Genomic DNA, 60,948 nt, shown 5'->3' on the forward strand with positions numbered 1-60,948 from the left:
TTTTACTTCTGCAATAGATGCAGGTACAATGTACATTAGGATGTCTTGTTCACAAGTCTTGAAAACACTTTGATCCTTACACATGTCTCTTTAATTTTATTAGTAGAATGGTGATCTATTATTCGTGAGTAATATAATAATTTTATTAAATATTATTTGACGTAAGTAATATAACAATTCTTTTTGTTAGTATTACTAGCTTATGTCAATTAGTACTTCCAATAATTTTGCTTATACTGAATGAGATCTATTATACTTGGTTAAGAGAGATTAATTAGTGCGTAGATATACAGTAAACAGAAAGTATTTTTAGATATTTCTAATAAATAGTCGTTATAGAATTTTTTAATAGTTTAAGTCTGTTCTTTATTAAAATATTATTTTAAGATATAAATACTAAATTAAATTGATCTTTGTTGAAAAACAAGTATCTTTTTTTCTATTTTGGATGATGTTTTGATTAGGACTGAATTTTACAATTTTTTTAAATAATTTAGGGGCTTTTAAGGTTGGAGTTTTTTTTTTTTAAGAATTTAGGGATTGAAATTTTGGATTTTTTTAAAAAGATATAGGGACTGATTTTTTGAGGGTTTTTTTAAGAATTTTAGAATTGTAATTTAAATGATTCTTCAAGGATTTTGGAACTACATTTTGAAGCATTCTTAAATGATATTATTATTATTATTTTTTTTTGTATTTATGAAAATTTTGCTAATAACCTTGTAGGCAAATGATAGTAGCTTGCTACCTTTTATTTTTGTTCAATCATTCCTCCACTTTATTGGATGCTAAGAAAACTATTTTAAGATTGTTTATTGGGATTTTATATTGAATATTGGGAATGCAATATTTGATTGGCATTGTATATTATAATTAATTATTTTGATTTTTTATTAGTATTTATTTTTTATGTTGCTACTGCTACAGTAGAAAAAATATTATTTGCCATAAAACTTATCAAGATCTACTTGTACAATCGAATTAAATGTCAATAGTTAAATGACAATTTAGTTATGTATATTAAAAATTATATATTTAATAAAATTAATAATGATATCATTATGCGACGTTATCAAAATATAAAAATGCATCGAGAATAATTATATTAATTTATTGATATATTTTTTTTAATATTATATTATTTTAATATTTTTTATTATTTACCTTTTATCCATCCAGATAAAAACTTCTCCCTCTCCCATTGATTCTATAAATTGAACTAATTCCATCTTAATCATTTCATATATTCTTCTATAATGAATATGTCCTAAACGACTGTCATAGAGAAAAAAGAAATCGACAATATGAATAGAAATATTCATATTTTTATTAATAATATTGGATTTAAACATACCATGTTTTTCACTTTTAAACAAACCTCAAAGACAAGTTTGAAATTAAATATGTTGAGCATACCATCACCACAAGTAGGGATAGCAATTGCAACCGAAATTGTGGGAAATCGAATCGAAATCGAACCGATCAATACGGTTAAAAATCGTTTGACTGGATAATGATTTGATTTGGGAAAAAATCGAACACTGTTTCAATGGGTATTGTTTGGTTATGGTTTTCACTAAAACCAAATCAAAACCCGAAACGAAACCGAACCCAATGGTGGGTAACCGAATAGAACCAAATCGAACCAAACCGAATATATATATATAATACATATTATATACAACCCAGCCCACCCCAACCCAATTGCCTTGCTTGCAAACCCTTCTCCCATTCTCTTCTCCTTCCTCTCTCAACCTCGCTCTCGCTTTCTCTCACCTTCGCTACCTCTCGCTCGTCCGCGTGCTCTCCCCCTTGCTCTCTGCATCTTTCTTGCTCTCGCTCGCCTTCGCTGGATCTCTCTTGCTCTTGCTCGCCCTCGATCTCTCACCCTCATTGCCTCCTTTCTCTTGCTCGTCCGCGCGAGCTCACTAGTCGCCATCATTCTCTGCATCTCTCTTGCTCTTGCTCGCCCTCGCTGGATCTCTCTTGCTCGCCCTTGATTTCTCTCACCCTCTTTGCCTCCTTTCTCTTGCTCCTCCGCGCGAGCTCACCAGTCGCCCTTGCTCTCTGCATCTCTCTTACTCTCACTCGCCCTCGCTGGATCTCTCTTACTCTCGCTAAGGCTTGGCCCCTCTTGCTCTCGCTCGCCCTCGATCTCTCTCACCCTCGCTGCCTCTCGCTCTCTGCCTTATCTCTTTTCATATTAATTTATTTTTTATATTTATAATTTTGTTAGATGAAGTTGGCTCATTCATTTCATATGGATATGCATCAATTTACAAAGAATATATTAATTTTGTTGATGAAGGTATTAATTTTCATAGCTAATTTTTTTACTTAAATTACAATTTAATTATGCAAATATTAATTTATTGATCTTAACAATTGTAGGTTTGGAGATGTGATTTTATATCTAAGAAGTTTTGTAACTTTATGTAAGAATAAAGTAACTTTATTAGAATTTATCTTTGTTTGTTGTGAAATTATCAAAAAAAATTATGAATGCTATTTGTCTTTATTTGTTAATATGGATTAAACAAAAAAAATCATGATTAAACCGAAACCGAATCGAAATCGAATGGTTTGGTTATGGTTTTAAATTTTTAAAACCAAATGGGTAATGATTTGGTTATGGTTTTGACAAAAATCAAAACCAAACCGAACTATTGTCAACTCTAACCACAAGACATAAGATTCTTCCTAACTAAATATATATATATATATATATTGTTAAAAGTTAAGACATTTTGGAAGGTAAAATCTAATTTATTTTGCCCTTTTCTTTTACTTGTGCAATAAATGCATTAATTTTCCATGTACAATGTACAGTAGGATGTCTTGTTCACAAGTCTTGAAAACACTTTGATCCTTGCACACATGTCTCTTTAATTTTGGAATAAAATCACATCGGTGACCTTAATCCCAAACAAAACTATATGAGGGCTCACGGCAGCCTTAAGAAAGCGAAAAGCAGAGCTGCAGATTATGAGAGACAGACAAGTTGATTTTGTAGGAGCATTCTTATACATACACACACGTTAGAGACATGCATTATGCATCTTGGACGGACCACATGATGATGATGATGATGATGATGCATCCTCCCAATCACATTTTCAGGTTTTCAATTAAAAATTGAACGTAAAATTAAAAATAAGGTAAAAATTTATTTTTTCACTTACAAATCTACCCTTCATTTATTTAATAAAAATAAATCTAAGTTTGACCAAATTCAAATCGACTCTAATTATTGACCCTTTCACCCCAAAAGCATTGAATTTGCTTGACTTTTATCCCCCAAAAAATAAAAAAATTCAAGTGCTCAATTAATGAAATTAAAAATAAAGAAAATTAATTGATTTTAAATTCTTGAGTAAAATATACTAGTCACACCCGTTAGTCCTGAAATTTAAAAAGTTAAGATACTTTCCCACTATTATTAATAATTTGCCACAAATTATGAAAAAAACCAAAATGCTCTCACAGTCTCTCTTTCTTTTTCTATTTTTTTTTTTAATCTTTCCCTTTCTCTCCTACTCTTAACAACTATTATCTCTTAGGCCTCACTCACTTTCCTGGTTGATGTCTTCCTCCTCTGTATGCAAACCCAACAGTACAATTGACAGGTTTGAGCCTCCTTATCGTTGATTTAGTTCAACCCAACCATGTCTAGCATGTAGTCTAACCAACTATCAATAAATTAAATCTAATTATTTATTTTTTATATTATCTCTTCAATAATTATTATTTTTTATTTTAATGACAAAATTCAATAAACCCATCACAACTGGAGTTTGGAGGAGATCAATCGCAATACGAATGAGAATGTGTTTTTCTTTTTTTAAAATATTTTATTATTAAAAATTAAAAAGAAAAGGTCAAAGACAAAAAAAAAGATATATGACACCTAGTGGATGGCCCAGTGGTAAGAATATGAGATAGATATATTTGAGATTTTAGGTTCGAAATCTTATAGAGATATTATATAGAGATTATATTATAATTTACCTAAAATATAAGTTGGGTGAGGTTTACTTTTTCTGAAGACTAATTCGAGGAGGCAAAAATACTTGGCGCATGTTAAAAAAATAATAATAATAATAATAATAATAATAAATGATTATTTATTTAACATCGCGAGACGAGAGTGCATAATTTCCCCAACACCGACAAAGGGGTGTGGTACCTTGAATTTAGCGATAACCAAGGGGTGGTTTTTGTAATTTGCCCTAAATCTTTTGAACAACCCGTGCCACACCTTCAATCATTACTTTTTCCATCTTCCCCCACCAGTGCACCTCTAGCCCTAGCTTCAGTCTGAAGAAGAAGTAGAAGCAGAAGAAGAAGAAGAAGAAATCCGATCAATCGCCGCCGATCATGGCGACAATTCACTTTCTGATTCTTACTCTGCTACTCCTAGCTTCCAACCTCACTTTCTCGCTCCCACTCCAAGACAGCCCCAACTTCGATTCCGAAATCGCCCTCTTCGGCGACGCCGCGATCGTCAATGGCGGCTCCGCCGTGCAGCTGACTCGGCCGACCGGTTCGAGCTCTGGGCTTCTGGTCTACAATAAACCCTTCAAGTTCATCCATTCGAGTAGTCCTCTCAATCCAACATCGTTCTCCACGGACTTCTCTTTCTCGATCTCGCCTGATCCCGGCGACGGCCTCGTTCTCTTATTCGTGCCGGCCGGATTTCCTGATAAATATTCCGGGAAAACCTCTTTCGGGCTGTCCCAAGAAGTTGATAAATTTCTCGGGATTGAATTCGACACTTCGATGGACCTCGCTGTCGGTGATGAGAATGCGAATCATGTGGGAATCGATGTGTGTAGCCTTGTTTCCTCTAGGGTTGGCAACGTTTCGTCTCTCAATTTGGTCCTCAACAGTGGGCAAAATCTCCGTTCTTGGGTCGATTACGATGCGAGTTCGAAGAGGCTGGAGGTTAGGTTGAGTGAAATGAGAAAACCAAGGCCTTACAATCCGTTTCTTGCTTTTCAGATTGATTTGTTAGAAATGTGGAAAGGGGAAGAGGTTTTTGTGGGGATAAGTTCATCAAGTGGTAATTCAGCTCAAACTATTAGTGTTTATTCATGGAAATTTAGGGTTAGGAATGTCCCGAATTCGATGCATTCTCAGCCAGTGGATCCTCTGTCCTACCACGGAAAAGGCGGCGAGCAGAGGCCGGAGCATAAGAAGGTTCCTTGTCCCCTGAATATGCTTTCTGGATTGGTACTTTTAATTGGGTGTGGAGCATTGGTTGCGCTTATCGTACAGTCTTTGTGGGCAATCTTTGCCAAGAGGCATTCTGAGGAGTACTCTTTTCGCCCGGCAGATTTCGGCTACAAGAAGGTCAGTGTAGTTGTGGAGAATGGTTCTGAAAATGTTAAGAAATAGATGTTACTTGTATGTTTCTTTTGTTTGTTCTGTTTTCAGTTTCAACGTTATGCTTTATTTATCTTCCTTGCAGATTCCCTAATCAATAGGAGCCTCTTGTTGTATGTATTTTTAATTTCTGTTGTCGAAAATATATTATGTTAAGTGAATGGAATTCTCGCTGCTCTGCGTATATTATCAACTTTAGTCTCAATACACCCATAGAGGTTATCATCTTTCGTTTGCTTTTTTCAAAAATAGGAACTAGGCAGGCCTATTTAAGAGAAGTTCCCCGAACTTAAGGAGTCACAGTTGACTGAGTTAACCTTTCTGGAGGCAGCTGCCTGTTTTAAGTTATCAACTATTCTCTTCAGCCTAATGAAGTTGTAAATAGCTTAGCATACCTATTGAACTTCAACTCCGCCTTGGTTCTGCTTTAAGTCTACAGTAACTATTCCTTGAAACAATGCCGTGGAACTTTTAATGCTGCTTGAATTTATAGCATTTGCTAGGTTAGTCAACATGTTAGGCCTAATGCCATGTTTGATATGAATGAATGGGCTTTAGTGAGATTTCTATTCCCTTGGAATGGTTGGAAAGGGACCATTATGCATTTTGTTGGAATGGTCATTTCCACTTCATTCCCATGCAATATGAGGAAGGAAGGTTCTAATGCATTTCATTTTATCATGTAATAAGAGAGATCAAAGGAGTAGTGTTGGGTGTGATGTTTGGGTACAATTGCCACCCCAACTTGCCACCCCCCCCCCCCTCCCCCCCAAACACACACACACACACACACACACACACACGTTGCTAGTGTTTCCTATCTGCTTCCAGTCCTGATAACAGCAACATGACAACTTTTCTAGCCTCCTTTTATTCCATTATGTTGGACCAAGTAGATGAATTCTTACTTGCTAGTCATTTATAATATTTAAGTTTCTCCCACAATGTTTTTTTTTTTTTTTAACTTTTTTTTTGGTCCTCCCTATTGCATTTGCTAAGTACTTGTTCAATTCCATCCACTCTCCTCATAAGAACCTCTATTGGTCTTCTTCTCACATTATCAAGCCATTTTAGTCATGTATCGCATCTAATGTTTAGTAAGAGTCGTTTTCACTTTATTACAAATAACCTCATTTTTAATTTTATCTTTTCTTATATGATTACACATCCGTCTAAACATCTCATCTTAATTGCACTCATTTTGTTCATGTTGATGCTTTACTGTTCAATATTCTCTGCTATATACAACAAAGCTAGTTTTATAGCTGTTTTATAAAATTTTCTTTTTAATTTAACAAAATCTTATTATCACATGAGACGCCTGATGCACTTTTTCATTTTAACCATCTTGTCTTAATTCTATGAGTAACATCCATCTCCCATCTTTTTGGATTGATTAATGTAAGATATATGAACTGATCTTTTCTTGGTATAACTTTGTTTTTCAATTTTGCCATAACATCATCCATGCTTATTGTTGTAATACTTCTCGCCAACACACACTCAATTCTCCCTCAAGACAAATACAATCTCACTCACGGTTAGAACAGAAATAAGAATACAAGAAATTGACACATAATCAAAGCATTCACACACAAGACAAAGGATTTATCCTGGTTTGGAACTCCTAGAAGGAGAACCTACATCCAGATTGATATGACTTTGCTCTTCACTATCTTGAAACCGAAAACAAAGATTACATGCACTATTCTCTCTCCCAGCCCTATCACCAAGTTATACTACCTGGAGATTACAAAGTGATACCCTTTACTCTCACGCACATACCTAGTACATTCTCTTTCCACAAGATAGATCACAAAACATAATGAGAGGGATAAGACTTCTGAACCCTTCTATTTATAGACTATAGAGGGCTGGATTTACAAAGACTCTATCTAACCGCCTGCAGTTACAAATATATCCCTAACTAACAAACTTCTAGAAAACTTAATCTAATACTTTCTATACCCTTGCTCTCCTGTGTCTAATCCTTAGGCAAATATTTCAACAAATTCTCCACCATTTGCATAGGATTTGACTGCTCCAGGATAGCCACCTACATACAAACCATACCTGACTTGAGCTTCTTCTCCAACCTTTTCAAACATCTATAGCAACTTCAAACAATGCTTTAGCTTTGCCATAGGGATTGCTTTTGTGAAGATATCTGCAACATTATCATCACCTGCAACCTTTATTGGAAAATTTTCCTTTTTATCCAATATTTCCCTAATAAAATGGTGACACACATCTATATACTTTGTCCTTTCATGGCTGAGCTTGGTTTTTAGATAAATGTATGGCACTTTGACTATCACACATCAAAGTGGCATGCACTATAGATCCTAGGAGTTCACTAGTTAGGCTTTTCAGCCACATGGCTTCTTTAATTGCCTCTGATACTGCTATATATTATGCTTCAGTAGTTGATAGAGACACCACATGTTGGAGTGTTGATTTTCAACTGATAGTAGAATTCCACAACTTGAATACATATCCAGTTGTGGATCTTCTTTTATCTAAATCAGCATCCGAATACTATAGGATGTTGGCTGATGCTCCTATATTTGCTCCACCATAGGACAAGACCATGCTGCCAGACCCTTTCACATACCTAAACACCCACTTAACTACATTCTAGTGTGCTTTCCCAAGATTTGCCATAAATTTGCTCACAACATTCATGCACGAGCCAAATCAAGCCTTGTGCACACCATGCTATACATTAGACTACCCACATGTCATGAACCTAGGGTTTAGCTTAGGGTTGGATTGGAAATTAGAAGAATGAAGGGAGAATTTAGAAGAAGAATAGGGAAGAATAGAAAGTGAGGGAGGGAAAGATTGAGAGAGAGAGAGTGAAAATTTAGAGGAAGGAAATCAAACTTCAATTCTCAATTCAAAACATAATCCTCTACTCTTACAATTGGCCTTTTTATAGGCATAGCTAGCTGCTTAACTAATTTCTAACAGCACCCATGACCTAACAAATAGCCAAATATCCCTAACAAACTATTATACCCTATTACAATAATGCTCCTTTATTGCTCCTAGGGTCATGACAATTCCCCCACCTTGAAAGATTTCTTGTCCCCAAGAAATTTATTACAACTGAGCTATTGTTTTCTCATCCAATGCCCGCTTTCTATATCTATTTAATTCTTTTTTTGTCTTTCTCTTTCTAGGCTTTTTCTTCTTTATTCTTAGGTTTCCAAGATAAATTCCAAGCATAAATTAGCCCAAAATTTCAATAGGGAAAACTTCATCGAGTTCAAGCCCAATACAACGACCCCCGGTAATAGCTATCCAATCAAGCTTGGTCTCCATTCTATGGACATGATCAGCCACTTCTGGATTGACATAGCTAGTAGCTAAACCTTGGAGTCCAATGGAAGGACTATCCATGCTTGTGACTTCCGTTAGTACTTCAGTACCGTCCAATACAAGTAAAGAGAGCATATCTACAGCGATAGTTGCTGTTATTGTATCCCCATTCAACCCATAGCCATGCTGTGTTGCAAACATATCAACAACAGCCTCGAAATGCAGTAACAGAGGATTGTAGACTTGCCTTGAATACTCATACCAAGGCTATTTGTGAGCATTAACATTAGGAGCTGCTGCAACTTCAATTCCAGTCAACGATTTCTCAACGACTGACACCTAGCCTCTATCTCGACCTTCTTCCCCAACATGATTTACAGCTAGATTAGGTTGTGCATCACCGGGATCATCGGCTTCTTGTTCTTGTAAAGTGTGGTCAACCCCAATCTCCTCATCCAATCTTCTTTCATCTTCGGAATCCTGAGTTTCCATTGACTTCTTCGCTTCATTTATAGGGTCAACTTCCTTAATATTAGCTGAAGTTTTAGTTGGAATCTCCTTATTACATGCAAATAATTCAGTAACTCCTCATTCTTTGTGTTTGCTGGGATTTCCCTCTATATGAACTTCTCTTTCAACAATATCAAATTGTCCCTTTGCCTTTGCGGCCTTATCAATCTGTTCATTATAGATTCTCTTAGGATAATGCCATTCACCTTTAATATCATCTTTGATGTTGCACCTCTCCTCCAATTACTCCATTTTTAGGAATTCCTCTTTGTTAAAACTCCTGCGATAATCCTCGAAGAACAAAAACTCCACCATAACATCATCCATGCTTATTTTTGTAATACTTCTCGCCAACACACACTCAATTCTCCCTCAAGACAAATACAATCTCTCACTCACGATTAGAACAGAAATAAGAATATAAGAAATTGACACAGAATCAAAGCACTCATACACAAGACAAATGATTTATCTTGGTTTCGAACTCCTAGAAGGAGAACCTACATCCAGATATGACTTTGCTCTTTACTATCTTGAAACCAAAAACAAAGATTTCATGCACTGTTCTCTCTCCTAGCCCTATTACCAAGTTGTACTGCTTGGAGATTACAAAGTGATACCCTTTACTCTCACACACATACCCAGTACGTTCTCTTTCCACAAGATAGATCGCAAAACATAATGAGAGAGATAAGACTCCCGAACCCTTCTATTTATAGACTGTAGGCGGGATTTACAAGGACTATTTAATCGCTTGCAATTACAAATATATCCCTAACTAACAGACTTCTAGAAGACTTAATCTAATACCTTCTATACTCTTGCTGTCCCTGTCTAATCCTTAGGCAAATATTTCAATTCTTATATTTTTACATTTTTATTAAACTTACATTCCATATATTTTGACATTTTTTGTTGGATTAAACCAAACCATATTAACTTTTTTTGTCATTTTTCTTTAGATTAATCATAGCAATTAGTAATGCTGGTTCATCACATAAATTGGCTCAAGAAAACAGTAGAATTGAAATTCTATTTCCTCCTTATCAATTTTGCAACCAAATAAGAAACTGGGGGTTAACTGTTACATTCCATTACGACCTTAATTCCTTTCCCTTCCTTTCCCTCGTACCAATGGATTCAAAAGCCAGGACTTACGCTTTTGTCTGAAAATTTCAACAGTAACCATTAACGTCTTTACTTGAATGTTATTTGTTTCTTCTCTTCCTTTTCCTTTTCTTGTCCTCCTCTTTTCTCATGACTATAAGAGAATAGATGTTACTTAACCAAGAAAAGGAACCGATGGAGAATAACTAGTTTGATATTGCTGATAACCTATTGCTTCCCTTTTAGCCAACCTTGTCTGTGGGGTATTGTCAGATAACAGATATGCTGGAATCAGCTGACTCCACATGTTTGTGAATTCCATGCATTCATAATTCTTAAGATAGCCAGCTGCATTGTAGTTCTGTAGAGGCTGGTTGTGTTTGTAGTTTTTAAACTTCCTCTGGTCAGGAGGTCATCACTGGCAAATTCTTTCTTTCTAGTTTCTTTTAAGCACTGGTGAATTCTTTCTAAACGTTGATTCATGATGCCTTTCACAACTCGCTTTGCTCCAGTTTGATTGTGGTGACTCCACTACCCACAAGTCTACATGCCTTGAGGCCCTTTGTGTATCTAATTTAACAGCAGACTATAATTGAGATTTTCGTTCACATTGTCCTTTTGCGGCCCCTATCCATTTTAATATACTTTGAAATTTTACTTCTTTATTTGCTCATCTTAAATGCATCTCCTGTCAGTAATGGAACTTCTAGTTGTTCTGAATTTTGAGTTAAACACACACTCTCTCTCATATAGTGGGTGAACACTCCCATCTCTTTTGTTACCCCGTCTCCTTTCCTGATTGGTAACTTGTGTACCTTTTTTGCATGACAAGGGCGATTCATTTGATTACTTTCACAGATCATCTTGATCTAGTCTTTGAACAATGAGGCTGGCACGGTTCATTTTGTTGGGCCAGCCCAGCGTGACCTGCAGGCTCTTCCGGGGGGCTGAAACCCTGGCCTAGCACAGTCAGAGCCCAGTTTGGCCTGTTCTACATCTTTAGATGAGACAGTGACTGAGGCATGAAGCATGTCTTCCTGGTTTGTTCCATTCCCCAAATTCTGTGAGGGAGGTTAAAATGTTTTGATTTTATCTTCAATATAATTTTTAAACATTCCAAAGACTGCAAATATGATTAATTAGGAAGAGGCTTGTAGAGGAGTCTGGAAGCGACAACTTGTAGAGTAATTGAATCTTCTGTAATTCCACGAAGAGCTGTAGATCGGCCTGTTTGTTTCTTCTCTCTGTTAAGACTGCATCTTCCTCTGCTAGATACTTGATTGCATTATTTTGGAGTTCTAGTTTCGCATCTAGGGGTGCTCATGGGTTTGGGAAGATTGGGAACCAATTCGACTCAGTGTGATAGGTTTGGGTTCGTTAAGAGTTTTTTTCCCTCCCGATTTAATTCAATTCTGGTTCTACTTCTTTAGATTCAAAGGACAATGGATCAAGTTGGGTTAATATCAAAAACCCGTTGTTCAATTAATATACGTTGTGCTCACTATTTCTTTTAGAATGTATGTCTAAACAAGTTTTATAGATCTCAATATCTTGGTTTCAGATTATAGAATTTTAACATAATTTTATAGATTTGAATCAAACCTAAATTTAGTTGGATTGCGTTGGTTGGGCTTTATTTTATGATTAAATTAGCTTTGAGTCTAAAATCCTAAACATGGTCATGATTGGTTCGGGTACCCAACTCATGAACCCACCCCAACAAACTTAATCAAGTACTCATACCAAACAACCTGTACATACTATATATAATCTTGCTTGTGAGCTTGCTGGTCGTATCTAAGCCAAGTCTTGTCTTCCTAAACAGTTGCAAACTTGTGATCTTTTTGTCTTCCCCGTGTGAAATGGATGCTATGGTATTTGAAAGATTAAACCCCCCCTTCCTCCCTGGTGTTAGGTGAGCATGATTTTCATTATCGTTATGGAGTCCAATAATGTATTAGATTTATCACTATTGATACAGAGATACCGTTTTATCTATATAAATAGCATACATACAATTGTAATTTTATTTATAAACAAACATTTAATTCTTGAATTCTAAGATATACCTTTTATGTCCAAACTTGTTTTTATCATCTCAAACTCAAAAACTTTTTGAGTCGTATGTCTCCATTCACGATGTCGGTTTTAAAGTTTTTATATTTTATGTAATATATCATGTTTAAAAATTAATATACATCAATCTTTTTGTTATAAAACTATTTTTTTTTTTATTTCATTCACTTTCTTTATAACTGGATGTATCAATCTTTTCTTCAAGCGTTTAGATAATATTTTGTATTTTTTTTTAGCTGCCATCGCTCTTAATTTTATTATGTATAATTCTACCCTAATCTTATCTGTTTTTTTTTATAGGGTAAATTACAAAAACAATGTTAAACTTTTGATTTTGCTTCAATTTTGTAATGGAATTTTGTTTTTGTTTTTTTAATAGTACACCAACTTTATGTTTGGTTTAAATTTTATAAAATATTTTTAATTTTTTTCAATAATATACCAAATATCATATTTACCTTATAATGTTGTAACACTTAAGAGTTTTCCTTAAAATTTTTTAATCCTCGTTTGGGTATGCTAAAGATTTGTACCATGATTTATATTATTCTTTTTTTCCACATAATGAAATTAATATCAATCATATTTTTGACATCCTATTTTTCAATCAATAAAGCACTATTTCTACTTCATCGCAAACTGGGTGGTCCTAAAAATGTATTTTTGTTATTTTTTTAAAAGGGTAATGATGATCGTAAAAATGTACTTCAATGCATATATATTTTTTAAATATTAAATCTAAAATTTTAATCTATATTAAATATATACTGCTATAAGTCTTATCATTAAAAGAAATGTTAAGTGACGTGATTTAAAAAATAAGCTAACCAAATAAAATATTTTGAAATCTCGTGTTAGTTCCCTAAATTTCGAATTTGCCAAACAGAATTGACTAAATTAGATATTTGGGTCAATTAATAGTTTGATATATTTAATTTAGTAAATACACATCACATTTAAGATTGTTAGTACTTTTAACGAAAACAAGATATGATATAAATTTAAAAATTTTAGTTAAAAAAATAAAAACTTAATACATAATTGAAAATATGATAAAATAAATTTAAAAAAAAAATTGTTTGTTGATTAAAAATTGATAGTTGAACTGACGGCTTGACTTGAAAACCTTTAATAGTTCCAACTTCAGTCAGTAATTCTTATTTCTGGGACTCCTAAGGGCAAGGGGGCAAGCATGATGTGACAGACTGATGGGAAAGTTTTAAGATTAAACATCACGGAATAAACATGAACACGATTAGAATAGAAACGGATGGAGGAGGAAGGAGGCATGAGCGAGCCTGGACTGGAGGAATCCATAAAGTGTGAGTAAGTGCGCTCGCCGAGTGTGAAAGCGAATCATTCATTCCTACCCTACGCAATGTTGTGGACTTTGGTTGGTTAAATAAGTTTCTCCGTTACACGCAAATGCAAAATGACCTCACAAAACCCCCCGCACGCATAAAGTTATTAATATTCATCCATTCATTCATTCTCCCATAAAACAGAAGATTTAATCTCATAAAAACAATTTCAATTCATCATTTTAAAAACATTTAATTTAATACGGACTTATATCAGTTTTAACAATTATTATTATTATTATTATTAAAATTACATTTTAAAGTCACAATCGTGTTATTATTTCAAATGAAAACGTGGGCTTTACAGTTATTGCAAAAATGATTGTAATGTCAATTTTCCTGTCTGTCATTTTGTGTGATGGGTCTCCTTATTTGACCTTAATTTTGTATTTAATACCATTTTTTTTTATCTCTTTTTCAATACTTATCATCCCAAGATGTGACATCGCTCATAATTTGTAATTCTATGTTATATATATATATACATTAATTACATACACACACATACTGTTTGTGTTATATTTGTTGTCGCACTTCTCCTCCTCCACGTAGAGGTTGCTTTCAGCTTTCTATTTATATATATATTCGTCTTCCTTATGAAATAGTCCAGATGAACTCGTTCTGATGCCAAAATTGTCCTCGAATTGGACCTACTGTGTACACGTGTGTCAACAAAATATCCTTGCGCAAAACCACCATTAATTAATAGATTAAATAAAGAAAATCATGACATGAATGCCCCTCACCTCATGGATGGGATCTCTTTGAAGAGAACCTTTCATGTTATTACTGTCTCTCTCTCTCTCTTATATTAAATTAAACGCCAACTTATCAAAGTAGCGCCACTGCTTAATAAAATAAACCAAAATAAAAATTCAATCACAAGCAAACGAATTAAAAAAAAAAAGAAAGAAATGGACAACCACGTAAACACTGAATACGCCGACAACTTCTCACAGGCGTTCGATATGTTCGCGAACCGTAATGATGATCTAAGTAGTGAAAGACGGCCACGGAAGCTGTTTGCCGACGAGTATTCTGGTCCCATCTGGGCCGTCCATCACCCCGATCGTAGCTTGGTCAACCCAATTAGCTGTTCTGATCCCTCCGTGGAGGGCCCAAAAGAAAAATGAAAGCCCAGTGACAACCATACGCCCGCCTATCCAGCCACACATTCAACGGACTTCATAGATCTGCGCGCCACTGTGACCATTCTCTCTCTCTCTCTCTCTCTCTCTCTCATCTAAATGCCATGTTTTGATTCGCCGTAGAATAATCTTCTACAATTCAGTGATTCTGGCAAAAATTTCAATTCACCGGCTCCCCTAAATTGCTTCGTTGAATTGACTTTTGAATCTCTCTCTCTCTTCTCTCTCTCTCTCCCCCCGCGAGCATTAAAAGGGGAGGGACAGAGGAGAGAGACGCTGGCCGTGACACGTATATTGGAGGAAGAAGGGTTAGAGCACACCGTATCGCTGTTAGGAAGCGAAGAGCGAGCGGTGGTGGTGCCCTTTACAATGGAAAGTTACAACCATAGCCGCTCGGACGGCGGCGGTGCCGGCGGCGGCGGTCAACGCCCACACACCGCCGTCGAAATCCCGGAAACCGCCCACCAGATCAGCCACGGTCTGGTTCTTAATCTTCTTCCCCTTCCTCATTTCTCTGCTTTCGTTTTCGTTTTCGGATATCTAGTTGAAGAAATGGGTGTCCCGTGGATTGGTTTTTGAACATTCTTGTTTGTTTTTTCCTTTATGGGGTATAGTCTGTAGGGTGAAAAGGCCTCTCTTCTGTTTGTTGTTTTGGGAAATTAGGATGAATTTAGTACGCGGGATGGCTTGGGTATTCGTCAATTTCTGTTCATAGGAGAGGAATCTGTTTTTGGTTTTCCTTAGTTTTTCCGTACTATGGTTCTTGAAACCTCTTGAACGTCTTCTTCTTTTATGTGTCTTCCAGGGAACTCGCAGTTATCACCTTTTGGGTGTGCATTAGATGAACTTTAGTGGGCTAAGTTAATCAAGTGCAAACTCGAAGGGCAGTTTGCTTCTGTTAGTATCATTCATATGCAATTGCATCCATTTCTGTTTGATTTATGTGACTCTGGGTGATTTTGCAACGCAGATTCATGGTTTCAAGTTGGTTTTGTCCTCACAACGGGTATCAACAGTGCTTATGTTTTGGGTTATTCTGGGACAATCATGGTTCCTCTTGGATGGATAGCAGGTGTACTAGGCCTAATCGCAGCCACTGCCATCTCTCTCTATGCAAACACACTCATAGCCAAGCTCCATGAATTTGGGGGCAGAAGACACATCAGATACAGAGACCTTGCGGGATTCATATATGGCCCAAGAGCTTATTCACTTACATGGGCTTTGCAATATGTGAATCTTTTCATGATCAACACCGGATTCATCATTTTGGCTGGACAGGCTCTAAAGGTAAGATCATGGTAGAATTTTGCTCTATGAACTTGAAGAACTAGCCAGGATGATGTTCTGAAGATGCCTGAACCTTTCACTGTGTGTACTGGCTGTGCAGGCTGTCTACGTTCTCTTCCGGGATGATGGCGCCATGAAGCTGCCATATTGTATAGCAATAGCTGGGATTGTGTGTGCCATATTCGCCGTTGGAATACCCCATCTATCAGCTCTAAGAGTTTGGCTCGGGTTTTCGACGTTTTTCAGTCTGGTGTATATAGTCATAGCCATTGCTCTGGCAGCCCGAGATGGTAAGATCGATCTTTTCGAGCGAGCGGAATCTTTTTAACGTGTTTTGTCTTCAAGTCACTCAAATATCATAGATGCGTCTTGTATATACTTTATTACAGGATCTAAAGCTCCGGCAAGGGATTATGGCATTTCAGGAACAAAGATTGGCAAAATCTTTACAACCATTGGTGCAGCTGCTAATCTTGTTTTCGCATTCAATACAGGAATGCTTCCAGAGATACAGGTAAGTCCCGGATTATTAATGAATCCTACGTACTATGCTGATCATGTGTTTTGTAACCTCTTACTTACACTTTTCCTTATTAATTTCAAATTCTTAAAAATGCAATTTTTCAAAAATGTTTCACAAATCACTTTCATCTTCTTCTTTCAACACGAGTTATACAAAAAAATAAAAAATTAAAACATCTCTCTTTTTTTAATATATGTTCTCATGCTCTAGATTAAAAATTAATTTTTATATTTCTAACATTTAAACACACTTTTCAAATTTTTTATAAAAAAATGAAAATTAGATAAAAAAAAAAAAAGTAAAAAATCATTTTCGGCAACTAACACAGGCCCTAAGTGTGACCTCAATTGCCTTCTATATTTAAACGGTGGAATCTGTCGCATTGCAGTGGCATTATTTGATGTTGCTATATTTATTCATAGGATGATTGCAGCTACCATAGCTAGTTTTGGCAAGCTATTATTTTCTGAATTATTTTTTGTTCAACAATATGGCATTGCGGCATGTTTCCATATTTGGAAAAAAAAAATTGGAACATTATAATTATAGTTCTTGAAACTGCAAACTAGTCACTAAGCCGGGCTTAGTTAAAAAAGACCAGCAATCAGTCAAATCAGTCATAATCAGCTGGTTTGTTTGGTTTTACCGGTTCACAAAGCTCCCCCCCCACCCCACCCCACCCCCCCCAAAAAAAAAATCTATTTTTTATCTAAAATATTTTACGGCACACAATTTGTAAAGATTTATTCTTTAAAATCTCCCATTTTTGTTGACTTCAAAAGCTCTGGTCTTTTTTATGATCAAAGTCATCTCCATCAAGCCATATAATTTAATTCATTTTCATGTATTACGATGATAAGATTGAACATCTTAGTTAACAACTTGTATTTTTAATTCATTTGTAATTAGGGATTCATGCTTTTGTTTTGCATGGTTATTTTATTTTATTTTTCGAATGTTAATAGTTGCAAAAAATATATTCATAAAACCTGAACATGACACCATTATATCTTATATATAAATTTTCTGAACCCCCCAGGAACCACTTGCCCAACAAGTGGAGTAGTGAATCAATACTCTGCTCCACCAAATAAAGCCGTGTGTAGAATTTCTGATCCTTATTGGTGATTGTATTCTTTTTGTGGTGTGGTAGGCAACTGTGCGACAACCAGTCGTCAAGAATATGATGAAAGCTCTCTACTTCCAGTTCACAGTAGGAGTTCTGCCTATGTATGCTGTTGCATTTGTGGGTTACTGGGCTTATGGATCTAGCACCTCTACTTATTTGCTCAACAGTGTTACTGGTCCAGTTTGGGTGAAGGCACTGGCCAACATTTCTGCCTTCTTGCAAACTGTCATTGCTCTACACGTATGCTTCTTCCTAACATCAACCCTTCTGGTCTTTAGTAAAGCAAAGCAACCAGTTTGATCAAAATCAAAATGAAAATAACCTCCTCTCTCTTAATTCTCATCTGCTGCTCGCAGATATTCGCAAGCCCCATGTACGAGTATGTCGACACGAGATATGGCATCAAAGGAAGTGCTTTATCTCTGCGGAACTTGTCGTTCCGGACTATGGTGAGAGGCGGTTACCTCGCGGTAAACACACTCGTGGCGGCTCTGCTACCGTTCCTTGGAGACTTCATGAGCCTCACAGGGGCTATCAGTACATTTCCGCTCACATTCATCCTAGCAAACCACATGTACCTAGTGGCTAAGGACAAGAAGTTGAGTGCCGGCCAGAAGTGGTGGCACTGGCTTAATGTTTGTTTCTTCAGCTGCATGTCAGTTGCAGCAGCAGTTGCAGCCTTGAGGCTTATTGCAGTAGACTCCAAAACTTACCACGTCTTTGCTGATCTATGAGCAAAGCTTTTATATTGCTGCTACCCAAGTCTTTTCATCTATTGTATTTCGATTGATTTTCTAAGCTTCTATTCTAATTTAAGAATTAGAGGTTAAGTAAGTCCACGATGCATCATGATCTCTTCAATGATTCGGCTCCTCGCATATTCCTATTGGTGTGGATATGTTTGTATATTTTGGCAAATTGTTCACCATTATTCTTCTTGCCTTCTGTTCAATTGGTAAGTACCATGTGAAATAGTTCGGACAATCTCGGCTCAACACTAATAGTTTCGCTTAAACCTTGGAGTCTTTACATGATCGCAAAACTTTAAAGATCTCACATATTATTAATAACTCAACCTTTCACAACTCCAACCACAGATAACCAAATAATCGGTGATCTAGCAGAGCATATAGAAGAATTTAAAGATCTAGATATGCTTAAATTGTAGGAGTTGAGAAAAAAAAAAAGTTATTTTGACAATACAAAATCAACAAATCTACTCCACACAACCAATTTCACAGTAAAAGATGCTTAAATCGCAATAGACTTCAAAAAGAGTTATTTCAACAATAACAAAATCAACAAATCTACTTCATGCAACCAATTTCACAATTACTCACTCTGCCGTGCCAAACATCATGGGAGCTAAGTACATCACTTAAGAACAATAACTGATTGGAGAGCTCGTCTATATCAAAGCTTTTTTTCTTTTTATTATTTTTTAGCAAGTGCTTTTACCTCCAAAGGGAGAAGCTTTCTCCACATTTCACATCACTCAAGGCAAACCTCGCAAACCCGTGCAACCATTCAACTATGCCTGCAAGAATAAATGAAAAATAATATTAACTGTTACGACTCATATAACGTGAACAAGAATTACTTACCAAACACCAGAACAATAGGACATAAGAGCAAATAATGCCATAACCATGGGTCCCCATGCAGAGATGGGCACAAGGCGGGTGTTTTTTCAGCAGTTTAGCATTCGCCCAATCCTCCCCCCCCCCCGGGGAGCACAATATCATTTTCAATGTTGAGACACTCTTCTTGTGCTTAAATAAAAATAAATCATTCTTAAGAAATATATAAATGTCATTCACACACCAAAAGATATAAATGTCATTCACACACCAAAAGATAAGTCACCCATAGACCATCAGTCAAAATCGGCAAGCAAAATAAGTTGTACTATGGCCTCTCAGCCATCATAATTAAGCCTTAGTCAGATCGCTTGATAACAGTAAGAAAGAAATTAAAAACAGCAGATATCACTCCAACCCCCACCACCTCAAGAAGAAACAAGAAAGAAAAGGTTCCATTCACTTTTAACATAAACCTTTCTAGGTTTCATTCATTTCCTCAATATTTGTCCAGAAAAAACGAAACATTTCACTCTTCTATGCCCTCATTCCTTCTCAAAGAAACTTCACCAACATTTGCAACACTGTTAGATCAAATAAATGATTTCCCAGATATTAGATTAACCCAACAAGCACCTCATGAGTAACAATTATTACTTGAAAGGCATTGACATACCAAGCATCATCATCCCGATACCACCTTCACAACAATGAAAATGGTATTGGCAACAATAAGGGGAATTCTCATGTATTGAACTGCATAAATAAGACCAATCAGCTGTCCCTTAAGGGAATTTCTTCTGACACCTGAGAATTCCTGGAAACTCCACCCTCTAGGCACAAGGAACCTCTCTTCATTTAAAATTGCCAGAGCATTAGCAAGAAGGAGACAACCTTCTATTAATGTCCAAAAACCCATTACCTGCATCATGAACATAGCCAATCACTTTCAACAAACTGTCATCTGTATTTATCAAAGAAATTTTTGAAAGTTTACCTCCACCTCATCTATAGAGCTCAATACATAAAACAAATAATAGAGGGCAGGACAACTGATAGTCCACATGTATACTTAAAAACACATGAATATGAAAAGAATCAATCATAGAAGAATGCTGTGAATTATCTCCTGATTCTAATAGTTACTGCAGTAATTATTTTGGAGATGCCTCAATTATAAAAAATCCTATACACTAAAATCCAAATTGCTGGTCTTTGACATCCTGGTGTGCCTTCCCACCAACAGGTCAGACTGTATTACAGGATGACAGTCTAAACGTTACAAGTAATTAACATCCCACAATGAACAAATAATGCAGTAGCAGAATTCAAACATTATCTGCTTATATGGAGGCTTATGAAAATAAATGTTTCATGCTTATGCAAAATCATGTTGTAAGAAACTTCACAAAATTTCTGGAAACAACAAAAGACCAACCTTTCATGCTTGAGCAAAATCATGGTTGTAAGAATACTAAACAGAATTCTAACGAAAATCATCAGCACAGATATCAAAGAAATGCCCTCCCAATATCAAAGAAATCCCAATATAAAGCTGATAAGCGTAACGTGTTTTTGCACTAACACCCTCCTAATATCAAAGAAATGCCAAGTTATTATCAAGTATAGGCCAACCGCTTCTAGATATACTGTTCTCAATTCTGGTATATTGGTTTAATCCATTGTATACAACTTCATTCTGAGTATAAATCATACTTCATTTTGAAAAAGTTCAGTAATGGTTGCATTAGAGCACCAAATAACCTCCTCATTGTCATTTGACAAATTTCAGTATCAGTAGCATTATTAGAGCACTAAACAACCTCATTTTGACAAATTCCCACATAGGTGGTTAGTAACACTTGACAACTTCACCTTGTCAAAAATAAATAATACATGCCCTTAAAAATAACAAATGATGCACAACTTATAAAATATGCATATGGTTAATATAATGCATACTATCACAATTATAACTTAAGGACTCAAAAGGCACCAGAAAACTTCTCCAGTGTGATAAAATACAAATCCAGAAAAAAAACAAATTAGGATCCAGTAAGACTTTCAGATCAGAAGAATCAGTAAAAGAAGTGGAATTTTGACACGAATTTTTGGGTTTAAAATTGAGGGAAAAAACCAAACGTAGCATTTCTTTTCTAATAAATCAACTATAAATAGGGAAATGTTACTGAAATATGGATATCAGAGCATAAGAACCTGCAAACTTCAAAATTTTTAGAGAAGTCATGAGGAAATTCCAGAATAAATAGGGGAACTGACAGTCATAGAATCTTTTCAATAACTGGACCGCGAAAATAACAAATTTCAGAATAAATAGTAAAGTCAAAAAATGACAAGTTGTGAAAATATCTAACTGGACATCTCCTTAAGAACAAATTTTTGGAACAAAAATAAAGGGCTGAAGAAACATCAGATATACAACCAGGGTGACCTCCCATAGACTGGAACCTAAATAAAAAAATTAGGCACAACCCTAGAACCTAAACAAGAACACATGTAATGATGCTAACTTACACTGGATTTGGGAGTCGAACTTGCAGAGGAAAAGGGAACGTGTAGGAAACTAGAATATAAAATTGTCTAAAATTTGATTGCTTTTTTGGTTAGGTTCGAAAATCAACAGGTAATTTCTTCGAAAAAAATCATCTTTTGGTTTTCTCATGCGTAGAAATGTAAGCCTGCATACAATTTCAAATTCTCTTCGGCCTTCCTTCACTCTAACAAATCTTCACCAAAACACCGCATCTATAAATCTTCAACGAAATTATAAAGATTACAACAACAACGTAAAGAAGAAGAAGGAAAGGCAGCGTCAGAACTAAGCTGTAGATTAGATCTGAAGGTGTTGGAAGAAAGTTGAAGAACCGAACATAAAACCTCACAGTAAATACATTTTCATACATAGCTATATACGTGTGTATATACAAGCCCTAGAACACTCACCTTACAGATTGGCGGAGAACGCTTTCCCCAAGCGATCCAATTGGTAGCCGAAAGGTTGCGTGTTCAGGAAATACAACCGGTTTTCTTTCCGATTCCGAACTCGCCCCTAATGCTACTTCAAAACGGCTTACTTTGGGGCAAATTACAGAGCACAGTAATAGATTTTGAGAGGCCCATTTTGCATTATAACTTGGGGGTAAAAGGGCTTTTTTTTTTTTTTATCCCTCATATAAAATTGGAATTTAATTTTGTTAAAAAGATAAATTTAATTAATTAGACATCATTTGAAATACTTTTTAAATTTCTAAATTTATTTAATTGATTTCTAAATTTTTTAAAATTAGACAAACATTTCTAAAATTTTGATCATTTGAGAGGTATTATGACTAATTTTAAAATGTTCAATCATAGACTACATAATTTTTAAAATTTAAGGTGTATTTGGGTCAAATAAATTAATTTATCAAAAAATAATATCCAATTATGGATAAATCATATTATATGGTTTTTTTATAAATTTAAAAATATATATTTGATATTTTACTTACTTAATATATTAAATATAAAAATATATTTATTGGCCTTCTAAATTTGAAAATTCTTTTCTTTTCAATTTTATTAAAATTATATTTTAAACTAATCTCAATTAAATAAAATTAAAATTCTAAAACATTATCTTTTACGTTACTATATTAAAATAGTTCACTGCTCCATTTTACTTATTATAATATTTAATTTTTTATTTTATTCTAAGTGCAACTACAAATAAAAACCTTTTTCATAATTATATTAAAATCTTTTATTTTTTTGGTTGATGAATCTGTTGATTATTAATTCCCACTTTTGTTTTTGAGTTTTAAATTTTTTAATTAAAATTTAATTCTTTCTTCAAAACTTGAGAATGTTAAATTTAAGACCATACCTTTGTTAAGTGTTTTAAGTAACCGTAAAACTAATTTTATACTTTTATTTGTGTACTATGTAATAGATATTTAATTTGTTAACTTATAATTATTTAAAAAATTATATACCTATATCAATAAAAAATATTTTTTTAAATAAACAGGTAAAATTTGAGTGAAATTTATAAGTTATTATTATAATTTGAATTTTTTTAAAGTGGCACTCTCTATTAAATTGTAAGTTAACGTTGTTAATTAACTTATTTTAGATTACGTCATTTGTGCATTCATACCTACCTTCATACAAAACAGTACACAGAATCAAACCGAAGCAAACTCGATGGAGCCATGGTCAGAGCAGAGAGTTGTGAAGACGAACGCGCTCTCTCTCTCTCTCTCTCTCTCTCTCTCTGTAGTCTCGTTGAAGGATCTTATTCTTCATGCAATGGTTAGAGCTTTAATCCAATTCACTGTGATTGATTTGTTATTTCGAATCAATCTTCGTTGGCTGAACTTTGGGTTTTCTGGCTCCATACGTGTTTACTGATATCCGAATATTCAAGTTTATCTATTTGACTCCATCTACGAATTCATTTACTCCATGAGTTTCGTGTATTGCATCTCAATTTAGTTGGTTTGATTTTGCTCAAAACAACGGAAGCCGATGCGCCAATCAAGTTCGATTTTAACCAGATTGAGTTCTAGCAATTGACTGCGACTTTCAGCTTCGATTCTCCTGCAATTAAAATTATGAAAAAGTTGATCTTATGAAAGAAAATAAAGTGTAGTTCTGGCATTCACAAGTGTTTGATGAGACCATAAAACATTACGTTATTTCTCCATTTTTAAGTTACTTATTTCAAGGGAAAGTGATGCAGAAAACACCTATAATCTTCAACGATCACCTTCAAACTCAAATTGCAAATACTGAAAAACAAAGATTGCCAATTCTCCTTCCACAAGCACCCCCCCCCCCCCCCCCCCCCCCCCCCCCCCAAAAAAAAAAAACAAAACCCTACAATAAGTAAAAAGGTCTTAAATACGATGTCCCAACGGCCTATGGACTCCAACTAAACTAAGTTATATAGAATAGGCCCAAAAATAAAACATAACCCAAACAAAAATAAAGAAATCATAAAAAAAATCATAAAAGGAAACTTAAAATGACTAAAACACAACCACTACAATCATATATTATGGGCTAAAAACGGACACCATATGCGAATCTTATCCCCATATTATTGAACACCGATCACTACGACCATATTTTCAACTTCTTTCCATCGTGATCTTTGTTTTCAGTATTTGCAATCTGAGTTTGAGGGTGATCCTTGAGGGTTGTAAATGTTACCTGCATTAGAAAGGGCAGAAGGGAATAATGGCATTGCCTAATTTCAAGAATCTCTACTTTACTTGCTTATCCATTTGCTCGTTGCCTATCTATCTTCAACTTTGATTTTCTATTTTTGGGCTTAAAACTCAGACCTAGTCCTATGATGAAGTGCATATACCTCTCGTAGTAGGTTATTTATGTCTCTTTCAAACCACTTTTGTAATTTGATCTGCTATTAGATTAATTGTGATGTGCGTTGGAGGCTTGTATGTTATTGTGGTACTCTTTTACTATTTATCTGCGGTATATCTATGCTCTGTGTTCTCCTCAGAATAGAGTTTTTTTACTAACTATTAGAAGTTGTTTACTGGTGGATGTTAGTGTGTGGCAACAATCAGAGAGAGAACTGAAGATTTTACAAATGTTGTGCACCGAGCAGCTTTATCTATAGGGTTATAATTAGGTGCATTTTGTCCGCCTATTTCTATCCCGCAAGTGGACGGATCATGACAAGTAATATAGTGATGAATAGAGTGTCGTACCCACGAGAACTAACTTTTGACGTTTATTCTAACTAATTTAACTTTAACTTAACACACACATTAACAAAGACTTCAACTGTAATGAAAACTAATTTACTAATAAAAGATGCAACTAGAACAATTTTTTTGATTCAAAAACTCACAAGAATAAGGCACTAGGGTTTGTGAATCCACCGTCAGCTTTCTATGATTCAATTGTTCATTACTCAGATCTTGTTATTTCTTATCTTAGATTGAAAATCGATGATCCAATTACAACCAAAAGCCTCTCTCGATAGTCATTCAGTTCTATGTATATATATGAGATTAATCATCTCTAGTTAACCTTCTAACATATAAACATGCATTCAATCACGGTGATCATCACAAAATGATTTCATATGGCATAAAGGTATCTCTACCTATTATAGGACCCTACGTTGTTTGCTACCATGTCTAATCGTATTGAATCTCTCGAAAGCAACACAAATCACAAATACGTTTTAATGGTGATCAATCATCAAAACGACATTATGAACATAACAAACAATCAATCCGAATGAATAAGAAAATAGCAAATCGAGTAACTTTAAATCAAACCATTAGAAGTCGAGATTTCATCATTTACCCTAGCTATAAACACTTAGCAATGCATTATTGCAATCAAAAGAAAAAGAAAAGAGTTGGAATCCATAGCAAAGATTTGAAAAAGAAAAGAAAAATACAACCTAAGAGTATAGTCTTCAATCTTCCGCCGGCTCCTCCTCCATTAAAAAACTCTCAAATCCCTCAAGAATAAGTATTTATATAGTGTTTTTTAGATTATTAAAGTCGTGTACAGTGAAAACTCTCATTTCCCATTGATTTGGACGGAAACGAGTCAAAATCGCGCTTTGAATTGAAGTTCAGAACTCTACCGTGGTCCTACTACGATATGTTTGTTGCTGTAGACCCGTGGGCTCCAGATAGCATCTTAAACCGGTCTTACAGCGGTATGCATTCCTCTATAAGACCATAAGCTCTAGAAATTAATTCTTATAGCAATCTTACAACGGAATGCATACCGTTGTAGACCACTAGATTTCTTCCTTAGCCTCTTTCTTTTTCGCCTTCCACTTTTCGCTCTTGTTCCACTTTCACTTTCTCCATCTCATTTCAAGTTGATAACTAACCATGTCTTCAAGTTTTATTTTCACTCCTATCATGCACCAAAATCGTTTCTTTTTGTTCCATGTCCGCTTTGCATGTGATGTGTACCTATATTGACAATATTGAGCTCAAAATGAGTAGCAATCATGTTCATTGAATACTTAAATACTAAATTTGAACCACTAAATAAGAGTGTAAAATATACTAATCACATTTAATCTTATTTCCATGTTGGTCATACCAATCATTGACCATTTTAACTTGGGAACTCTGAAGCTTCTTAACTTCCTACCTATGCATACCATGTGCCAAGTGTATGTTTAGTTTCAAAGGATTCTGTAGTTTTATAGATTTATTATATTCCCTATGCATGTGCATTTATATTCAATTGTCCTAGTAGCTTTATTCTGTTGTATAGGACTACTTTGAAATACTATTGATAAAGATAAATAAAACAAACATTAAAAGATTGAGGTTGGTATCTGAAGACAGAAAGAAAGAGGGAAAGAAGAAAAGTTTGTAGAAAGTGATAGCCTCAGTCAGACAATAACGGGAGATATTCAATGTCATAGCATTGTTAAGGCAACCATGGGGCCGTCCCTTATAATTTTTGTGGCAGGATGTGGCTCTTCAACCATTTGATTGTAGTAATCCGGAATCAGAGTGATTTTTTATAGCCTCCAACTGGTGCAAATTCAAAAACATCTGTTGTCCTTGATCTACAAGTTGCAATTCGGGCTTCTAGATAATGTAATTGATCTCTAAGATCAACATATTGATATTGAGAAATAAGTCATGCATAATGGTGCTATTTATATCGGGCTATCAGCTGTAGGTAGTAGCTTTATTCTGTTGCATTTAATTTTAGAACTTGCAAATGTTATTCAGAAAGTAGCATTCAATTATGTTGAAGACTTGAAACATTTGCAGCACATAAAAAAGCAGTAACTGCAGTTCCTTGATGAATTTGAACTCCTAATCTGTCACATATTAATGATGGATTTGACATCTTCTTTTAGCAGACACATGTTTCCATAAGCTATGAATTAATCAAGGTGTGGTTTCTGTTGACAGAACAAATTTGGCAGCTCAATCAACGTCTTTTATTATGCACAGACCTCGCATCTTTTATGAAAGCCATAACGAGGACAGGATACACTTCATGACCAGAGTGAATTTCTTTTAGTTGTTAGTGATGGTACTTATTACTTTCAGAAAGTTATTCTCTGGAAATGATGCTTATCACTTCCTTTGATAAAGCATTTCATTTTCCCAGTTTATCACTTCCTTGAAGCTTTGGAACCGTTCTGAATGAAGCATAAGAAGGATTATGCGGACCTGCACCATACCACTGAACAGAAGATTGATAGCATCGAGCATGAAGTAGGTTTGGAAGCTTAATCATTGCCTGTCTTTGTGTAATCCACTCTGTTGTATATATCAGCTGATGAAATTGTGTAATAACCTATGCTGAGCATCATAATGGCGAGCTGTTTTGGTAACATGTTACTCTTTGATCTATGCAATTTTTCTTGAGATTGATGCTAACAATTGCACTATTGTCTTGTAACATGTTTTTGCCTAGGTATTGCCCCTTAGTGATTGCTTGCTCAAACAATGAGTATCAACTATCGGCATATGTTTGTGGGCTCGCTTCACAGAGCCCTGCATGAAACAGTCTGCCTAAGTGCCAATATGTATTGTGTTCGATTTGATTCCTTGCAAATAATTTTAACTGCTTGTGTAAACTCGTCAAAACTTTCTCAAGTACTCCATAAATTGGAATGAATTTCTTTTAGAACTTTCTCTAGTACTCCAAACCATTGGCATGTTTTTGTGGAGTCAGTCAGCCTGGTAACAATAGTAAAGTTACGTCTTTATGATCAAAAGATCATGAGTTCAAATTATAGAAACAATCTTTCGCAAGAAAGGAAAGCTGTATATAAATATTGCCCTCGCAAAGTAGAAAGCCTTGTGAACTAGGACAACGTTTTTTACCTGAACTATTAATTATCATAGTTGACACTGCAACCCAGCCACCCCTTTGACTTCCTGAAAACTTGTACGCAACAGCATTGCAGTCATGGGGGATTGAAATTACTAGTCATGAAAGATTTTCCTGGAAAATTAGCAAAAGAAAAATAAAATTTGTGCATTCAATTGAATTCTTGTAGATCCATCCCGACCCAGATAAAATAATTTTCTTTTTCCAGCTTTTTCATGCAAGTCGAAAGCGTCAATTGATCTACATAAAAGATCTAATTGTCAACTTTATAGGCAAATGGTGCTTGCTCCTACACTGATGTTCTACCTGTTAGTTAATCACATCTAAAATCCATCATAAACTGACTGATGAATAAATCTGCACTACACCTAGCAAAAAAATAATAACAAATCTGCGCTGTAAATACCTACATGACTATGGAATTATCCTGCTTTGATGACTAAGACAGTATAGTGATATCTTGAGTCTTTGCTTTCCTTCTTTTTCTTTTTCCTGCACAGATTCCTTTTCTAAATATATACAGAAAAATGAAAGAAAAATATTTCTACATTAGGGTTGACCTTGTTTTTGAATGACTTTTCTTTTGCTTCAATTTGCCGGGCAGGAGAAGCAAAACCTTTATGCAGCAGCTCTATGAGCCATAGATTAGTCTCTGTGATCATTTTTACCCCGTGTTAGGTCTTTTTCCTGCGCTTCTTTTGATCTTGGGACTTTTCACAAACACAACCAGGAAAAGGATTTGCATAGAAGTACTCTTCATGTCTTGAAGATGGCCCAACTTTTCTATGCTCTGGTGCTCCTGTCCTATTTGCATGGAGCCTATTAACTTCTGATGAAAATTCTTCCCAAGATAACTTCCCATTGTCCATTTCGTCAATCAATCTCACAAAATTTTGCCTGCAACAGTTGCGATACCAAAATCAAATTACAGATTGAACTTCCAACTTTCCTTAAAGAGTAACTAGAAATCCATATACGAGATAGTGACACCAAAATCAAATTACAAATGAAATGATTCTACATACTTGTCAGGGTTGATTGTTTTCCTGAAACCTTCGAAGATCCTATGGCCACGAACCGCCTTTGCCATATTCCCATCAAAGGTGTATACAAAAACGTCACTCTGAAGTGCCATAATATAGTCCAAGGCAGCAAGCTGATTCTGCAGGTGCTTGAAAGGTTTCAACTCTTCCTCTGTTGCCAGAGTTGAATGAGAGTAAATATTTGGATACTTGGCTTGGAGTTCTGCCAACCCTTCATGCCCAAAAGTCTGCCCTGCAGCTATATAGATTCTTGTGGTGGAAGGATAACCGAGGGCCTCAAGAAACACGGCCGCCTCCCTTGGGGTCATCGGGCATTTTCCTTGGAGTCGCTTGTCTTCACCATTGATCCTCTTCGCTTTCCAGTGTCTTACCTTGTACCTCAGATCCCGGAGCTCCTTAGCCTCGAATGAGGTTAGACTGTGAGTGCAGCCCGTGAAAGCCAGCATATCCTTCTCATATCTCCATTTGCGTGTTACAGGTTAGTGAATTCTAAACACAAAACAGAACAACCGTGGAGAAAACTAACTTACTAGGTAGATTTAGATACCTTAAATGGAGAGCCATATAATGTTCTGTGTTGTTCCTGAGTCTGTTCACCAGCACCTTTCCTAGATTTTCTATTTCGTCAGTGTACGAAAGAGCCTCATACATGGCTCGACATCGTAGTTTCTGGATAGAAATGGAGAGGCCATTGTTAGCTAGGCGAGCGTCCGAGTGGGTGAACTTCATCACCTTGTGCTTATTCAACAATGAAGACATATGTCTCGTGTAGTAACTTGACTGCAGCCATAAACATACAAAGCATCCATTTTCATAGTTGAATCCCCATAGTTTCTATATATACATTAGTTCGAGGAATATTGAAATCATGAACATGCCTTTGACCAGGACACGGGGGCTTTTGTAAAGGGCTTCACATTGGCAAGCTCTGGGGGCAGCAACTCCACCACTTCGATATCATCTTTCAAGGTTCTTACGAAGTGCTCCCAATCGTAGATATCTTTGAAATCACTGAAACCAACAAAATTACAAAGGAGGTGAGCCCAATTTCTTTTCTCTGCTAAATCGATCAGTTTCTTCCTCGTTCTACTGTTTTTATTATTGTCGACAAGAAATCGTCGTGAGAATGATGTGGTAATGCTAGTTTTTCAGGATGAGAAATTACTCGAGACCTGGGATCTGTCCAAAATGACTGGTGATCGAGGGTGGGAAGAACCAGAGTCGCATTCATAAGCTTTGCGACAGCAACCATATCACTTATCTACATCGCAAACAACATGAAATACAACAACAATGGTAACATATCAAGTCTCCATTCCGTTACGTGAGGTTAAATTCATGAATTTTACTACGACACTCATTTTTATTTATGATCTTTATGTTCTGTAACACCTTTATATATAACTTATATATCGAAACGAAAAATAAAAACTTGCATTGCATGCACGAGGTATGTATATTGAATTTGAAGCATACCCCAGTCCTCATTTGATTTAGTCCGCCGTTTGCATGAACGAGAATATAACCATTCGTGGCCGTGCCATTTCCTGCAACAATGGAGCGATCAAGAACTCAGCAAACTGCTGGACCTGGAATTTGCAAAGATTAAGTCTCGTGGAGATTTACTTTTTTCATTATTTGATCCGTTTATGCATTTGTAGTAGTTTTCACTCGTTCTTTGCCTCCAAATTTCAGTGGTATCGGCCACCGGCGGCTGCGTCAGGAAGTCGGTCCGGCCCCCGCCGGACGGGTACTCCAATTCATTGAGGGCGCCGCTCATGAGCGCGACCCGGGCGAAGGTGGCGGTGGAGACCAGCAGCAGCACCATAATTCCGACCACCCACCGGCTGAGGCTCGTGCCGGGCCTCAAAAATCTCGCCGCAGAGTGCACCATTCTCGGCAGGCCTCCGCCCACCGGAGAGCGGTGGCGGCGGCGTGTGCCGAGCCCGAGAACGTGTCCGCCGCCGGTCGATCCTGTCCCGTCCTCTTCCGGGAAGTGATCGACGTAATCCACTGCTTTTCTTCTCGACATGTTGCGGAGGAACGGAAAGACAGAGGAGTTAAGGGAGGAGAAGAAGAAGAAGAAAGGTTGAGAGTTTTTGGCAACTTCCATGTTTCCATGGTCGCACCCTTTCCTCAGTGTCTTCGAAACGTGAGGCCATGCACTTCTATCTCTTTCCCCCACCCACGCTTTCCAATTAAACGGGAAATCTTATTTTGTTGAAAATTTTAGTAAGAAGTTATCATTAAAATAACAACAATGTGACAATCCATGAGATTTTATAAATATCTCTTCTCAATAATTTATTTATTTTAAGATGATCGATTGCAACAAAATTGTTGGATTGTAGTGCTTGTTTGCCATTCTAATGAAATTTCTATCTATTCGAACGCTTTTATATGAATCACCTTTGAAAAAAAAAAATAGCTATTTAGCATTTAGACAGTTTATGCGTATTTAGTTGATGATTCTAATTTCATAATTTTAATGATTCTAATATAATTAGACTTTTAATTAATTATACTAAAATTGAATCTCAATTATTATGCTTTGAACCAAGATGAAAATGCAATATTAATAAACAAGTTATTTTAATTTTTAAATATTCTCCACAAAATAAATAACAAGTTACGTACTTTTAGTATGAATTTATAAAATATCAGGTAATCAAATAATTTATAAAAAAAAACAAATTTTTAACTAAAATAACAAAAATAATAATAATAACAAACTTGGATAAGTTTATTAATTTTATACTAAATTAACAAAAGATATATAAAAAATAAAGAAATATAAAAAAAAAGATTAATGCATATGCAAATAATAACAAATTTATTTCATAATATATTAGTAATAAAAAAATAAAATATTAATTTTATTAAATCAAATTAAAATAATATCATAAATTAATGCAAATATATATAAAAAAAAGAACAAATTATTGTCAATACCAATATTGTTCTACCTAAATAAATATTTGTTAAAATAAATTTTGCCGGTTGTAGATGATCGTGTTTATTTTTTATTTAAAAAAAAACACAATTATAACTGCCATAACTTATCTCCACAAATATTTATTCTAATCACATTATAATGGTAACTACTAAAATTTTTCTCCACAAATATGTATTCTGAATAAATAAATATGATTAAAAACATTAAGGACAAACCCAACAACAATAATATGCAATTACCAAAATTCATGGGCCTTCCAGCCCATATAATCCCGAACTGCAAAATAGAGCCCAATTTACGAGCCTCAGAGCCCACGCCACGTCCAACTAGGGCTCATATACCCATTTTACGTCATATAAATACTTATCATCTCCTACGCTCTTGCCCAGGGTTTTTTTCTTCGCAGGTGGGCACTGGTAATTGCTCGAGGCTCCAAATCCTTCATTGAAAATGGTCAAGGGACGCCAAGGAGAGCGTATCAGGTCTCAGATCCACTCGAACTCTAGTTCTTACGCATCATCTTCATATGTGTATATATTTATGTTCAAATACGTGCATATATAGGCTCTAAGAATTGCTAATTTGTTGGTTGTGCTCAGGTTATATGTCAGAGGAACTGTTCTCGGTTACAAGAGGTAAAATATAATAGTGTAAAACGTTTCTATAAGCTCTGTTTTTGGTGTTCTGTAACGTTGATTGGTCTTGTAGTTACTGTATGTGTTTGGGGGGGTCTTATTTTCAGGTCCAAGTCGAATCAGTATCCAAACACGTCTTTGATTCAGATTGAAGGTGTGAACACGAAGGAGGAGGTATCATGGTATCTAGGGAAGCGCATGGCATACATCTACAAGGCCAAAGTGAAGAAGGACGGGTCGCATTATCGTTGCATTTGGGGGAAAGTTACCAGGCCTCACGGCAACAGCGGCGTTGTCCGAGCCAAGTTCAAGTCCAATCTCCCTCCCAAGTCCATGGTACAAAGCTACAGCTTACCTTTATATATGATGTGTATTTGCACATATGGTATCACTTTTAGGTCTTTATTGCGTACAAAATGTGATTTTGATATGTGAAATTATTGTGATTTTGCAGGGAGCTAGGGTTCGGGTTTTTATGTATCCTAGCAACATATGAGGTACTACACCCAGGTGAGCTATTTTTTGGAACTAGGGTTTGTGGAGAGAAAATTAAATGGATCTGGACATGATGATTGGAACAGAAGTGAAGTTCGATTTATTTATGCTTCTGGTTGGGCGAGAAAAAGAGAAGAAAATTGGCATGTGTCAAATTGAAATTATTCTTTGGCTTAAATATCCAATAAATATATAATTTCTTTTCGTTTGTCTCTCTTCAAAATGCTAGCTCCAAGCAAAACACTGTACTCTCTTTGTCCTTGTGTTTTTATAAATCCGTTTGGTTGCGCATATCTGTACTTTTTGAGTAATTGGAGTTGGCATGTCAGTTTCACTATGCACTTACATGTCAACTCACTTTGGAGGAAGATGTAGGGATACAAGCTTAGAAAAGGTGTGCCCTCCACACAAAACACTTGCTGATGTAGACATTTGACTGCTGAATGACACTTGTGATTTCCCATGTGTTGTTGGATTGGATTGATGATAAATCATCATACTTAAAACCAGTAAGGGACTCCTGGGATCTCGAGATCGTGAGGTTTCCTCTTTTTCGTGGCTTGTTGTTGCTGTGTATATCGTGGAAAATAGTGATTTATATGTGTATATATTCCATGAGAGATGGGCAGTGTTAGGGGTCTTAAAAAGTTCTCTTTATTTTACCTTTGAGATATTTGTGCTCCCGTTTGGTTGTGCATGGTGATTGACTGAATGACTTAGGTGAACTTGCCTTGGATGTTTTATTATATAGAAATATGAATGTAGGGTTCTCATTATATGCATTAAGAGGTCTTGTTTCTTTGAAGATCATATTGTCCGAAGTCTAAATTAAGTGCTCTATAAATATGTAATTTGATTCTCTTGCATGAGGTTTGGGACTAGGATTTGTGGGGGGAAAGAAAAGGAAAATAAATGTTTTTATGTAAATGTAAACATGTGCAATGCACGATTAAGATGGTTTGTTCACATATGAGAAAAAGATCAATAGAGACTCTTATGAGAAGAGTGGATAGAATGTGTGACAAATCTTTAGCAAAAGAGATAAGAGATAAAGACAAGAGAAAATCTTGGTGGGAAATTCTTATGTACTATATGAGTTATAAGGACCTTCTAGAAGATATGATCATGATAGAAATGATTGGCAAGCTAGAATTAAGTAGTTCACCTAGAGGGATTAAGGCTTGTTGTGTTGTTGAAAAATTCTACTCCAAATATGGAGGTTCCATGATTTAAACCTTGTGCTCAAAGCCTAACCCCAAAACTGTAGTTTGATCTAACATGCATTATCATATCTAAGTATTTGCAAGAAATTTGTTCTTGTAGTGTTAATTTATTCACGGAATATGAAACTGAAAATTTGAGATTTGGTCCCTGTAAAATTACTGTTGGGTGTTGCTATGCTCGGTGTTAATCATTCCCTTTTGTGCTATGCAGTTCCAAAATGTGCAGATTGTCTTTGGTGATTTTGGAAGGTTCCAAATGCCAGATTGAGATCATCAGTGATTAGAGGCACCTGCATTTTTCTTTATATTGGAGATTTATGTAGTTGAGGATCTGTGTGTTTTCTGGAGCTAGATGGTGCCAAGATTTTTGTTTGTTAGTTTTGAGGGCACAATGTTTGAAAAAATGTGACTGGAATTAACTCTATTTTCATTTATGCATGAATTCTTCAAACTGCGCAGCGTGATGGAACTAGTTTTGGACAGCTGCTGTTTGTTTCTATCCAATGTTGAGAAATTATTATTGCTGCCTTTGTGGATTTTGGTCCCTAGGAATTCCTGTCTTAAGTGATTGGAAGATTCGGTAATCGGTGCAGAGTTGAGGGTTGATTCGGCAAATTTATTTAGAGGAGATTTGGATGGCTATCCGACAAACCAAATCATGAATTTTGGGTAACCTTATTCGCTTAAGCTATTACTTTGGATTATGCACAACTGAAATTCACGAGACCTTTTATGAGAACCTCATATTAGTGGATTACAAGTTGTAATTCTGGTAATTGAGAAGGATTAAATTAATATTAAGTTGTAATTATTGTCATTTATGTGATTTAAAAATATTCCTTTGGACTTATTGTTTTACTTATTTAAAGATATTTTTAAATTATTGTAGTTTAAAAATCTCTCAAAAAGTATTGCGTTGATTTAATATTTTTCTTCGAACATATTATCTAGATATGTTATTAAATTGGAGAGTCTATCTTGAGTAAAAATGGTAAATTATAGTAATTTTCAGAATTAATTTTAAACAGTAGTAGCGACTACTGTTTAAAATTATAAGGGTTTGAGTGCAATTTACTCTTTAACTATTAATTAACAATATAGTTGTGATGGGTGTAGACAAAATTTTGGTTTAAAAAATGAAAACACAAAATTAAACAGCATAGAAGTTGTCCGCACGTAGAAGGTTTGGTTGCAATCACCCATACTCTCATTCTATATTTAATTAAAACTGGATTGGTTAATGTTTAAGCTATTCTTTTGAAGTTTTAATTAAAATGCTTAGTATGATTTAATAATATATTTGTTTAGAGGTTTCTAATGTATTTGTGGTATTCTCATTTGTCTTTAGAGAGTCAGTCACACACACACATATATATACATTTTTTATATATATATAATCAGTTTAGATTGGACTTTGGAGTGCATATATACATGCGAACAATCTAAAACTTAAAGTCTTGGTAGAGATAAGAGTTGGAATGCAACTGCCTGCGAATTGCCAAAATAGCTCCATTTGGCAATTTTAGAACATATTGATTTACTTCTCTTCGTCTTCCTTTTGAGTCTTGACCACTCACCAAACCCTAATTCAGTAGTTTCAACAGCAAATTGCAATGAAGAAGTTGATATATCTTTTTCATTTTTTGTAGTATGTCTAATCAATGGTTTTTTGCCCAACACTCCATTTCCATTATCCTCCTCGGGAAATTTTTCTAATTTTGGTCTTCTCCACGTTTAATTTATCTTCACCTAATTTTCTCTTCTTAGGGCCTTGGATACCCAAAAAAAAGTAAGATATCTTTCCCATCAAATATAAAAATAAATAAATAAATAAAACGTAAAGGTTTAAAGATACTAACACTAACTAGTCCTCCTGTAATTTTATTGAAAGCATATAAATTCCCTCTTTTAAGTTTCTTCAAAAAAAAATTAATATATTAATGTGTACATACTAAAAATATTTTTTTTATAATCACTACATTTACATAAATGTTAGATAAACTTTAATTACATAAAATAACTCGTAAATTCATATACCCATACACCACCACTATATATCTAAAGGCCAAAACACACCCAGCCCCCTCAAGCTTCACCATTTAATTATTTTACCCCCTAAATTTAAGGGGAGACCTATTGACCCTCTCAACTTTCAAATTTGCACCTATCTAGACACTTGGGTCAGCCCGTGAATTACACATACGATTGAGGTGCATGTAGCACCATCATCTTCTTTTTCCTTCTTCCCAGTCTTTTTTGTCTAGACAACTACCCGCCTTTCTCTCAACCCCATATTTTCTTCACCGTGACCCTTCACCTTCTTCTTCCTCCTTCCCAACCTTCATCATCATTGTCTCTCTCTCTCTCTCATTTTCTATTGGTGGTCACCAACAGCGTAGAAGGCAAAAGGTCGGTCGATAACTCGTTTTCTTTGTGCTAATAGCCGATGAAGACATTGATCGGGGTCGAGAAGTAGTCGATAGCAGCGACTAGGCATTGGGCGGGCAAATTTGGGTCGGCAACGTGAGGGGCAAGCGGTATGTCGGTAGCTCGCCTTCATCTTGTTGGTGGCCGGCGATAGAATTGATTAAGGTCGAGTGGGCTGACAATAAGCGTGGGGAAGCAGATCTGGGCTGACGATATGGGAGGTGAGCTGTCGATCGATCCAGCAACATAGAAGATGGACGAGCAAGGACACCTCCGGCAACATGAGATACGAGCTGTAGATTGGTCTGATAACGTAAAAGGTGGATGGGAAACAGTGCTTTTGGCGATCATCTTCCGATGGCTATTTGTTATGAGATACTGACTTTTTGTCTTGCAACAGCGAAACACGTGGCACGTTTTCAATGGCCATGTCAATGTGTGACTTATATTAGATCACATGTATAACTCACACACAATACTTGTTGGACTTAGATATGTAACTGTTACAAAATTAATAGTTGAGAGACACAATAAGCTCAAAATTGAAAGTTGAGGGAGCTAATAGATTTCTTAAATTCAAAGGGCAAAATGGTTAAATGGAGAAGGTTGAGGGGTTGGGTATGCCTTTAGCCTATATCTGAAAGAACAAATAACTTGAACTCATGTTCTAGGATACAGTTTAAATAGTTGGATCATGATAAATTGAGATTCATACTAATAGGTCATGAATTCAACTCCTTATCATGCGTAATGAGATAAAGTCTACACCTATAATTTATTTTCTCTACTAAAATTGAAGGCATGAGTAGCGAGAGACCACGTGAGGATGATAATTCCAACAACTTGAACTCATCTGTAACCCATGTCACGTCATGTTATGTCACGTGTCCACTTGAGTTAATTATTAAAGTATAAAGATATTAATATGATATGTTTTATGAATTTAAACAAAAAAAAAAGAAGGTAAATTTCCAGTTTCAATTTGGCATTGACAATCTGGCAAACGAGATTATCGGCTGTGCGGAATACGTGAAGAAGCTTCAACGGCCCAACCGAGGAGAGAGAGTTCTAAATTTCTAATAGACACCACCACGCGTTTTGCCCCTTCCTCTGCTCTGCTTCAAAGTGCTCTCTCTCTCTCTCTCTCTCTCTCTCCATTTGACGAAATGTGATATCTCTCTGTAGATTCACCAGATTGGCAGACTCCATGAGATCTCTCTTCTTCTTCTTCTTCTTCTTTCTTCTGGATTTCTCTCTCTAGCTTCAGCAGATCTGGTTACTGTATTCAAGCATAGAGTTATTCAGGTTTTGGATTTGGGAAGCCCTAACAGAGGATTGGATTTGGAGCTTGGATCCAATTCGAATTTGACTATGTCGTCGAGCAAGGGCTCCAGCCGCCTGTTCACGATCGGGCTGGTGGCCTCCTGGTACTCCTCCAACATTGGGGTTTTGCTGCTCAACAAGTACTTGCTCAGCAACTATGGCTTCAAGTACCCCATCTTTCTCACCATGTGTCACATGACGGCTTGCTCTCTCCTCAGCTACTTCGCCATTGCCTGGATGAAGACGGTGCCGCTGCAGACGCTTCGATCGCGCGTCCAATTCTTCAAGATTTCCGCTCTCAGCCTCGTCTTCTGTGCCTCTGTCGTTAGCGGCAACATCTCGCTCCGGTATTTGCCTGTGTCTTTCAACCAGGCCATTGGCGCCACCACGCCGTTTTTCACTGCCGTCTTTGCTTATTTGATGACGTTGAAGAGGGAGGCCTGGCTTACTTATGTCACCCTCATTCCTGTTGTTACTGGTGTGATAATCGCCAGCGGGGTATGATGTCTATTTATTTAAATTTTGTTGCTAATTTGCCCGTGCTTTTAGTGTTGGGTTGCCATTTCGATCGACTTGTCATTTTATGATATCAAGTACTTCTTCACTGTAGCTACTTCTGATTTTCTTTCTGGTCTTTTTCGATTCAAAAGGCCAGAAGGATTCAGGCTTAGTCTTATTTCTGGTAAAGTTTGTGGGTCTATAAAAGAAAATTATTGGGGAATTTGCTGTCCTTCGAGTTTGTTAGGCTAAGCAGCTTGTAACTGCATGTAGTTTATCCCATATTCTAAACGTATAGCCAGGCTTGCTGTTGTCCGGTAGTCATTCTGAGTGGCACCCATGACTATGTTGAACTGAGACCGTTGCAAGAAGTCAAAACACCAACAGTATAAGACAGCTGGCATTGATGGCTGTTAGTCAGGTGGGATTCCTAATGCCTATGGGCTTGGTCACCAGTTGTCAACTATACATCCAGATCCTGTGGTAGGAACAGAAGTTGGCATGCAATCACACTAACTGAGATCCTTCAGACATTATTAGCCATATTTTGAAATGGTTGGTGAACTCAAATATTGGTAGCATACAAGTAATTGAGTTGGAGTAATCAGCCTAACATGGTTTAACTTGTACACTAGTGAAATCAGTGGGCACGCCAATTCTTCTGTGCTTGGAGTGATATTATTTGAGAGGCATACCTTCTAAATCTTGTTTTTTTCCTCTCTTATTGTGGCTTTAGGGTGAGCCAAGTTTCCATCTTTTTGGATTTATAATGTGCATTGGTGCTACGGCTGCAAGGGCACTTAAATCAGTTCTTCAAGGGATTTTGCTTTCTTCCGAAGGGTAATGAAACATTTTCCTTTCTGTGTACTCATACAAATCAAATTAAGATAAGGTAGACTAAATTTTGTTATTTGCATTTGAATAACTCTTTGAGTGTTAAATGCTTTTAATGATATTCTTGCTTATTCCAAAAAGGAAAAAAGTGAAATTTTATCTGAAAGGCTTATAATTTTTTTACAGGGAAAAACTTAATTCTATGAACCTCCTCTTGTACATGGCTCCAATAGCTGTTGTATTTCTACTTCCTGCAACACTCTTCATGGAAGAAAATGTAGTCGGCATTACCATAGCCCTTGCGAAAAATGATATCAGGATTATTTGGTATCTGCTCTTCAATTCTGCCTTGGCATATTTCGTTAATCTAACCAATTTTCTGGTCACAAAGCATACAAGTGCTTTGACTCTACAGGTATGCACTCCCTTTATGTCTACACCTTCTACTGCTTGTGTTTTAGTTAGATTCATGTTTGATATTTGTACTTTTCCATATCACCTTTTGATTGGTAATATTAATGAAGTTTGAAATCCTTATAATTCAAAATTAAGAGGATTGAAGGAGTAGAAGTCGGTGTTAGCAATAGAATTAAAGCATGTTTTGATTTATTTTCTTTTTTCTTATGTAATTCCTAGGGCATGATCTGTGACTTATTATGGGCTATCCAAAAAATGGAGCCACTTTGGTCTTTGATGTGATTGCTTTTTCTGAGAGTGCCTTTTAGTAAGTCCTACTCTAGATGGTGGATGTACATGGCCCATAGGTTGGAAACTTGGAATAGTGTTGGTGATAATGAGCTTCTCTGCATGAAGTAGTGCAGTGACAGACTGACAGTAGGTCTGTGATGCGGAAGATGCTGATAGTTACTGGGAATAAATTACGATCTTATAATCACTTCAGCATGCTTCTGCTATAACTTTTTCTCTCTTTAAAAAGTATATCTGGAGAGAGAATATGCATATGGACAAATACATGTTAATTGTGTAATAGAGAGATCAAATTTAGAAGCTAAAGAGTTCAAGGCAGTCAAGTAGGAAATTGTAGCACCTCAGGATAATATATAACTGGTTTCTAAACTTGGTACCTGCAGTGCCACTATTTAAGGTCAAGATTAGAGAACTTCTTTAAGACAACCTGCACTATAGAATGATCAAATCAACTAACCGATAGGTGCTACAAGGACAGTAATGAGAATGTACATTGTTTTGTGAGAAAGGGTCTTGCACATTGTTGATGGAACTTGTTGACATGGTGGTCTTGATGTAGTATCCTGTTGATTCAATTGTGTAGCCCTATGCTGTTTATGTGTTTTCGTTTTGCTTTTATTATGCTCTGTATTTAGGAGAAAGGATGCAATATATTATTGGTCAAACTTCTATTACTAGAAAATATTATTATCCCAATCATGGTTGTTAAAATCGAGATTAAGTGGGATCGTAAAAAGGTCCATAAAATCGGATCGTAAAATCATAAGATTTTATAGATAATTAAAAATACTCTTTAATTTATGTAAATATGTTTATAATGACATAATCCTTATTATAAATGATATACATGTACCAATTTCAAAATTACTTCATCTATCAATTTCAAAAATACTAAATAATATGAAATTTCTAAATATTAAGTCCATCATTTATTATCAATTCATCATTCATCCATCCATAATCAAAATTCTAAACAATAAACATTACCATCATCATCAACAAACATTGTTCTTAAATATAAATGTAACATCTCGCATCGAGCGATAGGAAGGATCAGAACAACTTATCCTGATGGGCCTACGCAAACTTTCCAAGGGGTCACCCATCCCAGAGCTTCCCCAGCTCAGGCAAGGCTTAATCCAAGAGTTTTTTGCCTATATTCAGTCCAAAAGGTATCCAGCTGGTGTTGTTTCCTTCATTACTTATCTCAATATATACTATCATTCTCTGGGCTCTTGGGGTATTACATTCGTCTCCTCTTAAGCATATGACGTTCTCATCATGCGACCTTACAACTAATCCCAGATGTTCTCCCCTTTGGGGGCTGCCATCCTAGAAGTCTGCTAGAAGTCGCTCCTTGTACAGGCCATCGAGCCCCGACGCCACTCCCCGCCTTCATACCACCTGTAACATCCTGCATCGAGTGATAGGAATGATCGGAATAACTTACCTTCATGGGCCTATGCGAACTTCCCAGGGGATCACCCATCCCTGAGCTTCCCTAACTTAAGCACGCTGAACCCGGGAGTTCTTTGCCTGTATCCAGCGCAAAAGGTATCCAGTTGGTGTTATTTCCTTCCTTAGTCATAAATTAGCATAAAAAAAACTTGTTTGTTTCTATTCCTTACTTCCAAGTTTGCCTTTTTATCTTATTCTTAAATTACCATCAAAACTTGTGAGAGACTTCAGCAAAACTTCGCCCCCAAAATGGCACTGTTTCAGCGCCCTTGTGCTGGGAATTAATTCCAGTGCTCCCCCAAGGCTCAAACCCACAACCTGCTGCCCAAGACCCTCCCCTCGCGCACGCGACCACCAAGTTGCAAGCCTCCTCACCTATATATGTGCAAAGATTAATTTTATACTAAGCGCAAGATTGAGTCGGTAAACTCGGACTGTAAACTTTGTCCAAGTTTACCGATTTTACATGTTTGACTCGCGAGTCGAGTCCGATTGTAGCAAAACTCGATCTTACAAGGGAGTCGACTCATTTTATGTCTAATGGCTCATAAAATCGCATGAGTCAACTAGCGATTTTAACAACAATGATCCCAGTGATTTGTGCCTTGGTACACTTTGAGTTGTAATGTACAACTTTTTAATTCCAAAACTCAGCATTTAGCCATCTAAAGAAATCCCAAATTCTAAAAATTTATATGCCTAAATGTTTCTTTTAGGAGGAAAAAATCAAATAAATGAATTTAGGTATGGGGACCATGGAGTTGGAAGACAAAAATAAAAAATAAAAAATAAAATGGAGAGTTGGCAAGGGAAGATATATAATAACTGGTTCTCATGTATTGCAAGTATGTTTTGACACAATTACTTGAAGAGAAAATGGAGTATTATGTATTATCTTTTAGTTGAGTAATTCTCCAACAAAAAAAAAAAAAAAAAACTCTAAAATGCCCAAGATTCTAATAGCAATATGTAGAAATATAATCCTAACTCACTACATTTTAAAATGTATCCCCTACCTTGTTCCCTTATCTCATGTACCGAAGTGACCCATGTTCGAGTGACATAGGCTTTCTGAAATAGTTTTTGTTTAGTTTGTCATTTAATGAATTTTGTTTTGTCTAGGCTTCATGAAAGCTATACCTGACAAATTTTATGTTGACTGCCATCTAGCTTATGCAACCTTCCTCCTTTATCCAGCCTTGGAACTAATTATGACAAGTAGGAATACTTTCAACACAGGTGGAGTTGTCATCATAAGATGAAAACTAGCGCCCTAGTTGCTTTAAGATAGGATATTGATGGTCTTGCTACTTGAGGTGTCACAACACTAAAAAGGAGGGGTTATTGCCAACTTCACATTCCCTAATAGGGTTGTGGGCCCAACTAGGGATCAAAAAGCATTAACAGATGCAAAGCAGCAGTTATCATGCATTTCAATAAACAATAAACAATAAACAATTCAAGACAAACACAATGGAACTGAATAACATTAAATAATATTATAAATCAGCAATGAGAATATGATCTGGACAAATAATGCATCAACATCAAAGTATCTAAGTCAACATATGTACAGTATGAAATCAGTGAATAAGTACATCAATGAACAAATAGGCAGTATGACTAACTCCTAATAGTCTGTGTAAGTTATGTTAATGTATCTAGGAGTGTGACGAAGCTTTGGCTTCGTAAGCTCTAGAGTCGGTCTCACTCTACAACAACAGCTGTTAACTTGCAACTGATAAGATGGATAAATCACCCAAATCTGCCAATAGTGGTAAACAACATGGGATAAGTCAGGACACAGTTTGCATATTGAATATGTGCAGGGGAAAACAAACATATAAACTAAATGCAACATGAATAGTTAATACATGTGACATGCAAGTAAGAGTAAAGTGAGATAAAGGGATAACAGAATTGAATTAAAAGACATGCATGAAAAAGTGTGAAAGTAGGTAGTTCACTAGTAGAACAATTACCATAAACTAACATCATCTGCTATTAGCATTTGTTTTAACAAGTCAATTGTCGATGATGTTGAAAAGAAAGTATACTATAATAGTGTAAATAAAGAAAAATGGTGCATGCCATCAGAATCAATTATCAGAGTCATGTAAAGCAGTGGCAAGTCGAACATATGAAATACAGGAGTCAAAGAAGGATAACAGCAAGAGTAGAATGAATCGAATAGTACAACATTTCAGATGTTACACTCGTTTTCCCAGGTTTTATTTTTAAAATATGCTAAGAGCAGGAAAAGGATTGCACAAGTAATGTATAAATGCTTGGTAAGTAATGCAATGAGAATACCATGCAAGTTGCAAAAAAAAAAATGCTATCACACACGCTATCTACTCATAGTGATACTGGTGAAGTGAAAGGATCAGTTGGGTCTCACCTGGACAAACCTGAGTCACCTAAACATAGAACATATGACCAGACCAACAAATAAGTGCAATAAATAACTAAGTAAATCACTCTCTCTCTTATTATTAGTCCCTAATTAATGACCCTGGTCTAGTGATTTTACTTGTTTTTAGTGCAAATAAACAAGCTTTTGGCATGTAAAACAAGGTGGTCAAAGTCAATGATTAGTGTTGGCATCATCTGCTGGTATCAGGAGTCATAAATTAATGGGTCAACGGGTCACTTTTAGGCTGTCAACGTGGACCTGCTGAACCTAGCCTAGTGGCTCGGGTCAACAGCAACCCAAACAACAGCTTGAGCTCACGGGCTCGGTTTGGTGGGTCATGGACCAAATATATCAACTAAGGTGTGGCCCAGGTGGGCCTCAATAAGACTGGGCTAAGGCTGGGCCCATAGGGCCGAACCATGCCTGTATAGCCCCATTGGGCTTACCTCAGATTGGATAACCCATTCTAATTTATTGCTTTCCAAAAGATCTATGAAGCACCGACACGGGGGCAAGAGAAGGGACACTACATTTTCCAACAAAGTAATACACGACATAGTGGTGATATACTTCTTAATAAAATAAATTTTTATGTCTCTAACGACATTGTAAAGTACTGAAACTATATTCCAAATTCATGCATTTAAAATTCATAAGATTCCAAATGAAAAAGACAATCAGATAATGCATATAATAGAACATCTAAAATATCTAAATTAATAAATAAACAGATTTAATATGACTTTTAACTGATTATTAATTTATTGTAATGGAGATGAGATGCATAATATTATATTCCATTCTTTCAGCAGCAGCAACAAACAAATGAAAAATAAAACACAAACAGAACCAAGAAAAGAAGGTAACAATGCTTCAACAGTCCGGCATGACCCTTGGCAACTGCTCTTCAATTTGCCCCCCTCAGATCTATGTGATGGCGGCCATTACAGCTATAGAAAAGTAAGAAACAGGGGAGAAATCCTTAGAAACCTACAGTGGTTTTGTGTCAGTGAGCGTGTAGTAGAAAAATGGTCTCGAGTTTGCTTTTCTCTATTTGATTTCTCATTTTCCTCCTTGTATTAGATTTCTGGGACGTTTCACATGCCTCCTTTGATTTTCTGAGTCAATGACACCCCCCCCTTTCTCTCTCTCTCGGTTACAAAGTGTCCCCTCCCATGCCTATTAAAAAATATAAAAAATTTAAAGCATGCCATGTGGGCATGGCTGATATGTATTGCTGGCATGTCAGCAAGATCATCACAGCAGCTATAGGGGTGTGTACCTGCTTTATCATAGAGGATACCCCAAACCCCGGGATAAGAACATCATAAAATGTTTAACCAAACAGGAGTCCAAAGTCAACTAAGGTTTCTGGAGAAGTCAATTGCATGCTTGCAAGGCGTGAGGGTTACACAAAGGCTGTGCTTGTGTGAATGGGTGCGCTTGTGTGTAGGCTTATCAATGATGACCTTCAACCAATATGGTGGTTGGGGCCACCTAGCTAAAGCCACCTTTCTCTTGGAGGTGGCAATGGGTTGAATGAGGTGAGCCGATGAAGATACACCGCCAACAGTGTCGAACGGGTAGGTTATACTATGGATGGAATATTTAGGATTTGGTATGAGAAGGGGTTTTAGGTTTTCAGGCACAGACAAGGAGGGGTGAAAATCCACTAGGAAAATATAAACAAAGGGGGCAGAGGCGGGAGTGAGAGAAACAGTGTAACAAAACACATTTGCCCAAGGGGGTAAAATGTAACTCATTGACTGTAGACCCACCACCAGTGATGACTTCAAACTCTCCCTGATAGCCCAAACTCCTCTGTACACCAATTATATCTGCTGGTGCAAAATCCAATTACCCAAAAACTTCAGGGTTCCTTGCAGTTGTAGGGATGCAAGAGAAAGAGAGAGATGGCTGCAAAACAGGGAATGTCCTAATGGGCCCCTTGTGGCTTTCATTTGGCATGTGCAAAGCCTGCATAAAAAAGCAGGCCTTTGAGATAATATGAGCTTGGCCCATTCAGAACAGACCTCCTTTTGTCTCTAATCAGGCTTCAAGCCATTATAAAAAAAATAGGCCCGCCTTTTATCAAGGCTTACATGGGTCTCTATGGAATGACTGATTGGCAATATTCTATCCAGTCAACCAATATTTGTAGTACTATTGTCTTAGGGAGTATGCATCTATCATAAAGTTCCTGAAAACTTGCACCTTCGCTCACCATTGCATGACAAGGAGATTTCCTTCATTTTTTGCTTATATTGAGATTGAATTAGCTTTTCACCTTTCAGAAGCATTTTTTCTCCTTTTAGCCCAGAATTGTTTCTTATCATTACATTTGTATCCTTCACTGGGGTCAAAGTTGGAGTAGTTGAGCCTATGGCAATTATCTGTTGGTATTTGTTTAGAATTTGTGTCATGCCCACTGGCAAAGGCTTGACGCGTTAGCATTCCAATATGTTCGCCTCTTTCATTTCTGCGAGCTCCATTTACCAAACTCTTGCATAGGAAAACTTCTAAGGTGCTTTGCTTTCTGCTTAAGTCAAATTGTTGGTGGTCCTTTCAGGTACTAGGAAACGCGAAAGGTGCCGTGGCAGTGGTTGTCTCAATCTTAATATTCAAAAATCCCGTCTCAGTTACTGGAATGCTCGGCTACACCCTTACAGTCATTGGAGTAATCCTATACAGCGAAGCCAAAAAGCGCAGCAAGTGAAATATTAGTTCGGAAGATGTTCGCTGCAAATTCCATCTGTTCTTTTGTTCTATATGCCAGCCAGGACAGGGGCAGCAAGTGCATGTCATATTGTTGAGGTGCTGTCATGGTAGAATCTGCTCCCCTCTGAATTTTATTTTTTTGCCTGGAGACACGAAGAGCCTGTTTCCACCTGTATCACAGCAACCAACTTTCCCTCTGTATTAGCAACAGTCATCACATTACTTCAAATAGAAAGTTTTCACAATTAACTGATTTGTAGCTCAGCTTTGTTCTTCCCATATTGTGGGGGTTATGAAGGAAGAAATTTTTTGGCTTCCATTCTTTCAGGACAAGATTGTAGAATTGAACTGAACCTACACGGAATGTGACTAAATCATAACTAAAATTGGTTAGTTACGATGAATACCCTCTCAATTTTTACAATTTCATGGTTCCTCGTCACTTTTTGTGTGCCTTTTCTAATTCTCCCGAACATTGGTTATGGAGAATTTTTTTTCCCAAAACTGATGATTTGCTGTCACCGAATTATATTTATAAGAGATCTTTTGAGCAAAGAAAATAATTACGTGAATTCTTTTGTATGCATCATAAAGCCAACATCCATTTGGCCGGGGGCACTAGCGAGGGATTCTAAGTTGGCTCTTTCCATGTACGGCTTTTGTTTGTTTATATTCCATTATATATAAGCAGAATCACATGGATTGCAATTGTATATGGCACAACATATTTGCAGCGATCTGTTTCTCTGATTGCACTATTTTATAAGCACAAGAATGCATGTAACCAACTAATTGCAATCAAACACATTAAATTATATATGTCCTACAACCGATCGGCTTGTCTCATTTTTATGAGTACGTGACAAAACTACCACTCCGTCATCAGCTTAGGCCAAGGATGGCTGAAACTTCAATAACAACAATAAGCATCTTTAGGGGTACAAAGTACAGCTGTAATAAAAGAGGCTCAATTCATTTGCCAAAAAGAACCAGATGTTCATATACAAAGTGGTATGAATTAACTAGTTAAATTCTTTAATATGGACCGCAGTAGTGGATCCGAAATAGTTGAGTCTTGTTAGCAGGGAGAAAAGAAAAAAAAAAAAGAAGAGAAGTTGAGTCATAAATAACAATACAGAACAAAATGCAGAGTGCAGACATGGGTTATGGTAGCCAAAATTTAATATCAGCCAAGTACCAGTGCACAAACTTTATAACAATAACTCAGATTGAACTTCCATTAACCAAATCGTTGTTAGGAAGAGATGAAACTGAAGTAACAGCTCCATTTGTGGCAAGTGTTGCCAAAAGTCATTTCACAAATATGGAAATGTGCAGCTCACATATATCAGTCAAACAAGAAGAAGATGCCAAGTTAAATGGCAGAAATAGGATGCCAAACGGCCGGACAGAAGCTCTCCAGGATAAAAATAGAAATCACAAAGATGAACACTCAAAACAGACCATGGCCAAGCAGAAAAGGATGGAAGGAAGGATATGAGTTTCATGCGTCTGGAACAGAGGGTGTCGGGCGCTTCATTGATGCCGATTTGATGAGGAGATGGTTGTAGCTTCCTTTCTCCTTAAAGAGCTGGGAAAAGTGGTGTTTACAATACAAAATACCCTCAAGGGCTGCATAATTGGAGGGAGTTATGGCACAGCCACCGTGAGAGCACTTGAAACATGACTTATGATAGGTCTGGCTCTCCACAGTTACCTGGAAATAAATATTGAAATGAACCCAAATTTTGAAGTCCATATTACAAAGAGCGCATAAACTTTTAAAGGACAAGTTAGCTGAAAACTGTCCAGACTAAGCAGTATTGGCATAAGTAATATATAAATAATCATGGTGAACATTCAAATATACCACCAATAACTTCAAACTTCCACAAGCAGCACATTTAATCTTATCTTTTAGACAGCCATTCTAGGACCAGAGGAAAAACCAAAATTGCAGTAGGCAAACAGAAATGTGACTATAACAAAACACACATAAATATATTCTCATTTGCTGAAATATACTCCAGCAGCTAACCCTAAAAGAATTGAGCCTCTAAAGTCAATGTGATCATTAAAAGCATCTACTTCCGTCACTATATTGTGAAATGTCAGCCATGGTTAGGCATCTGGTGACAGAAAACTCTCTTAACAAATTTCTCACTTAACTGTATACAATGGCATACATCATAACAACAACACAGCCTCAATTTTACTATGTAGAGTCGATTAAATGAATTCTAGCTTGTTAATCGTCTCCATTTATAACCAGTGTCAATCCCACAAAGTTATGTCTGTTATATGGCAGACTTAAAAAAATTACTACTCAAAATGATTTCATTAGAAGAAAAGTGGAAGTGGAAAATGATTAGTTCATAACTAAAATATAACATAATTCCACCTACCAGAAGTACCAATTCAGTATCCTAAATGGTACTGAGATAATTTGACAATTCATTATCCCATACAGTACTGAAATAATTTTAGAAATAGAGGTGCCTAGGGATGTAACTGGGTCCCAATTAACCCTATTTAACATTAAAATAAATACAAAAATGACATAGAGGTATAAGGCTTTTTGAAAATGCACTGAAACAAGTTTGTAGTTGGGGCTTCCTTTACATCCCTAGAGGTTCTTATGAGGTGTCAAGGTCAAACACAAACATGGCAATCTAGTGAAGTTTGCATTTCTCTTAGCAGAACAAAAGAAGACAAACCAACTAGAACCCCCCCCCCCCCCCCCCCTCTTCTTTTCTGTGAGCGCAAGTCTTCACTCTTGTTCTGTTAAATCTCTCTAATGCAACACCGCAGATGCATTATTAACATGTATATATTAGGATCAAAATCACTTCAACACAAACTGTAGGAACTTTGGCATGCCTATCCCTTCAATCCCTTCCAATATGAAACGCTAGAAAAATGTTCAGTAAATCCAGAAATCCATCCACCAGATTCATAAAGTTGATAATGAATGCAAAAGGCAATCATGGCATGCCATTGGAGCAGGCGTCTTAATCACTTTTCTGATTAATTACTAGAAAACAATGCCTTCTTCACAGTTGAATCCTACCTTCTCAAGTGGATAAGCCGTTTTACCGCAAGTTGCACATTTTTCTTGTGTCCCAGAAAACATGCTGGCCGCTTTGCTAGGCGACCTTGTCTGGCACCAATAGGTAACAAGATCAGGGGTAACATGAAGTAACATACTAAACTTACGGAAAATGTTCCCACTTCCCAATACAAGAAAACAGAGCTATTGTGGGGGAATTTACCAGCTCTGGAGTTAACTTCTCAGCTGACTTTGCAGCTGTAAAAAATACAGTATATTGGAAATTAAAAGATAAAAAAAAAACTCCTCAGAACTGAACACATCATAGTTTATATTGCAGAACACAGAGACATACGTGATTGGAAGTTCTTGTTGAAGTTGCCCGTCTCCTTGAAAAGCTGCTCGAAGTGAGGCTTACAGTATAGAACACCTTCCATTGAGGAGTAATTGCTCAGCTGAAAGCAAATTCTCTTGAGAATCAATCAACATTGCAGACATTTACCCAAAATCTCATCTTTGTTAACAAAATATGGTTATGGCCAGAACATAGGGAGGAAAACACTGCTCCACAAGTTCAATTAAGTCATAGAACATGTTATGCCAAGATTACCATTTTGTTCACCATGTGCCAAAAACTGTAATTGCATTTCCGTAACAAAGATACCTCGAGAGAAGAAGTAACACACAATTATACACAAGTATCTTCTATTCCTAAAAAGAATTTAAAAAAAAAAAAATCAACAACAAAAGAAGGTACACCGAAGCAGAAGAATTTCAAAAATGCCAGAAACCACAAAATAAGACCCTGACATTTTGCAGATACCTTGAGCGTTCCTTTGCAGTGACTGCACTTAAAGCACGACTTATGATAAGGAACTCCATCAGCAGACAACAGCTCAACAGGATAAACAGTCTTCTCACAGGCCTTGCACTTTTGTTGTGTGCCGATGAAAGACATAGTCTTGAATTCTTATCTCTGACAGAGTTACAGATCTGAATGTCCACAAATTGGGCCCGGAACTTTCAGGTCAGATTCAGCTCTCAAACAAACTTCGGCTGCTATTTGAGCTCCAAACACTAAACAAAAAAGGAAAAACCAAAGTCAACTCACGAACTTATCGAGCAAAACACTGGATCTGAAACGAGAGAAGTTGAGGGAATGAGCTCTTTCTGGTCCCAATCGCATGGACATATTGTATGCAAATACATTGATCCAAGGATTACGAGAAAAGGAGCATCGAATATTAGGGATCTGACTCGAAAGACGACGATTTACTTAAAATTCAAATGATTATAAGACGTATACCTAGAAGATATTTACCAGCTAGAAACTGTCGATCTTGGAGCCTCTGGGATACAGAAGTCTGAGCAATCAAACTCCAGAAGCCAAACCGAAGACGATCGCCGTGGCGAAAATGGGCAGAGACAGAGAGAGAGAGAGAATGCAGCGCACCGAAGTGGAAGATGTGAGAGAGAGAGATAGAGAACGCAGCGCACCGAAGTGGGAGATGAGGCGGACAAATATCTTTGCTGGAAACGCATTGGCTCCATTTTTGACTCCCTTTATAACGGGAACGGGCCAGGAGCCACCCAACCCATTACAATACGCGCCGCTCTTTTTCTCAATTCCAAATCCCTTTTTTCCCTTCAAATCTCTTATTATTCTTTACCACATCATATCACATTATATATTTATATCACCAAATAATTAGTAATTGCCCCCTTTTTTTCTTTTTAAGCAAAATGCTATTTACATTTTTTTCACTATCACTTTAACTATATATTTATTTAATATTAAAAATATCAATATATTATATTCTTCCACTTACATCAAAATCTCACCATCCTTTAGCCTCCTTAAAAAATGTAATCTACTCTCTTATCTTTTTAATATTTTTTCATTTTATCCTTTAGCCTCCTTAAATTTATTTTTTCTTTTTAATTCTTTCCCACAAATAAAAAAGAAAGTGGCCGAGAAAGAGTGTAAAATGATATATAAAGGACATTTTATAAAAAAAAATTAAAAAAAAAACAGCTCTGTACGGAAAATTAAGTATTTTTTGCTTAAATACTAAAATAGATAAATATATTAAATACATGGATGAAATAAAAAAAAAATTAATAAAGATAGAGAATAATTTTAATAAATAAATTACCGTTCGGTGAACGTGCTTTTCACGGACGAGTAAATTTGTGAATTGTGATGGCGAGACAAAAGAAGACAAGTGGCAAATTGGCAATGCATGCGCTGAGATGCGCTGCTGCCCTTTCTCCATTATTAATTATGATCCCTTCTTATTGCCCCCAAAGCACGAGGTTTCCCTCCTACCTCACACTCAAACACCTTCGTGCTCCCACGATCGCTTTCGACGGAAGCCCCCCATCATTGATGGGGTCCTGCTTAGCAAAAATTTCATGCTAACCCTCCTCGCGACCTCTTCCTCCTCCTCCTCCCATTAATCCAACAATGGCCTCTTGTCCAATAATGATTGGGATATTTTAGTTGTTGTAGCTTTGTGACTATTAGATTTTGATCCTCTAATTTCGATTTAACAAATTCATCTAGTTTCAATTGTGCTTTGATTATAAGGTGATCAGATGGATTGGAGAATTAATTTGGAGATATCTCCCTATGCTCTCTCTTAGGATCTGGACTATAAAGTGCAAATTGAATCCCAATCCATTTATTAGTAAAGAAGAGAGAATCTAACCATCCAAAGGTCATTCTTCAGCAACATCTCTCTCTGTGACAATGGAAAAAGAGCTAGGGCTCAACCGTTGAATCCCAGCACTTGGTGGCAGAAGTGGTTGTCTGACGACCACTAATTGTTTCTTTTCTTTTTTTTCTTCTAAAATGAAAGGAGTGAGGAGAGAGAGACGTCGAGAGGAGGGAGAATGATAATTAAAACCATCATTTTATACTTTTGTTTAACGACATAAGAGGTGATTGCTAACCATATATGTTTGTAAAACAATATTTCAGAGTGGTCTCCTCTCCATCTTTAAATCCTTACATTATCATTCAATTCTGTCATGTTTTGTTTCATTTCCTATTAATTGCCCACCTTTAGAACCATATATGTTTGTAAAACAAGATTTCAGAGTGGTCTCCTCTCCATCACTAATAGGCAAATCAGAAACCTGGAGGCTGGGATAGATAAAATGTGCCTGATAAATTATAGGTTCGAAGTTCTCATAGATCTAGCAGACATGAACTGAATCAAACAAATATGATAGAATTTAATTTCCCTCTGAATTTTCTTTCAACTTGGTTTAATTGTGTTTTCTATTTTTTAGACTCAATTAACATTGGTCAAGTTTTGGGATTAGAATATTCAGTCCGAGCCTAAGAACCTCCTCGCCTGAGACGACCAATGTCAAACTCATTTCTTTAAAATTGTTCGTCTTTTATAACTTCTATTTCTGTTTCTTCCCATACTCATTTCAACCAAAAGAATTTCCTCCAGGCACCCTCTATTTCTATTTATTTACAGTAAAAACACTTCAATGGTTCCCACGAAGATAGATAAATACAATGCAATAGAAGAGCTCAAGGACAAGGTGAGGTGACCTGCACAATTCACAAAGCTAACTCTTATCTTCTTGTGTTTTGCTTGAAGAGACTCTCCACATACCACAAACACAAACTGATCGGATTTTCAGTTTGGACATACTTACAATAGCATAGGCTTTGGACACGCAGAAAAATTCTATTTGGGCAGATTCATGCGCAATGAGTAATTCTCTAGATTTTGATAAACCGGGTTTGGAAACTTGAATACGCGCTTTCCTGAATACAGGCCTGTTAAAGCATCCATCCGGCTGCTAATCACAGCTGTTATGTGGACGCCCTGCATCTGCAGTTTGCTTCTTAGTCTGGAAAAGTACTCGTGAGTATCCATTTGCATTTCGTCGTCCAACCTGCGACAATTCCAGCCATTTCAACTGTGCAAATAACATAAACAAGCAATATGAATAGCTCAACAAGTAACAGAACGTCAAACAAAAGCAAATGAGTGTGGTACCATGCTTCATCAGAGTAATATATGGCAGCTACCACTAGGATTATGGTCAAATGATCTAAATCATAGAAAAACTGTGATGGTTAAACGCACATAGTTACGACTTAGGATTGATTCCAAGTATTTAGATGTAATAATCAAAAACACATAATTCCAATGGATAGAGTTGTGCAACTCTCAAAACTTACAAATCCCAAGGCCAAAGATAAATGGTCAACCTACCAGAACTTAACATATATATTTCACAAGTAGACTATAAATTAATAGAAAATAAAGAGGTACTAAAGTGTTGGGGAGGGACAATACCACATTGGGTGCAAATCAGGGGAGAGCTATGGCTTATAACCAAGGGGTCACTCCCCTACCCCATGAGAGCCCTTTTTAGGACAAATCTGTGTGATTACTCTAGTGCATGCCTCTGAGCCAAAGTGGAGAATACGTCAAACAGGGCACAACCAAACTTTGATTGCATGATTTGGACTGTCTGAAAAACCAATACAGGATCTTGCATGCACAACTCACCCTCAACTGATGGCTCCTGTTAGGGAAGGGTAATCCCACATTAGGTGCAAGTCAAGGGAGAGCTAAGGCCTAAATGCAAGAGAGCAATCTCCTCCCCATAAGAGCCATTGTTGGGAGAAAAACGTGCATGCCTCTAAACTGAAAGCGGAAAATACCTCATGTGCAATGTAGCCAAATTGACTGCATCACACAGGTACTAGTTTACCAGCCTACTAAAACTTATATATATGTAGCCGTAAATTAATAGAAAATAAAGAGGTACCACAAGATAGTCCTATACCCAAATGCACACTATATTATCCCCCCCCCCCCCTCCAAAAAAAAAAAGTATACACGTAGAGGAATCACCACCACCCAAGAATGAGGTACTTGTAAGGAAGACTATCCTAACCTTCAATTTCAAAGTGGGCTCTTGGATCCCCCTTCTAAACAAATGATGCCCAAAGATGAAAGAAATGAATTTATGCAAAAGGGGAGAAGAAGGCACTGCAAAAGATTCAACAATTTAGGTGAAGGAATTTGAACTAGTGTCTCAGTAGGCGACTCTGCCAGAAAAAGGATTAAATGAGAAAGATAGAGAAAACATTATTTATTCATTCATAGAAAACTGAAACATGCCTAGCATAAAGAGAAGGAAAAAAAACTGAAAAATGAATTTTATATGTTGATGCAATGAAAGAAGATCAATCAGCTGATAATATTAGTATTCCAGGGAGAGGAACAGATCATGAAGCGATTTCAAACAATACACGGCAGCAAAATCATGACTGGGGGAACAAAAACTCAGGGGGAACAAAAAACCCAAAAGCTTCTTCAGTAAGCATCCATAATAGATTATTTAGATAGCACCATCAGCCAGGAAACTTTGCTCAAAGCAACAAGTGATCAGAAATATACGGTTCAAAGGTTCTATTCTTAGAAAGACTGATACAGTTATTACGGCATACAGAAATTTAGAAGCTTACTACAATGTGTATATCAGTTAGTGTTGTTAGTATAGCACGTAAACAATACGTATCGTACAATTCAGTTTGATACTCATCCCCACCAATATGAACCAAAGAGTGAATTGGATTATACTTTGAATCACAACCTGAATTGCATGTATCATACAGTACAAGACATTCTTTGTGAATAGCATGATTTAGGTGATTCAGAAAATGACCAGAGTGATGGAATTCTGCTGTCAGATCTGTGCAATTCAAATGTGAAACAACTCAGTTTTCTTCAATTTTTTAGGGTTAAAAATTTTCAGGTCCAGTAGGGTCTTTTTGGTAAAAAGAAACTTAAAAAATATGAAGCATAAGAGTTTAATTTATGAGTTTATAACTTAAGACTTAGGTTAATCTTGGAACCCTGCTTATTATTTTAGTGCCATAAATGATATTATATTGTTAAACTTGGGTTAAAATTACTATTTGAGTATTTTCTCATGATATGGGTATAAACATCTTTTAGATTATATTTTTTAAGCTATTTATCAAATCGTTATTGTATCTTACGATACTATATCATCCACGATTCAGATATTAGGCCTTCCAATTCACAATATGTATCTCAATTTGACAACTAAGCATTCAATACCTAACCAGTTAGTCTCAATTGAGATCTTTCAGTATATTCTCAATCAGTGAAATTATCATTGACTAGTAGAATGAAATGACAGTACCTCATAATCAATGAAGACCAACCACCATAACCTGCATAAATAAGGTTCTCTATGGTGTCATTCCGTTGTTTCTCAGGCCTCCTTGATAACAAAATCAATGACCAGCCACCAGCGCGAAGTCTTATGTACAGTTTCAGGATGAAAAAGTGTTTCAGATTGTTTGCCTCCTTAACGCAATCATAACAACCAAACTGACTGAATCTGCAGCAAGGAAGATAAATATGTTATTGTTATTTCACATATTATGGGAAATGTATATGTTCCATTTATGATAAACTAAATAAATATTCTAAACTAGAAGCATGACAACCAGTTTAGAATGAACAATGTAATCCTGGCAGGCGAATCCTTAACAATGATATTTGAGCATGCATAAGACAACAACTTGACAGGAAGAAAATTTATCTATGCCCAAGTCCATTTCCTGCTGCTCTGTATTCCTCTAATTGTTAACAAAGCAACAAAACAGAAATTGAAATGCTTCAGAGCTTTATGAGTGACTGATGATGGCTTCTTCCTTGCATATGTCAGATAATAGTAGCACATAAAGTTCTGGAGAGTAATTCCATTCTTGTGACTGAGAATACATGTACTAAGGGAAAAAAAAAAAATTGATTGTAAGAAAAAGAAGAGAAGATAAACAGAAACCAGGGAAAAAATAGGAAAGATGAAGTTAATTACATGTTTCAAATCTAGACTGGATGGAAATCAAGGATTTTGGAGAAAAGTCATGTTTCTGACTAGTGAAAATGATGCTGCCCATTGAACAGATATGTCAGGACACTTTATTGACTTTTAATTGGAAACTTTGCATGTTTAGAATCCAATATTACTCAAAAGAAAATTTTATTACATGATAAAGGGGAATTGATGCAATGAGCCAGCAAAGGTTACGTGTACCAACTCTGAAGGAAATTACCGAGACTGAAGTGGATCAGTGTAATGAGAACTTGAGGGAAAGAAGTCATCAATGTCTATCAGCACCAAGTCCATACCACCCTCTAATGGTTTGACACTATCAAAATAGTGTTCAGCTATCGCCACTGTAAGATTTAAATCTCTTGCATAGTGACCTTGTTTTATGTATTGAATGGTAGCAGTCTTACAGATTTCAGGCAAATCATCCACATCCAATCCATTGAGCTCAGCCTGCAGAGAAAGGATCTTGCAATAATTGTAACTGTCATTTGGTCTTGATATCTCAACAAGTCCTGCACTCCTGCTTTCACAGGACTGCAGCATCACTGTTAATGCAATCAGCAAAGTGATTAATAAAACCCCGACTGTTACAAGTCCAGCAATGAAGATAGTTGCAGCAAAAGACGTCATGTAAAATCCTGATTCCATTACGTAATGGCTTCCCATCTCTGCATTGGACCAGAAGACCAACTTTAATAGTTTGTGAACATAAAGCTAGATATATCACAATAAGACAACAAACCCACGGTATTTGACATATTGACAACCACTTGACAGTAGGACTACAAATGAAAGAGAGCCACTCTCAAGCAGCTTGAAGCCTGCCTCGATTTAAACTTGTTCAAGCTTGTTTATTTTACTAAATACACGAGCCGAGCTTGAGCTTGAGCTAGAGGCTGCTTGGCTCGTTAGGGCTCATGAACTAGCTCGTTAAGAGTAAGAGATCAATTGTAAGCTTGTTCATAGGCTTGTTTGTGACTCTGAAATAATGTGTTTTTTACAATTGAGGATTTTTTTGTCAATTTATTTATAGCATTCAAAATTTAAATATATGTTGAAATACACAAATTTTATACGTTCTACACAAACGAATATAAAATCTAGCTTAAAATGAGCATAAATTTAGAACTCAATAGAAGGCTTGCTTGAAGCTTATTTAAAGCTCATTTAATATAAATGAGACAAGCCCAAGCCCAACTAAATTCTAAACAAACGAGCTCAAAACTCAATTTTGAGATCGACTTAAGCTTTGCCCCGAGTTCAACCCTAACAAAATTCTAAACAAACAATAACCCTTTATGGGCTCAGCTTTTTTGCAACCCTACTTTGTTGGGCACCAAGATGTCCAAGACATTGCAGAAAAATACTGACATGGTATACCAAGAATTATGTTTTCATCCAATTACCCAATTGACAACCCTAAACATCCATTTCATATGCTAATACTTTTTACATTCACTTTATAAACTTTGAAATTATGCTTACTATGGTTTCTTATGCTAGTGTGCAAAGTAATTGACACAACTCTACTCATTCGCTGACAATACCTCAAACTTAAATCCCAGTGGTTGATAGATAGCGCCTGAAAATTAAACAAATATCACCTCAACCACAAAGGGATTTCCATCAAATGCTGTATGGCCGGTACCCTATGAAGCTATACCATTATTCATTTCATGTTATACCACTTACAAAATCCAGTACAGTCAAAGAATCTAAGATTTAAATTAAACAAAATGCTTACCAGAACTCTCTCTACTAGAAAGACTCGGGCTGGAATATTCCCCCTCCATTTGATGGCCGTAGGCAGACATCACAAGCAGCCTAATCTCAAGACTTTTCTCAAATAATGCGCCCAAAAAGGCCTACAAGATCCCTTCTAGAAGATAGAAGTGATACCTGCAACAACAGAAATTAACTGATAGATATAAACCTCCTCAAAATTCATTCTTGAAACCGACAAAATTTCAGGTTGCAAAAGTTCAATTAGCAAAAGTTTAAGAATTACCATGTCATTGATTACCAATATCACATCTCAACTTCTTTCCCTGTAGCACAAAAGGGGAAAGAAAAGAAGGTTACTTCATATTTATAATTAAGTATAATCATTCTTCTAAATGTATTTTTCTTCCAGATACTCATTTGCTTCCAATTGCTCATGCCACAAAATATGTAAGAAGCCAATGAATTTACTTACATAAAATTAGGGGACATTCATGTATATATACGTGTACACATGTACATATAATAAGAGAGAGAGAGAGAGACAGAGAGGACACTCAGAAACTATGAAATATCAGATAGGGACCACCACACTAATTACAAAATAATGCCAACCACGGAGAAGCTTCGCATACAAAAAGTTATTTTTGTATCAAACATCGACATCATTGATCAACAAACGGGATGTACAAACATCAACATCAAGCATTGGCATCGTCGAAGTGCAAATCTTTGTTCTACTCTCAATCAGCTCACAGATAATGATCGATACAATACAATAGCTAACCGATTAGCAGCGAACAATCAAATTCAGATGTACTGTCCATAAACTCCTTAAACACGGATGCATGGATTCACAGAGAGAGAGACTAGTTCCAGAGAACCCTGAAGTACACAATAATGTCAATCAAGCGGAAGCTTCGCGAAGAAAAAAGCTAACATTCAGATAATCTTCTAAATTCCATCCAATCCTCTCACCGCACAATCACAAGTCGAAGCATGGACTTAATCAGCAAGCAAATAATGAAGCAAAGCTAACCAATCAGGCAATCACCATTAACGATCAAACTCAAATGCAAGTCCTCCAAGTTCTTAAAATCAGATCAAACTTTACACACACACATACAGAGAGAAGATGCCTGAGAGAGAGAGAGAGAGAGAGGGAGAGAGATGTCAACGGTATTTCTCTCGTAGTTCGCCGGAGACGTAGAACGACGCGAAAAAAGCTCCGCCATTCCCACCCCTCTTTCGTGCTCGTTCAGAAGTGTATCCAAGGGAAGGGTTCTTCTGGATCTTTCCTCGAAAAGAGTAGGGTAGAATTGTCCAAACAGTTTGAGAATTATTGCGTGCGTAAGAGGACCAGCTAAGTTGATGGAAGGCGATCGGATCGCAAGGATATGATTGATTTGATTTGAGGGTACTTACTCACCGCTCTGAAGTCTGTCTGACCGTCGGACAATGCTCAGTTCTCGGTTGAGCCCCTGGATGTGAAAAATAACGGGAAGTCTGGAATAAATCATTGTATTTTGATTTTAGTATCAGTTACTGTATTCTGAAAAATGTCATATAAGTTGTTATATTTTTTTAAAATATAAATTATAATTATATGTGATTAAGGATAGAATTGATATTGTTTATAAAATTAAAACGTTATTAAATATCTATCTTTATAGTTTTAATGTAATCTTGTATAATAATTTATTTAATATTTTTTAAAGTATTAAATAAATTATTAATGTAATAGATACATTAACAATTTAGTTTTTTTCTTTAATGTAATAGATACAATAATATAGATTGGAGTACCACGTATGGCTTTTTTTGATGCTTTTTTTTGGGGGGGTGGTGGTGGGGTTGGGGTGACATCAAGACATTCTCTAAAAAGCATCTTGATAGTCAATTAAACTCCACCTAATGTATGTAAACATGGATATTTGGTATATAGTCAAAGGAAGCATGGAGACATTTAATGTGCTTAGAAAATATACATTAATGGTGAGTTACCACATAAATATAAGACTTGCCAACTAAGTCATGTTTAAATATTTAGATAGATATAATACTTGTTAGTATTTACACAAATAATAATAACTAATAATTATTTTTAATATTGATGATAACTTACTAAAAAATTACAGTCTTGATAAATATTATATAAGTGTCTTCGACTGATGATAAACGTGCCCGTTATTATTATTGTCAATAATTAACAAATTAATCTTAT

The 60,948-nt window shown here is 36.2% G+C and overlaps 8 protein-coding genes across 17 annotated transcripts; 4 read left to right on the forward strand and 4 right to left on the reverse strand.

Moving 5' to 3' along the window:
- The first annotated feature begins 4,246 nt into the window (after positions 1-4,246).
- Positions 4,247-12,388, forward strand: LOC127813118 (L-type lectin-domain containing receptor kinase VIII.2-like). Of its 3 annotated transcripts, none has more exons than XM_052353895.1 (2): positions 4,247-5,352; positions 12,152-12,388. In XM_052353895.1, the coding sequence occupies exons 1-2, from the start codon at positions 4,378-4,380 to the stop codon at positions 12,185-12,187; spliced, it is 1,011 nt and encodes a 336-aa protein (XP_052209855.1). In that variant the 5' UTR covers positions 4,247-4,377; the 3' UTR covers positions 12,188-12,388. The 3 variants fall into 3 exon arrangements, with proteins under 3 accessions (XP_052209855.1, XP_052209848.1, XP_052209862.1); XM_052353888.1 differs by lacking the exon at positions 12,152-12,388 and adding an exon at positions 11,159-11,643; XM_052353902.1 differs by lacking the exon at positions 12,152-12,388 and adding an exon at positions 11,185-11,214 and having other exon boundaries at positions 4,248-5,352.
- Positions 12,389-14,795: 2,407 nt separating this feature from the next.
- LOC127812016 (proline transporter 1) lies at positions 14,796-18,687 on the forward strand. Of its 2 annotated transcripts, XM_052352282.1 has the most exons (7): positions 14,796-15,389; positions 15,717-15,808; positions 15,882-16,201; positions 16,302-16,491; positions 16,591-16,715; positions 17,878-18,093; positions 18,210-18,687. In XM_052352282.1, exons 3-7 carry the CDS (start codon positions 15,959-15,961, stop codon positions 18,585-18,587), a joined length of 1,152 nt encoding a protein of 383 aa, XP_052208242.1. In that variant the 5' UTR covers positions 14,796-15,389; positions 15,717-15,808; positions 15,882-15,958; the 3' UTR covers positions 18,588-18,687. The 2 variants fall into 2 exon arrangements, with proteins under 2 accessions (XP_052208242.1, XP_052208235.1); XM_052352275.1 differs by lacking the exon at positions 15,717-15,808 and having other exon boundaries at positions 14,801-15,389.
- Positions 18,688-18,884: 197 nt separating this feature from the next.
- On the reverse strand, positions 18,885-22,541 carry LOC127812030 (uncharacterized). Of its 3 annotated transcripts, none has more exons than XM_052352294.1 (3): positions 22,398-22,541; positions 20,110-20,355; positions 18,885-19,390 (listed from the first exon to the last, which is right to left on the reverse strand). In XM_052352294.1, the coding sequence occupies exon 2, from the start codon at positions 20,350-20,352 to the stop codon at positions 20,119-20,121; it is 234 nt and encodes a 77-aa protein (XP_052208254.1). In that variant the 5' UTR covers positions 20,353-20,355; positions 22,398-22,541; the 3' UTR covers positions 18,885-19,390; positions 20,110-20,118. The 3 variants fall into 3 exon arrangements, with proteins under 3 accessions (XP_052208254.1, XP_052208273.1, XP_052208264.1); XM_052352313.1 differs by lacking the exon at positions 22,398-22,541 and adding an exon at positions 22,141-22,346; XM_052352304.1 differs by lacking the exon at positions 22,398-22,541 and adding an exon at positions 21,969-22,132.
- A 6,396-nt stretch (positions 22,542-28,937) lies between these two features.
- LOC127786820 (O-fucosyltransferase 19-like) lies at positions 28,938-31,167 on the reverse strand. The gene is made up of 7 exons (XM_052314509.1): positions 30,977-31,167; positions 30,827-30,897; positions 30,523-30,611; positions 30,229-30,361; positions 29,898-30,130; positions 29,333-29,809; positions 28,938-29,204 (listed from the first exon to the last, which is right to left on the reverse strand). The coding sequence occupies exons 1-7, from the start codon at positions 31,128-31,130 to the stop codon at positions 28,982-28,984; spliced, it is 1,380 nt and encodes a 459-aa protein (XP_052170469.1). The 5' UTR covers positions 31,131-31,167; the 3' UTR covers positions 28,938-28,981.
- A 1,493-nt stretch (positions 31,168-32,660) lies between these two features.
- Positions 32,661-35,195, forward strand: LOC127799277 (60S ribosomal protein L35a-1-like). Its single transcript, XM_052333186.1, has 5 exons — positions 32,661-32,788; positions 32,906-32,941; positions 33,049-33,277; positions 33,396-33,451; positions 34,871-35,195. Exons 1-4 carry the CDS (start codon positions 32,757-32,759, stop codon positions 33,435-33,437), a joined length of 339 nt encoding a protein of 112 aa, XP_052189146.1. The 5' UTR covers positions 32,661-32,756; the 3' UTR covers positions 33,438-33,451; positions 34,871-35,195.
- Positions 35,196-38,100: 2,905 nt separating this feature from the next.
- On the forward strand, positions 38,101-47,438 carry LOC127799272 (probable sugar phosphate/phosphate translocator At3g11320). The gene is made up of 4 exons (XM_052333149.1): positions 38,101-38,907; positions 39,644-39,747; positions 39,928-40,156; positions 46,893-47,438. Exons 1-4 carry the CDS (start codon positions 38,458-38,460, stop codon positions 47,037-47,039), a joined length of 930 nt encoding a protein of 309 aa, XP_052189109.1. The 5' UTR covers positions 38,101-38,457; the 3' UTR covers positions 47,040-47,438.
- Positions 47,439-48,251: 813 nt separating this feature from the next.
- Positions 48,252-51,630, reverse strand: LOC127799273 (LIM domain-containing protein WLIM2b-like). 2 transcript variants are annotated; one of them, XM_052333165.1, is made up of 6 exons: positions 51,412-51,630; positions 50,914-51,167; positions 50,446-50,545; positions 50,314-50,348; positions 50,112-50,201; positions 48,252-48,758 (listed from the first exon to the last, which is right to left on the reverse strand). In XM_052333165.1, the coding sequence occupies exons 2-6, from the start codon at positions 51,046-51,048 to the stop codon at positions 48,546-48,548; spliced, it is 573 nt and encodes a 190-aa protein (XP_052189125.1). In that variant the 5' UTR covers positions 51,049-51,167; positions 51,412-51,630; the 3' UTR covers positions 48,252-48,545. The 2 variants fall into 2 exon arrangements, with proteins under 2 accessions (XP_052189125.1, XP_052189135.1); XM_052333175.1 differs by having other exon boundaries at positions 51,397-51,630.
- Positions 51,631-53,613: 1,983 nt separating this feature from the next.
- LOC127791523 (uncharacterized protein At2g39920) lies at positions 53,614-60,213 on the reverse strand. Of its 4 annotated transcripts, XM_052321446.1 has the most exons (7): positions 59,903-60,210; positions 59,011-59,050; positions 58,747-58,901; positions 57,223-57,670; positions 56,304-56,504; positions 53,769-54,011; positions 53,614-53,661 (listed from the first exon to the last, which is right to left on the reverse strand). In XM_052321446.1, the coding sequence occupies exons 3-6, from the start codon at positions 58,814-58,816 to the stop codon at positions 53,801-53,803; spliced, it is 930 nt and encodes a 309-aa protein (XP_052177406.1). In that variant the 5' UTR covers positions 58,817-58,901; positions 59,011-59,050; positions 59,903-60,210; the 3' UTR covers positions 53,614-53,661; positions 53,769-53,800. The 4 variants fall into 4 exon arrangements, with proteins under 4 accessions (XP_052177406.1, XP_052177412.1, XP_052177421.1 ...); XM_052321452.1 differs by having other exon boundaries at positions 53,614-54,011; positions 59,851-60,210; XM_052321461.1 differs by lacking the exon at positions 59,903-60,210 and adding an exon at positions 59,779-59,799 and having other exon boundaries at positions 53,614-54,011.
- Positions 60,214-60,948: the final 735 nt, after the last annotated feature.

The sequence above is a fragment of the Diospyros lotus genome, chromosome 1, assembly GCF_014633365.1.
Source record: "Diospyros lotus cultivar Yz01 chromosome 1, ASM1463336v1, whole genome shotgun sequence".
NCBI classification, from domain to species: Eukaryota; Viridiplantae; Streptophyta; class Magnoliopsida; order Ericales; family Ebenaceae; genus Diospyros; species Diospyros lotus.

Coding starts and splice junctions, on each gene's coding strand:
- LOC127799277 (XM_052333186.1), top strand. CDS start 32,757: ATGGTCAAGGGACGCCAAGGAGAGCGTATCAG. Junction 32,789..32,905: donor CGCCAAGGAGAGCGTATCAG/GTCTCAGATCCA, acceptor GGTTGTGCTCAG/GTTATATGTCAGAGGAACTG. Junction 33,278..33,395: donor ATCTCCCTCCCAAGTCCATG/GTACAAAGCTAC, acceptor GTGATTTTGCAG/GGAGCTAGGGTTCGGGTTTT.
- LOC127813118 (XM_052353895.1), top strand. CDS start 4,378: ATGGCGACAATTCACTTTCTGATTCTTACTCTGCTACTCCTAGCTTCC. Junction 5,353..12,151: donor CAGATTTCGGCTACAAGAAG/GTCAGTGTAGTT, acceptor CTTCCTAAACAG/TTGCAAACTTGTGATCTTTT.
- LOC127799273 (XM_052333165.1), bottom strand. CDS start 51,048: ATGTCTTTCATCGGCACACAACAAAAGTGCAAGGCCTGTGAGAAGACT. Junction 50,349..50,445: donor CAACAAGAACTTCCAATCAC/GTATGTCTCTGT, acceptor TATTTTTTACAG/CTGCAAAGTCAGCTGAGAAG. Junction 48,759..50,111: donor CGGCTTATCCACTTGAGAAG/GTAGGATTCAAC, acceptor ATTTATTTCCAG/GTAACTGTGGAGAGCCAGAC.
- LOC127812016 (XM_052352275.1), top strand. CDS start 15,281: ATGGAAAGTTACAACCATAGCCGCTCGGACGGCGGCGGTGCCGGCGGC. Junction 16,492..16,590: donor TGCTCTGGCAGCCCGAGATG/GTAAGATCGATC, acceptor ACTTTATTACAG/GATCTAAAGCTCCGGCAAGG. Junction 18,094..18,209: donor AAACTGTCATTGCTCTACAC/GTATGCTTCTTC, acceptor TGCTGCTCGCAG/ATATTCGCAAGCCCCATGTA.
- LOC127799272 (XM_052333149.1), top strand. CDS start 38,458: ATGTCGTCGAGCAAGGGCTCCAGCCGCCTGTTCACGATCGGGCTGGTG. Junction 38,908..39,643: donor GTGTGATAATCGCCAGCGGG/GTATGATGTCTA, acceptor TTGTGGCTTTAG/GGTGAGCCAAGTTTCCATCT. Junction 40,157..46,892: donor CAAGTGCTTTGACTCTACAG/GTATGCACTCCC, acceptor TGGTCCTTTCAG/GTACTAGGAAACGCGAAAGG.
- LOC127786820 (XM_052314509.1), bottom strand. CDS start 31,130: ATGAGCGGCGCCCTCAATGAATTGGAGTACCCGTCCGGCGGGGGCCGG. Junction 30,898..30,976: donor CGGATCAAATAATGAAAAAA/GTAAATCTCCAC, acceptor CCATTGTTGCAG/GAAATGGCACGGCCACGAAT. Junction 30,612..30,826: donor TAAATCAAATGAGGACTGGG/GTATGCTTCAAA, acceptor TTTGCGATGTAG/ATAAGTGATATGGTTGCTGT.
- LOC127791523 (XM_052321446.1), bottom strand. CDS start 58,816: ATGTCTGCCTACGGCCATCAAATGGAGGGGGAATATTCCAGCCCGAGT. Junction 57,671..58,746: donor TTCTAGTAGAGAGAGTTCTG/GTAAGCATTTTG, acceptor GGTCCAATGCAG/AGATGGGAAGCCATTACGTA. Junction 54,012..56,303: donor TGGTCTTCATTGATTATGAG/GTACTGTCATTT, acceptor GAATTGTCGCAG/GTTGGACGACGAAATGCAAA.
- LOC127812030 (XM_052352294.1), bottom strand. CDS start 20,352: ATGGGTTTTTGGACATTAATAGAAGGTTGTCTCCTTCTTGCTAATGCT.